A 70726-nucleotide genomic window follows, 5' to 3' on the forward strand; every position below is an offset into this window, starting at 1 on the left:
TGAATGGTGAAATCAAAATGTAGGTTCGCAAAGTTGCATCTGAACAAACCTGTATTTCTAGAGGAACGCTCTTCCAATGGATGAGCTCAGAAATGTCTGGTGAAACCCCCAAAGACACCTGACCAGCACAGACACAAGCCCAGTGGCACCTCTGTATCGTAAAGTACTCTGCGGTCAAACATGAGGCCATTATTTCTGACAGCTGGTTTGTACCAAACTGTGTCAACAGGATGATGGTTCCTAAAGAAAGCAGCAAACCTACAACAGAGTTGCTGAAAAAGAAAAGAAGCAAGATTCTAGAATTGGCCCAGTCCAAAAGCTGACTGAAATACTGCAGTGGAGCATCACAGTAAGAGCGCTGTGCAGAAACCATTGTCTGCAAAATTTCATACATTGATGCAATGCTGAAAAAAGGAGGGAGCCAACATTTTTTGGCTCCCTTTTTGATGCTAAAGGTAAAAGCCATTGATTTCTGATATGTACTTACTTTGATATATTATATATAATACATATATTATATATAATATATTCCTTTTTCTTTATTAAATACATTTACGGCATTTTAACACATCCAGATACATATTCTTAGAAAAATAGAGCAGGTGCTGTTTATGTCCTGCTATGTAAAACCAGTGTATCTTTTTCCCATTTGATTTTAAAGTAACACATAAGAGAAGAAATTCATTTATTGTCCCACAATGGGGGAAATTCAGTTGTGACAGTGGCAAAAAAAAAACAGAGAAAGAGAAGCATATACTTGCGGTTTAGATGCCATTTGTTTTGTTCTAAATTTATGAAAACACAAGAATGCATTAAGTGCCATTTTAAATATGCGGATTACGCTGCATTAGACACAGTTTAGGGCATTTTGTCCAAACCTCTTTTTGTCTGACAAACTGCTTCCAGCCCTGTCAAATGTTTATTCAAATCCTCATAATTAAACCGAATTACATGTACAAGTTTTAAATAAGTCATAGGAATATCACAATTTTAGGTACTTCCTTAAATGCTGAATATCTCTTTATATTCAGCCAACGATCCTAACCCGTCACTTTCTTTCTGCCTCCATCCCACATCCTGTCTGTCAGTCACCGCCCACAACGTCCCCAAAACGACTGATCCATCACTCCATCAGTAAACTTCTGCTTTGCACTAATGTCTGCAGACACAGACAACACCCCCTCCTCCCATCAAATACCAATTACCTTATTTCAATACTTTTATATTCAAGATACTTAAAACTAATTATTTTAAGACAAAGATCAGCCAAATAAATCCAAAAGTTGTAAAATGATTCCTTTAATTATGGGAATAAAAATTATCCAAACCAAGCTGGCTGTGTGTTAAATTTTCACTGTAACAAAGTGCCTCTTGGCCTGTTTAATACCTTAATTTAAGGTGGATAATGTTTAGGATTTAACTAGGCCACTTCACATCATTGGCTTTTTTTGTTTTCAGGGGTGGACTTGCTGATGTGCTTTGGATCATTGTCCATAACCAGTGTGCTTTGAGTTTAAGCAGAATTTATGGCTCCTTCAAGTCTTCCAAGCCTTGAAGCAACCCCAGACCACGTCACTGCCACCATGTTTGAATGTTGGCAAAATGTCCTTTTTCTGAAATGTTAGTTTGATGCCAGATGTTAGAAGATGCACGCCATTTCAAGTTATAAGTCTTGGGAATCAAGAGTTTTTTTTGGCAAATATTTAACATCTCTTTGTGTTCGATTTGCTAAACAGTGCTTTTCACCTTGGAACTTTTTAATGCACAAGAATTTAGCCCAATCTCTTTCCAGTTGAATTGTTTACTGAATGCAATGGAGATAAACAAGGTCTGCAGAGCTTTAGAGTTTAGTTCTGTTTTTTTGGGGTCCTCCTGGAAGAGTCGTCAATGTTTTCTTGGAGTACTAGTAGTAGGCCGGTCAACACAGAAAATTCACCATTTTCGTGTTTTCACTATTTGTAGAAAACAATTAAACCCTTAAAAATGCCTTTGTAACCCTTTCCAGATCGACAAACACTGTCTTTGCTTTTAGAGATATTTTTGGCCTACTTCATGTCGTCAGACTGGTTCTATTTAAGAGACGGCTTGACTGTACAAATCTGGCTGTAATCAAATCAGGGTGAAACTGGACTCACCATGTTTTGTGGTTAATTATAATTCGTTCATCATTTACCAGCAGCCTGCCCCATAGGGCCAGGATGCTTTGGATAGAGCTTTCCTCCCTTTAAGGTGCCATGACATCACTGTAGAAACCATTTCATTTAGTTGATATTACTGCATGTATAAATTCTCCAAAGAATTTCATTTTAAAAAATTACTTTATTTTGTCGGGCCAAACGTGCCTCCTCAGTAAAAAGGTTGGTTGCGGTAATGAGACGCAGCGTTTGACCGTATTTGGTAAAAACGGTCAAATACTTTATGGTGCGCTGTGATTGGAGAATACAAATACGTAGAAATTCAACCTACATAGAAAGGCAACTGGTTTTCTGATCTCACTGTTTTTGAGCCAAGCAACAAAGATATTCACATTTGACATTCACACGACCTCATCAGTGCACAACATATCATATTATACCCCCAAAACCTCAGAAAAAGAACATTTGTTGTCATGGCCCCTTCAATAAATCAAACTATTGTACAACCGTTTTGGATTTACTCATGTCCTCCTTCTCTGATATTAAAATAGTTTGATCTGAAACAGAAACAATCTGAGGAGGGGGGGGGGGTGCTTTGTCACAACACAGTAAAATGTGCCAAGAAGAAGAAAAAAAAAGTTTCATTTGATTCAAACATTTTTATTCAAACATCAATTAGATTGAACTTACTTAACCCCAAAGAAAAGTTTAGCTACAAAACAACATTTTGTACATATAAAAAAATAAAAATACAGGAAGAGATGAGAACAACCAAATGTTTGACAGCTACATCTGCCCTGTAGATTAAAAACAGGTTAAACTCTGGTAAGGTTCATTCACTTGTTGCAGCTGAACATCGGCAACGTTGTCTCACATGGGATAATTAAGCACCACGTCTTGTTTCGCCAACTCCAACAACATAGGATCGTCGAAGAACTTGCTGATGCTCACGTCCTCGCTCAGACCCTGCAGAACAACAAATAAATGTGAGAACATTTCAAAACCCGACCGTCTATGAGTTCAACTTCAAATCAAACGGCGAACAGGCGTGCAGACGACTCGCCTTGCGTCTCCTGGTCTTGATCATGAACTCTCGGGCCAGGTGAGGTGCGGGCTGAGGCTCCAGGGGCCTGATCACAATGCTCTTGTCCAGGGGGTCACCGGGAACAATCTTTAAAAACGGGGATCAGAAGCAGACAAGAGACTGAATTCGCACTTGTTTACATGCAACACATCTCCTGACAACACGCAACACCTTCAGTGCTAACAAGCTGAGTGAACGTTTCTAACCACGTCTGTCCCGTTTTCTCCTGACTCAGGAGAGCGTCACTCATCATAATGGAAAAAAAAAAAAAAAGCCAGGCGTAAGTATTGTCGCTCTATCAAACGCGACCAACACGGCAACAAAGCAACGTTAGCAGGATGAGTTGGGACGCGCGCGACGCTCGCAGCCGTTTAAAACGGATCACTAAATCCATTATCCTAAGCAGCTCCCAGCCTGACCTTCATGGGATATTCATTTGCTATTTAGCGGGAGACGAAAAGGAGAGCAGCAAAGTAATGAGATATGGAGGAATAAATAAAACTTTCTGAGGCTTAGAGGGACGTTTCCAACTGGAGGGAAAAGAGGAAAACATAATCGAAGGAGAGGCTGAAGCCCAATCAACAAATGGACGAGAGCGGCTCAGGAACTCAACGATCGCGCCGCTGGCGAGCCGATTCATGATAAAACTAATGAGGGAGGCACAATTTAGCCTCTTAAGGTTAATGGGCCGAAACAACGCCGTTCAGACACTTCTTTGTTCTTCTTGTTATTTAGGGCAGCTGGATCAATATGTGCTCAGAGGAATCACTTCTCTCCCCCCACCAGCAGCAGGAGAAAAGACCCAAACTGCTGATTGAATTGGGAACAGGTAATTTCAAAATAAACGCAGACTGGTATGAAACTGTAGGGGAATTTCCTGTGAAAACGGGAACATTTAGCGTGGAAAACGTTAAGATAACGGGAACCCAACAGGGTTAGAGTCGGGCATGAAAAACTGATACTGTCTGGTTTTTAATAATCACAATGATCTCAGGGGCGAATCAAGCCAATAAAAACTGTTTAATAAAAAGTTGTTAAAGCAGAACCAAACCTGTCACGTTCTCTTATTTTCTCATCTCCATTTAACTTAAACAACAACGATGCATATATTCTCCAGCGCATGTCTGACATAAATAATTCACGTCTCATGTCCTGTCAGGCGCTTTCATTTGCACCTGAAGGGGGTGAAACGTTAGTTCAGATGATGAAACCTGAAATGTTTCCACTCCTTTTTTTTTTTTTTTTGGCTCACAGATTAATGACTTTGCACTGAAGTATTAATCTAGCCTAAGTGGAGGTAATTCTCACTGACGCAGCTCTGCAGAGTGCAGACGCAAACACATGTCAGATAAGAGCAGACAGACACGGACAGCCACATGAAACTTGAAAAGTAATGACTCGACACTCCGCTGTGCTCTGGATCAAAAGCCGCGTAACCGGAGCGGCAGACGGCCGCGACAAATGTAGTGAAGAATCCCGGCGTTCCCACGCGTTTTCCAAATCCAACTTCCAAGCTTTTCAAGACTCAAATTAGCAAAAGATCAGAGTTCAAAGTATAAATACTAAAGTTCACTTTGAAGGAGCTGCAGATATCTCGCCTGACCTCAGGCTTTCAATGCTAACCTGCAAAAAGTAATGGATGGATGTCAGAAAGAGTGATGAATGGATGATGGAGGGAAGAATGCATGGATGTAAGAAAGAAGGAGGGATGGGAGGATAGATGGATTGATGTAAGATTGATAGACTTACAGAAGGATGGGTGGAAAATGCAGAGATAGATGGATGGATGGATGGATGGATGGATGGATGGATGGATGGATGGATGGAATAACCAATAAAAAGGTTGGTAGAGCCAAACAGACAAGCAGGCGGATTAACAGACGAATGCACTGATGGATGGATGATGGGATAGAAGTATGGACAGACAGATGGACAAAAGCATGGCTGAATGATTGCATTGATGGAAAAAATATTTGGGTGGCGGTATATGCGGACAGACGGAGGAATGGATGGATTGAAAAATGTAATGGATGGCAACTCAAATAGACGGATGGATGGATAAACAGGGGGATGGATGGATGGAATGAAAAACAGATGAATGGCTGATGGACAAACTGACAGAAGGGAAATAGTCACTACAGGTGATGGGAGGATTCAAAGGACGGTTTTATAAACTTGTTTGTGCATCACACATTAGAAATGTGCGTTCATGACGATCACAGCAAAGACCCCAAAGCATCAGCATCGTTATTTCACTACCGCATTATTCAGACCATAAGACGCAATTAAAATCCTTTAAATATTCTCAAAAATTGATGGTGCACCTTATAAATGATTACTGTGCCCACTGACTGATTTTATGTGGTATAATGCTCTCAGATATCTGTTAAATGTTGTTGTGAAAATTTTATTGATGTATGTAACTCTGATCATATCTTGTCTGGATGCACCTGCATATTTCCCGTGTGAAAGAAGCTCTAATGCTCACAGATTCACTATTGTGTTTCCACATCCAAGGACACAGAGAGGAGTTGAGTTAGATAGGAACTGGATCGTACCAGTGGCTGCACTCCTCTGACGATAACTCCCACTTTCTTTGTTAACCCAGAATGTATAAAAGTTAGTGTGTTCTTTTTCTCATTGCTCTGTTTCCTGACTGCATTGGGGGACAGAGACATTCAAACGCTCATGCCTTTGAATTAAAATAACTTAAAAACAAACGATGCATCATTTGTTTTCATGAGTGGTGTGCTCACTTAATTGATAATTATTAATATCCATAACAATGTCTAAGTACGACTTTGGTTAGCAATGAAGCTCAATGGATATCAGGAGCATTACGGTACACTGTGTCACTTCCTGATCGGACCCCTGAGCTGTCTACAAGACTGCCTGACTATAATGTCTAAACTATAAGTTCATTCACGTAAGGCATCCAGTACACGGTGTACGCACTAGAAACAATAAACCAAGTTAAATCAATATAAAAGTTATGTTTATTTTTGCTTTATGTTAGAAACAGGGCAGTGTAGTCCAACTACTCTGTCCTCCCAACAGAGACGGATAGCTCTTTCCTCTCAGGTAGTATCCGTGTAGGCGGAAAAAATATTTAATGCACCTTATTTAATGCGCGCCTTCTGGTCTGAAATATACGGTGATCTACCAGACGGACGTTAATTCCACACCTAAAATCACCTTATTTTGTACCCGACTCATTTTTACCTCCTGCAGCTTTATTTTCTAAGAGGCAAGCGCTGAGTAATACAGTTCACTAAGAGAAGGAGCCGGTCCATAAATCTCACCTGCCAGTGGTGGAACACAGACAGAGCGAAGGCCTGACCCTGCGTGTGTGTGCGAAGGTCGGTCTCAAAGCCGAAAGAGTCTATGGCGGGGATAAAAGCCTTGATTGTGTAGAGCGGAGAGCCGGGAATCGGTGCATCCTGGGTGACATGACCCCTGATAGATGGCAAACAACGTAGATTATTTTAAAACAGTCCAAAAAAAAAATTAAAGAAAAATACAGTGATGGCTGATTTAAAGGCTTTGTGCTAGCACACGAACCTTCTTCTAGCCAGCACGGTGTAGACTGCAGACACACAATCAGCCGGAGCCTGGACCTCTACGAAATAATACGGCTCCATTAATCTCGGAGTGGCCTGAAATGAGAGGTATACGACATTTAAAGGAAGCAAAATGAGTGGCTGATGGACTTGTGATGAAAAGGGTAAAAAAAAAATCATGACAGAAAAGCACAGATCACAGTCTAGTTAAAGTTATAGCAGAGAGGCAGATGATTGGGGTAATTAAGTAGTTAAAATCAAGCAGGGACTAAAAGATGATCAGATGGGGTCTCACCATTAGAAAGGCGGAGTACACCACTCTCCTGGCCGTGGGGATGACCTGACCGCCTCCTCTGTGGAGAGGCTCCTGAGCGATGACGGCATCCAGGATCTTAAACTTGACGTTTCTAATAGCTGAAAGGAGCAAAAACAGCAAACCCCAGTCATGACGACGCAATGCTGGCAGAATAAACATTAATAAAACACTCTTAGACATCTCTTTCAGTGGAAAGGTAAAGCACTTTAAGACGGCAGGGATGACCTACGCTCGTCACAGAGAGGTCCCTCCCTGGTGCCCCACTGGAAGCCCTGAACGATGCTGTCTTTGACTGAACCAAGCAACGCTTTGTCCACCTGCAGAAAACACACAAAGGGACTCAGCTTCTCTGGTTGGACAACATTATTTCCATCATTACTTTCATCAAATAAAGTAAAATGTCAGTTTTTTTCCCAAACTGCCAAACATTTGGGTTACTACACCTTTTTTTTGTCAAAATTGTGTTGTTCCATGAGCTCTCCAAATTTCTTTATATATCTATTTATACCTTTTTTTTATCTAAAAATACAAAAGGTCACCTTGACTTTGATAAAGAGAGGAGAATGGATGGAGAAATGGGTAAAAAGATAGACGGTCAAACAGAAGGACACATGACTAGAGGAATGGACAAAGAAACAGAGGCATGGAGCTCATAACTCTGTTTCTTTGTCCACCCGTGCCTGTTTTCCATCCCTATGGACGCATGGCTGGATGAAAAACGAAGACAGATGGACGAACAAACTGACAAAATAATTGATTCCCAAACAAATCAGATGGATAGATGAACAGACTGATGAACAGACAAAGGAGTCGACGGACAGACGTGGTAATGGACGCCTGGAGAAAGGGACAGACTAACATTTGGATCGATGGATACATAAAACATTTAGACGTGAGCCTGGTATGCACGTTTTTCGTCTTCTTGACCCTTGATCTGGGAAACGTTTAAATTGAACCCCAGGCCGTAAAAGACCCGAGAAAACCTGCTTTTAATACCAGTTTCTGATGAAATAAGGAGAGTCCAAACAGACTGTGCTGAAAATATCGAGGAGTTGGTCGTTTTCTGGTGAGAAGTTCATTTTCAACAGAGGCCAAACAGACACGAATCCAGAATCCCTAAAGTTCCAGTGAAAATCTATCTGACTTCACAAATGAAACCTCCAGCATTTAAAACAACCTGGTGTCACAAATGATGAATTCTGATTTATTAGAAGATTAAAGACTTGGGCTACGTTCACACTGCAGTTCTTAATGCTCAATTCCGATTTTTTTGTGAAATCGGATTTTTTTTGCGTGGTCGTTCACATTTCCAAATATATGCCACTTGTATGTGATCTCCTGTGTGAACTGAATGCGTTCAACCTAAGTGTCCCACATGCGCACTCGAGGACGCGATTACGTCACACATAGCAAGCGTCCTCAGTGTTTGCGGAAGTAAACATGGATTATAATGCTGGCGCGCATTTTGCGGTCATTAATTTATTTTCTAACAGGAACTTTCCCTCCATTGACTGCTCTCCTCATTGTAGTCCGCTATGGGTGTCGTCTTTCTTCCCACTTCTGCATAGCAGGACGCAGAATAGTGACGTTTGTCGAGTATCGGTGACGTACAGGTCGGATAAATGCGACCCGGCCGTACAGACACAGGTCGCATTTGAAAAGATCAGATACGTATCGGATTCAGGACCACATATCCAAGCGGCCCGGGTCGCATTTGAAAAAAATCCGATCTGTGTCGTTCAGACTGTCATAAAAAGATCAGATACAGGTCGCATGTGGGAAAAGAAATCGGAATTGGATCACTTCAGGCTGCAGTGTGAACGTAGCCTTAATGACATCTAAAAAAGCTTTGTTTTATGATGTCTCTATTCTAAGCTGAGCAAAATAAAGATGGGTGACGCTTTTCCTCTCAGCAGCCACTGCATGAACAGAAACCCAAGCTAGCCATCCAGAAAACTTCTTGCACATCGCTTTTGCACTCGCCTCAGAAGGAAGTGTGTCATCCACAAGAATATTTGGCCCCGTCGTGTCCGGTCCAAAGGCCCAGATAGACCTGGCAGCCAGCAGATCCCAGTCGTACTTTGTCTGGAAGAACTCTCCCAGCTTCTTCCTGCCAGGACAAAACAGGACAGTCACAGGTTGTGGGGGGGCGGGCGGACATTGTGTCGACTGGAACATTAAAGCGATTGCTCTATTTGGGGGGGCACGGGGTTAATGGAAGAGAGGGGAGCGGAGTGTGCAGCCTTGCTATCATATGCTGGCACAGCTGGGTCCAGATAGCCTCACAGACAGGAAGACTCTCAAGCAAAGCATGTAATCAAGCACGCTCTTCACAGGAGAGCGACGGGGGAAGTGCATGCATGCTTTTAGTGCACAATTTAATTAGAGAGAGTGAATTAATCAATAAGCAACAGGTGAGGTAGCTTAATGGGGGGGCATTTCTGGGATGCAAAGAAAGCTTCTCTGCAGCGACTTAAATTATAGTCAAGGAACTGGGCGCTTATATATTTAGGGAGCCACGTTCCAACATTCCCCCGTTTTAAATAAGCTCTTCCTCTACTGCCTTCTATGACCGCGTTTAATTGAAGAGCCTCATTTCTCAATGACTCCTCATTAATCCCAGCAAAGGATGAAATGAGAATAAATGGTCAGAAAGGCGCAGAAATGTGGGGGAAATGATTAAGCTGACATCAAAGCAAAACGAGCGCGTCTGACATGAAAGGCACGTTCTATCACCCGCTTAATGAACGAGTCGATTAAACGGCAGTGGGAGCGACTGTGGAATGGGCAAAGGCTTCGGCAGGCGCACCTGTTCCACGTGATCTGCACCACTTCGTTCTCGATGTCCTCGGCGAGTCCCTTCTCCAGGGGTTCTGCAATCATGGTGATCTTATTCCTGCAAATCAGGTCACAGAGTCATCACAGGTTAGACAAAGCAACTCAAGCTATGCTAGTAGGGCTGGACAGTTAACCGCAGTTGCAATATAATCGCAATTTCAATAATTTCCAAATCGCCGAGGTCTGCAATCTCTGACTATGTAACAATTAATGGATCAGACGCGTCCTTTAGGTGTCGGTAAAATGTTTAAAGTGGGTTTACCTCCACACAGTTGCATCAATGAGATGATATAATTTTATTACTTGTTGTAGAGCTTATTACCAGAATCTTCCAGGAATCTCACCATAGCATCAAGTACTGGTTAAACTGTTTAATACATGGATTTGTTTGTTGGTTGCACTTTATGTTCAACTCAATTAAAAGCAATTCTCTTGAATAATAATATTCTGATTAATAAAAACAGTCAAAAAGTCATTGTTTACAAACATCTTTGTCTACAGGCCATTGTTGTTGCTTGTGGTTAATACAGAGAAAAGTCTAAAAAAAATCGCAACTATGATTGAAATATATCGCAGTTTAGATTTTTGGCAAAATGGTGCAGCCCTAGTAGATAGGAGGGCGGAGCCGCAGCAATCACCCAGTACGGCGTCAGAATACACATTTATCATTGTGTTTGAATAGGATCCAATAAAATGAGGGTTTATACTCACTTTTTGTTCGGCGTCTCAGCAAAGCACTTAAGAGACGACGTCTCGACAACCGTTTCACAGAAGGTCACAACGGGATCAGCGACCTGTAGGAAAAAAAGGGATCAGATTATGCAAACTGCATCGACTAAAGACCCCGAGTGTTACAGCTTTTGTCTGTAATTGACTGATAGGCGTTTAATATCGGCTGACCACCGACACTTCTGAGTTGAGATTGGCGTTCCATGTTCACCGCGGCATTAGATGCCGAGGTTATTATAGCTATCTAGAGTCCAGACATCAATGAAAAGTATAAAAATACATCAGGGCAGGAAGTTGGACCTATTTAAAATGTGTCCATGTACTTTACAGCATATAGACCCAATACTTAGTCAGGGCTCCTTTTGCATTAATTACTGCATCGGTGCATTGAGGCCTGTGGTTCTACTGAGGTGTTTATGAAGCTCAGGCGGTGTTACACGCCCCTGAATGGGTGGACACAATGTTTCCTATTTAATGTCTGTGTGAGAGAACAAACGGGGTTCTCAGGTACTGGTTGCGTTGTGTTGTTATGAGAACCCAGTACTGAAACTGTAAACAGCCCTCTGCCTTTTAGACTAAATATGGTAAATTATAGTTATGGTTTAAAGAGTTACTACAGAAGTCCACAATAGAAATAGAAACACCACATTATCAGATAAAAGACCAGCCCAGTGATACCACAGTCATTAAAAGCAGGTACTGGTACCTTTGCCAGTGTGGATATGTCCATAAAGTTTGGCAGCATAGGCAAACACGAAGTGCGATAAAATTTCCTTTTAGACAGTTGCGATGATCTTGGACTAGGGTTGGCCGTTTATCCTACAATTTCATCATTATCATAAAACATTTCTTATCACGATAAGAATTTGGGTTTATCTTGACAATGATAAATTCCAACTAGTGGTATCTGATAACCCCAAAAACTGCCAGTATTGTCAGGATTGTTATTTTTGCCATTTGTTTTCACTGTTGGTTTCTTGAGAGCATCAATGAACATCTATAACTTAAAACATATAATTAAATGCAGTTACTATATGTAGTTTAGTGATAAAAAAAAAAAATCACATGTCTTTATGTAACTAGAGTCCTGAATTTTTAAGGACTATTGTTTTTTCTGGGGCTCTAGTGGCATCGTGGTGTGCTGTCAGAGCTACGCAGTTACCTAAAAAGACCAGAAATAGGCTTTTATCATTGTTTTCTCAATAGTACCACAATATCTCACGATAACATTTAAAGTCCATATCGCCCACCCCCATCTTGGACTTGATCAAACACAGTTGATTAACACCAAATGATGACTTGGCTGCCCAAATCCCCACTCTTAGTGGAAACGTCACAGTGGATGTTGGATTCTGTGCCTCTCCACTCTTCCTCCAGACTCTGGGACTTTGATTTTTAGAGAAAACCAGCAATGGTCCAAAGTCCTCTTTTAGGATGAAAGTAAATTGATAAAGAGTCCGATTCTCTGTCCTTGGCCCAGAGATGATACTTCTCACATCGTCTGTCGTTTGACTGGTTGTCCTGGATCCAGTGTCTTGATGATTCTAGCCTCTGTTGACACCTTGTTAACTTTCCCCAAAACTCTTCAGTGAGGTTTGCTTCACAGTACTCTGTAGCTGCATTTTTCACATTTATCCACCTTGCCTTTTTTCTTCTGCTCAACTTCCCATTAATATGTTTTGATACAGCATTAAAAGGTGCATAGCCACGTTATTTGACTTAAATTTATCCGTCACTAGCTCACTCTGGTTGCGTACAAAGTTTTTATGAAAGATTATCACGTCCTGCTGGCATATTAGTAGTTATTTTGGTGTTTTATGCTTTGTTTTTGCTCAATTTGTTAGTGAATAATAGCTTCTGTGTTTATTTACGATTTTAACGGAAGTACATACTGCGCAATATATTATTTAGATTTTTTTTAACTAACTAATAAGGATATTTTTGCTTTTTATACTGAATCACAAACGTTAAGATGTTCAAACATATTGAAATTCACCCGCAGTTTCTTCCTAACCAACACAAAACGTTGCAGTTAAATGATCAGGATGGGCATTTTTACTTACTTTAATGTCGATCTCTGAGTACATCTTCCTCAAATCGTGCATGACACAGTCCAGGTAGAGCTCTCCTGTCCCCAAGATGACGTGCTCTCCTGACTCCTCCACCTGAAGCACAGTCACCTCCTGAATCAGCCCCAAAACCTAGAAACTGATTTGACACCCTGACAGCACTCAGACCTACCTTTGTGGTAAGAGAAGGGTAGCTCTTGTTAACCTTTCTCAGGCCGTCCAACATTTTGGGCAGCTCGGACGGGTTGACGGGCTCCACGGCGATCTTGATAACCGAAGCCGTGTTGAACTTCAACGGCCTGAAGATCTGAGCCTGACGGGGACAGAGAAGACGTTTGATGCGTTCACGCCTCTAAACATCTCGGGGACGTTCCCGGCCGGTGCCTCACCTCTTCGTTCCCCCGCGGCTCCGTGATGGTGGCCGTCTTCACGATCGGCTGGTCGCAGCCCTCGATCAGAACCCAGTTTCCTGCGGGGACTCGGTTGACTTCGATTTGGTACCTGAAACGGTGGCGGAAGCAGTTACGTTTACCGAACAATCGCCGATTTCGGACCTTTGCGAACGAGCAAAAAAGCGGACGTTTAACCTGGCAACAGAGATCCAGAGACGACCCACGGTGCAGATCTGGGAGTCTTCCTCGTCGTCCAGCGTGTAATTTTCTCCCAGCACCTTCACTGGCTGGCCTGCCTGAATGGTGCCGCTCAGAACCCGGCCAAACGCGTGGAACTGGACCCCATCCTCTGTGCTGTACATCTTAGTGGTGTGGCACATCAAAGGGCCCTGGAGTGGACAACCAGGAAGCAAGAACGGGAGACTGGCTCCTTATTTTGTAGGAACTAAATTAATGTTCTCTCGTTTTATTTGAAACTTTCCCCCTCAGGCAGATTCTAGTTCATCCCCTCAACAACCCGTTTAATTTACTCACGTCAGGATCACATTCTGCCATGGCCTCGCCTAAGTCTGAGTCCAGGCCTCCCGTGTACGTGTGCTCTATCTTTATTTTAGCACCCTCTTGTGGCGAGGGGATGTGTTGCACGCACATGTCCACCAAACCTGCAAACAACAACGCAGAGTATGTTATAAACAGATTTATTCTAGAGTGTTTCTGCACATTTGTCAAGGTAAACTTAATTAAATGCTATAGTTCATAAACATACTAGGAGCCATATAAACATTCAAAACTGAAATGTCCACAGAACTGGCCTTTTTAACCCAGTTTTTTAAGAATAAATAAAATATATCTGTGCAGGATTTGTGACATATCTCTACAGTGGTAAAGTTTTAAATATGGAAGCAGATAAAAAAAAAAAAAAGACAGCAGAAAGACAGATGGATAAATGAAAGGGTACATGGAAGATGGCTCAATGGAATAAACAAAGTTGACATATGGATGGTGGGTGGCTGTTGGTCAGACTGATGAATACAACTTTTCAACAATGGGACAGGGGATAAAGTCGAAAATATAAATATTTTCCCACATTCCTTTTTCATTTCCATGCATATGCATGCTATGTAGGAGTCATTGCTCTCTGAACTGTTGCAGCCTTATACTCCTACACGCTATAGGTCAACTGATCAACGGCTCCTCTCTGCAGACCCAATTGTTCCTTTTTAGGTCCAAACTGCGATGAAGAATCAGGTCTGCAGAGAGGATGGTTGGGTCCTTGGTACAGTGAGGAGCAGCGGGTCAGTTGACCTAAGACTGGAGTCGCTCCATCCAGGACTTGTAGAGACCTAGAGTCGGTAAGAGGCAGCAAATATCTCTGCAGCCGCCACACATCCTGCACACAAACTGTTAACTTTCACCTTCGGGTCGCAGCTACAGAGCGTTATTTACTAGAACCAGCTGCCGCAGAGACAGTTTCTACCCCCAGGCTGTCGACCTGATGAACATTTATAACTCAGGAGTATCCAGGTCGTCACCAGGCTTATGTGCACCAGTCCAACCATGTCTTCCTTTATATACAAACATCAAAGTATACATATTTACGAGATGTTTTTGTATATTTGGACCAAAAAGGAACCAGGTTGGCGATTAACGCGGACTCTGACTGAGCGTAAACTTAGATGAAATTGTGTTTTTGCTGCAGCAGCTCCCAGAATGTGTCACGACTCCTCCTTGGAAATAAGACAAGAGTCTGCGTTCATTTTTAAATGACTCATAAAAACATAAAAACCCTTTCACTGACACCCTGTAAGATGTTGGTTTTAGGTAATTTATATATTAGCTGGGTCTAGTTGATTTTTATGCTGTTTTATATTGCGTTACCATACAGCTGTTTACATTCACATGGTGTTTTGCTTTACTTTTGTATAAAGTAGGGGTGTAAATCACCAACTTTGTCACCATATGATGTTAAATTGATTTGTTTAGAGGACGATACGATATTTGCTGATGTAACAAAGTGTTACGATTTCCGATCACAATGATGCAATATTAATAATCATAATTTATCTGCCCGTCTAACACTATTGCGTACATCGATATTAACTCACAAACATTCCCCACAGAAACCAAATATGAGTTCAGATATCAGGCATTTCAATTAAAAAAATAGCATTCTTCTAGTTTTAAAATAATAAATCACCTTTTGACTATAGTATCTTTTATGAATTTCAAAATAAAAGCCTATCTTAAAAATGACGATTCGTATTGATCTTTTCATTTTGCATCAATGTAATTGGATTGTTAGTAATTTAATCGATATATCTATGTGGATCGGCGTATTGTTACACCCCTAGAATAAAGTGCTTTATAAACAAACCTGAACTGGATTGGACACTTTTCAGAAACTGGAAAATCCTTAAATTCTAAGAGTAACAAAAACGTTAAGATTCAAAGGCGTACCGGTGAACTCTCCAAAGAAGCGATTACAGACCAGCCGGAGCAGGGGTCTGATGTTCAGCTTCAGCTCCTCCTTAGTCAGGTGGATGCCAAGCTCATCCAAAACCCGAGGCAGGCTTGTGTCCACATCCCCGACCACCTGGACACAGACAGGATTTTACACACAGACACACACAGACAGGATTTTACACACAGATACACACAGGAACGAGGTTTGAGCACAGAGCTGGTAATCGTCGCTAAAAAGAAAAAAGAAGCCATTTCTAACCTGTGAGAGGATCTTGTAAAGAGGCTCCAGGATGAACTCCACAAAGCTGCGCTGGGAGTTACTCGTGGGAGCTTTCTTTGTGAACTTACGACTAAACAGAGAACAAAGAAAACGCGTAAAGAGAACAGCTTCACATGTTTCAGAACGGAGGCCCGTTACTCACGTTTTGGGGTTGAAATAAATGTCTCCCCAGAGCCGCTTTGCAAACTCGTTGTAGTTGATATCGCCTATAAATACATACAGGAGACAGGAGTAAGTCACTGACGTTTTCCCCTCTTTAAAGATTTTACTTTCTCACTTTTTAAGCCTCAACGGCTAAAATTATTTCCTTTACAAACCGGAAGACACAAAATAAACTAAGCTTAAAATGCAACGAGACGCGAGAGCTAAAACTGAGATAAAAGTTGCAAAAACCCTTAACCAGAATAAAGTGCCATGAAAATAATGTTTTTGCTTATTTTGTCACAATTAAATGTTTCAGATCATAAAAAAAAACCATGATATCAGACAAAGATAACCAGAGTAAACCCAAAATGCTGTTATAAACTGAGACATTCGGGGTTAACCTGCTTTGATGCTTCAGATAATTTCTTTCTTTTATTTATGGTAAATTGTCCCAAATCATCTTAATGCCGTTTATCTTTTGATATGACTATTTTCCCTAAATGCTTTGTTAGTTTTACAGCGGCTGGAACAGGACACACGGATTCCAAAAAGTCCCACATTTATCTCATATATCAAGATGTTTTTAGGGAATTGTGGGACGGATCTTTGTGTTCTTTTGGTTTTCGCCTTGGGACTCTCCAATGTTTGCCATTTTCGCTCAAATCTCTCTTAATGTTGAGCCACAAACACTGACCTTGAGGTAAGGGATGTCGGCACACTAAGATCTTGTTCTGGGTTCTGTTGCAACCTCCTGGATTTGGTAATTGATGCACTCTTCCAGTTATTCTTTGCCAGGAGGTTTCTCAACTGTTACACATTTTATACATTTGTGGAACCCTTTCCAGACTGACTGACATTTGATCTGTTCTTAAATATCTTCAGAGTGGGTCATGCTTTGCTATTTGAGATCTTAGAGCCTACTTCATAAAGTCAGACAGGTGCCATTTACGTGGTTTCTTGAGCCAACAGGTCAGATCGTATTCAGCCCTGGGAAAGACTGATTTGCGTAACTAATGACTCAAATTAGGTAAATAGTGATTTTTTTTAATTCAATAACAATGTATATCGATCGATAGACGTGTATCAATGATAGAAAAACGTTAAAAAGAATACAAGTTTTTTTTCCTTATACATTCTATCCATATAGGTTAATATTAGTCATTACATCCTCCCAACCAATCACAACCCTGACCCAGGAAACGCTCCGTCACCAAGCTCCGCCCCCTCCAAAGGGTTCAAATAGTTATTTTTTCTTTTTTAAAAACTAGTTTTGGTAAAAAAAAGTTTGCTGAATAAAAGGTTGAGTTTGAATTCAGTTTTTGTGCGTTCTGTATCTAAAAATAAGTCGCTAAGCAACGGCATAAAATGACCAGGGCTGCACTTAAAATATGTTTTGAATTAGTTGATAATTATCGACATCCATCAATATGATTTCCATATTATCGGTATGCTTTTCTTTCTATATTGTCCAACCCTAATAATATCCTTTTTTTTAACACATGACCAAGTTAGTATGGATTATTTTTTCCCCTAATTAATAAAATCATCAATTTCAATAAGCATTTTGTGTTTACGTGGGGTATTTTTTCCTGAGATTCAAATGTATAGGACGATCTGAAACATGTAAACATAAGAGGAAAAAAAGCACAAAGAGAAGAAATGTGTAACGGGACGCTTGCTTTTTCACAGCTCTGAGGAACGTTCACTGACGAACGATCTCACCGTAGGTGTCTGAGTAGATCTTGGCAAAGGATCCCAGGGTGAAACAGATGCTGTACTGAGAGCTGGCGAAGCAAACGTTCCCGAGGAGAGGAGACACCACCACGTTCTCGTCTGTGGAGTACGTGCTGAAGGAGAGGAGGAATGACCAGGTGGTGAAATTACACATCTAAAGACAGCGCAGCGTGTCAATATAATGTCTGAACAACCAAACTCCCAGCTAAGGAGTTTATTTACTATCATGTTCTGCTCCCATCCTTCTTGAGCCCATTTTTTAATAAAACACCTGAATTCTCCAAACTCAAACGTTCTCCATACTCATCAAAGCTGTCTAGGAACCGCATCAATAGTTAGACTACATCTCTCAATGCTTTGCAGCTCCTTCTGTTCATAAATCCCAGAACTACCTGAGCAAACCGTTGACCTCATCCACGATGTGCCGAAGTTTATAATAAGCATCCGTGGGCGGCAGCTTGAGCTCCACGATGAGTCGGTCCACCTTGTTGATGCAGATGGTGATGGCCATGCGCTCCTGGACTGCGTGTTTGATCAGACGCTCGGTGTTCAGCATCACCTGAAAGGCAGAGAAAGGCGGACCGTCCATTTACCTATTCTAAAATAAATTACAATTAACGGACAACTGAAAAAAAAAAAAAAAAAAAAACAGACGGTAACCCACTCCTTCCGCTGCATCGATGAAGAGGACAACGCCGTCTGAGATCCTCATGCTGGATGTGACCTCATCAGAGAAGTTGACGTGGCCTTTTGAGGGAGATAAAAAAAAATAAGATGTCAGCGTTTTTGTTTCGCTCTGGAGGAAAACATGAAGTCCAAACAATCAGTGTCAGATCACAGCTAAACCAGCAACAACTTTGAGACCTGGTGTATCCATGATGTTGAAAAGGTACGATTTCCCCCTGGAGTCGGGCAGGACCATGGTGACTGGAGTGCTTTTGATGCCGACGCCTCTCTGAAATGCAACCAGAAACGGGGAAGAAGCAGCGGGTTATCTTTCAGCAATAACCTGACATGCTTCAAACCTCAAATGCTGTGCCTAGCCTGAGTGAAACGCTCACCTCCTGCTCAGTGAAAAGGATGTCTGTGTACCGCAGCTGGAAGGAAAAAAGATGATCAGTACCAGGTTGGATCACAGTTAAGTTTAGGACAAATAGTCAGTGAAAAGATTTTAAATTTAAAGTAGTGAACACTCACGTCGACATCGTCCCTCTTCCTGATTTCGGGGTGAGTTTGCTCAATCAGGCAGTCCACGAAACAAGTCTGAGGGAGATAAAGACATCCGTTAGAGTTCCCCTGATTCTGCAGCCACGGTTCCCACTAGGGCTGAACAATTAATCACATTTGCTATATAATCGCAATTTCCAAATCACAGAGGTCTGCAATTTTTGGCTATGTAACAATTAATGGATCAGAGGCGTCCTTTAGGTGTCAGTAAAATGTTTGAAGTGGGTTTTCCTCCACATGGAAGGAAAGAGTTGCAGCAGTGAGATAATCTAATTTTATTATTTGTTTTATAGTTTATGTATCATACTGTTTTTAACAGAAACTTTCAGGAATCTCACCATAGCATTAAGCATCAAACTGATTAATACATAGACTTATTTGTTGGTTGCACAAGGCTTGATGTCCAACTCAACAAGCTATTCTCTTGAATAACAATATTCAGATTAATAAAAACAGTCAAAAAGTCAGGCCTCTCTTTGTCTAGAGGCCATTTTTGTTGCTTGTGGTTAATGCAAAGAAAAGTCAAAATTAAATCGCAATTATGGCTGAAATATATCGCAATTTAGAATTTTGGCAAAAACCTACAGCCCTAATATGTTTAAAAACACATGATAAATTAAATTGAAAAAAAGAAAAGAAAATTGCATCAAATCACAATATTAAGATAAGAATATCGCAATTAGATTATTTTCCAAAATCGTTCAGCCCTAGTTCCCACACATATTAGGAAAACACCTAATTTCACACGTTTAGAGACTATGCAGCAACCTGATGTAGAGCAGCCTAGACAAAGCAATGGGCCCTCATTTTTATTTGCTGCCATTTAAAATTGGTTCCTGGGCAAAATGAATAGCAGATTAGGGGAGCGAGCCAGGAGTGGCTGGAAAGCTCAGGCTAACCTTGCCGTGGTGGAGGTGACCACAGAGGGTGACGTTACGGATCAACTCGGTACCGTCCATCAAATCCGCAAGAAACCTGTGTGGAAAGAAAGGTCCAAAGAGATGAATGTTACTCTGCTGGATATTTTATCTGAGTTTACGGGATTCTGCGTGGGTACGCCACTCACTCCATGTCATAAACGGTGGCCGGTAACTCCTGCTCCATCAAGGTAAACTTCCTGTGCTTGACAGGCTTGATGATGGGCTCTAAAGAGGAGAAAAAGGAGGAAACACTATATTTAACATATTCTGTAACTATGTTAACAACCACATACTAATTTCAACATAACATTGATTACGCAACGATTAGCTCCATATAACTTTGATATTCGGATGAAGGCAAGATCAAAATAAAATAGATGACAACATAAAAACGACTACATTCTACAGGGCAAATAACTGCATAATAATATTAAAATACATAAGGCCTGTGAGAAATGATGCACATAAATCCAACTTTTGGTACGGTTTATAAAAGCATGGAGGTTTTTTTTATTATTAATGACACAGCTGTCATTAGTTCCATAATCTTTAACCTATATGCCGTAAGGGAAATATTAAAATATTGATTTTAGGCCGTATCGCCGAGCCCTAGCAGGAAGTATAGGAAAACATGTAGGTTATTCCCAATCAGCCACAAGTACAAACAACAGAGGAAGGAAAAGAAGACAGAAAAAAGGCAACAAAGCAATGAGATATAAACTCACTATGATATGCTTTGACCAAAGAAAACACGTCAAAACCAACAGAATAAAAATAACCAGAGTTGGAGGCAGGAAATGTGAGAAATCAGCCAAAGGAAAAAAGATTGATGTCCAGAAAGTCAATGAATGAAAGAATGAATGAGTAATGAAATATGAGCATTTATTGATCAGGGTCTACTTTGAAAATGGCTGAGAGTCACAAGAAGCAAACTGTCTTATAAGTTTATGAGAAGAAAAGGAAGGCCTCAGGAGAAAGAAATAAGACCAGAGTGTAAGCCTGGCTTAAAAATAAAATCTCTGATTTTATTTCACCAAATTTAATTAATCAATTTTTTTTCTTCCTTTTCGCTTCACAAAAAGAAATTAAAGAAGTTATTTTTAAAAACTTGCTCTATTTCACCTGGGATTTGCCCTGAATTCAAAGTGCAACTAAATAGGAGCTGTGAAACATGCTTGTAAAACAAGATGGTGGCCCTGTCGTTGTAAACAGTGAAAATATAACAAAATCTTTGCTGCAAGTGGTTTTACACAATGAGCCGAGAATAGGCTTCACTTCTGTAACTTCAAACTAACTTAAAAAAATAAGTCAACAGGCGTCTTGTCTCATGGTAAAAAAAAAGTTTCATCTTTACAATAATCAACAAAATATTTTCCTAACCATATATTCAGCATTGCTGTTGTTCTCTTCATGAAACCCAATGATTGCATTGGCATAATAAAATTAAGATTTTTCAAAATTTAGAAGAGCAGGTAAGATGTTGCTGCGCATGGGCATTTCTTCAAAAGGTGATTCAGGGGATCCTTATCTACATTTCTGCAAAAGTCGTCCACTATACCTTTAAAACCAGCTTAAAGGCCAAGCCATCTGTACAAGCTTAGAAAATGTTTAATTCGATGCTTCTAAAAACATTCGATTCAACTCACCAGTGAGCGGTTGTGTGTCTTCTTCCTGGACAATAGTTTCCACCTCCGGCCCGTAAACCTCCTCTGCTGTGGGATAGTACTTCTTGTCCTCATGCAGGACCACCTCCATGCCGGGTACATTCTCATCCTCATCTGCAGGCTCGTCGTCTTCATCTTCGTCTCTCTGCAGGAGATAAATCCCAAGGCGGGTTTTTTCACTCACATCTTTCAGCAATTACAACCACTGCGAATCTGAAAAAAGGTACCTCGTCAAGATCCCTGTCCTCTGCATCCAGATCATCTTCGTCGTCGTCCGAGTCCAGCTCTGGACCGATGTAATTTCCAAACTCGTCATATAAATCAGCCTCCATCGTTTAGAAAGCTGCAAAGGAGAGCAAATATTTAGACTTGAGTCCATGTTAAGGTTAATAAAGCGGCTCTGAGAAAACTAATATCAGGATAAATCATTTAAACCAGTTTTCATTCTGGATCATTTAATTAAAATCCAACATCTATTAGGAGGTAATAATAATAATAATACATTTAATGTATACGTGCCTTTCTTGACACTCAAGGTCCCCTTACATCAAACATAAAATCAGAAACGATATTTAAAAACGATGGAAATAAAACACAAAAATTCAAATTAGTGAATGTAGCTGTGATCAGAGGGAGTAAGCAAGTTTAACCAGACCAGTTTTAAAGTGAGAAATATATTAAAAAGAAAAAAAGAAAAAAGTGTGACAACCAGGTTGTGTAGGCCTGCACACCAAACAGGCTTCTTTTGGTAAAGGTATGGCAGCATCTCACATCTTAACTAAGCAGTAGTTTCCTGCTATGAGGGCATCTTGTTCACAGATATCCTACAAACTATTGGTCAGATTTGTGTCTTAATCGTTCCAAGCGTTCACTTTTCTCTTTGACGCTGTGATTTCTTTACTGATCTGGAACATGTGCTTAGAATCACTGTGATGCCTCTTCATCTCTGGCGCTTTAGCAAACAAACACCTGAAGAATTTGGGTCAAAGATCATTGGCATCTGAAACCTCTCAAAATTTCAACCACCTTAAAAAAAAAAGACAACCCAGTTCTATCTGATGGGAAGAAAAAACCCAGAGCATGATTCTGTCACCACCATGCTTCCCTTTAGGAATGATCTTGTTGTTTCAGGGTGATATTAAGATTTGGGGATGATGGCCTGAAAGTTTCAGTTTGGTTCCTGTAGACCACAACAGATTTTCCCAAATTTTTCTAGCTGAATTTAACACAAACTGAATCCTTACTGTAAAACAAGTCTCCTGTCTTAAAAGCCTGGATTTTTAGTTTGTATGCAATAGAGAACAAAACCAGTGCTTGTTGAAAATCGCTGCAGATCCTTCAGTGTTACTCTCGGCCTTGTTGCTTCCCTAACCAGTAATAATCCTGTGTTTCTGTCAAATCTGAAAACTCAGTCATCAAGGATATAACAGATCCCAAAAAATGTAGTCATTGCGACCCTTTGGAAACTCATTACAATCTATGAATTTAGAAAATCCTACTAAGACACTTGAGCTTTATTTCACTTTTATCATTTGACTTGTGTTGATGGAAAGGCTAAATGCTGAAATATAATCAGCATTAATGCAAATGTAAGCTAACCTTTAACAGGGCTGTTCACACTTTTTAAGAGTCTCTGTTTAAGCAAGCTAAATTCTTACATCCTACACCTTTTCATCAGGAACAATTTAGCTCATCGCTCCTTATTAAGCATAAGAAGCATACCGCCTTAAAAGGCCATTTGTATTGCACAAATTATAAATAAAAATAAATCAGAGTTCTACACATTTCTGCAGTTTCATTTCACGTTTTTCTGGTCCTCGTCTGATGTGAACCATCGTTGACTTCACCACAACAGCTAATGCTAACTCCGACTGTCGCCAGGGTGGATGATTTGTAGCTCCTGGTTTAATTTGCGGAGGTTTCCGATCGGAAACAACCAAATATTTGGCAACAATTTAAAAAAGAAAGATGTCCTTCTTGCTGGAGCAACACTTATCATCTAACAACTAGCATGCTAACAAGCTAAACGGTGTAGATAAGAACGGGCTGCAAGCTACGTAAACGGTACGTTGCGATTCAGTTAGCAAGCGATAGCTTCCAGCTCTCAAATAAAATAAATATGCTGTTAGAATCACGCACCTGTGTTCGGGTATAAAGCGGCAAATAAATATGAATCCCAGAAACAGTAAGTTGAACTTTTAAAGTAGAAAACAGACGCTCATTCAAATAGCGCCATGCGCATGAAATGCCACTACCGTATTTCCTCTTCTTCTGTCGTTTTTTATGGAATATGGCAGGTCACCTTTAATTTGCATTACCGCCACCTACTGGACAGGAGGACAGGACGGGAAACTAACAGCAACAAAGAATCTCTAGATTCCTCCTAACAATTTTGTTTTCAAAATGAGCTTGACTTTTTATTTTCAAAATATTATTTACAAGAAAATCTTTGCTACTGTGTAGTTAAGACTTTATCTGTTCAGTGCTTCTCTAAACTGTATAATTCCTTAAACACATGCAGTGCCCATTAACAAATTAGGCAGATTGCAGTGACCTCATAACCCTGTAAAAGGGTTTTCCATTTATTTCCCCCCACATGTTCTGCACATTTTTCGAATGCTGTATAATTGTGTTTCTATATAATTTATCTTCCATAATTGTTAGTTAGCTTGCATGTCTGCCTTCTCAATTCTGTCCACTCTCACATACATGGGAATTCAAACAAATTCTACTGTCTGTGACTGTTTTGTTGTTGTTGTTGATTTTTGCATAAAGCTGGTAACGAACATGCTGGATCTGGTTAATTGAGTCTTTTCTTGTTGAAATGCCTGAATTAATGCTTTAAAAAGTTTATATACTATGAGAAGCCCCACATTTAAGAAACCATGTATTTTTCTATTCTCAGCAGAGCTATTGTACTGAATTCAGCACTCAGGACTCAGTCATGATCATCCATACCAAGCTCTCTCATCCATGTCTTTCTGGACCTATAGTTGCACAGTCATGTTGGAAAAGGGAGGGGGGTCATCTTAAAACTGTTCCCACAAAGTTGGGAACATTTTTAGTTCCTTTAACTGGAGTTAAAGGGCCAAACCAAGCTACTGAAAAACAATCCCACACCAGAACCCTCCTTCCACCAAACTCTACACATGCCACATTACAGTCAGACAAGTACCGTTCACCTGGCATCCACCAAACCCAGACTTGTCCATCAGATTGCAAGATGGAGACGTGTGATTCGTGACTAGAGCAGGGATCGGCAACCTTTTTGAAACTGAGGGCTACTTCATTTGGTACTGTTTCATACGAAGGGCTACCAGTGCTGACCTTTGAACTAAAGACTCAGAGCTCACCTTAACATCATGTGATATAAACACAAATTTAATGCTTTTAAATCTATGCAAGTACAAGTATGATTGAAACGGAAGAGAATCTGAATAAAATAGCATTTTACATGCAGCTCACTGGAGGGTTTTGCTATGTTTTTTGAACAGGCTTGGGCACCATGTTGGTGACCTCCGCTCTAGAGTCCAGCGGCGGCGTGCTTTACACCACTGCGTCCGACGCTTTGCATTGCGTATGCCGCTGCTCATCCATAGGAAACCCACTCCACAAATCCCTCTATCCACTTTTCTTGAGCTCATTTTAAGGCAACATGAAGTTTGGAGGCCTGTAGCGATTGCCTCTGCAGAAAGTTGACACCTCAGTATCTGTTGGCCCCGCTCGGTCCATTTACGTGGCCTACCACTTTATGGCTGAGTTGCCGTCGTTCCCAATCTTTTCCACTGTTATAAAACCACGACAGGCGACTGGGAAGCGAGAAGATTTCCCTGCAGGGTTTGTAGCACAGGTCGTGTCCTAACACAGAATCCATTGACCTACTGAAAGTGACCCATTCTTTCACAAATGTTTGTAGAAACAGTCTGCATGCCTATGTGCTTGATTCTATACATGCATTGGACTATTTTGATGGATAAGCGAATACTTTTGGCAAATTAGTGTATATACAGGTTAGAAATTTAAGAATTTCTATAATTAAATTTAATATTTTAAAGAAACATGCACACATTCTGAGCATATCTTTTTTTGGAACGTTTTTTTTTTGTAAATCTGCTATGATTTCTACAGCCTATATCTGGCATATGAGTGACTACAGCCACACAAAAGGCAATGCAGGACTTTCTCTATTGAAACTGTCAGCGCATTTATTATGCAAAGTAACGACAGCACGCTGATCTAAACAAGCTTAATCTAACACGGAATATTCAATACAACACCTTCTTATTATATCGCGCCGACATGAATAAGGTGAGTGCTAAGTGTTTGACACAGTAAAGGAAAAATGATTGAGACACAGGCAGTGTTTCAGGTTATGGCTTTATTCCTGCTGGTGGCATTTTTTGTCAGTAGGCTGGGCCTACACAGTAATGACACAACAAGCTGACAGACAAGTTAAAGAGATAAAAATAACGTTTCATTTGTAATACAATGCATCTCTAAATTAGACAAACTCTTCACAGATATGGTAATTAAAGGAAAAAAACAACAACGAAACAAAACAAAAATAGGACAATGAAAACAGCTGGGTCAGTTTTAATGCCCATCGCCAACAGATGGCAGTGTTGTCAGGTTGAGGCTATAATCTATAAACCAATTCGTGTTCAAAGTGTGCTTGTTTGTAAGAAAGCACAATTATGACATCAAAAAGAAACCAGTGAACTGTCTTTTCAAATATTTAATTGTTGCAAATGTGAACACAAACAACTCCTGAGTGACTCAGTAGGCTATAATTACTACATGAGCAGTAACAGGGCCGCATTATTATGCAAATGTTTCCAAGCCCTCTGAGGTTTGCTTTACTTATGAAGACAGGTTATACAATTTGTATTCGTATTTTATTCAGGCTCACTTTGGGGTTTAGCTGAGGAGTTCACAAGCTGTTCTTGCCTTCGAGACCTTTGCGTGTCAAATGGTTTAACCCTCAACTATCCTAAAAAAAGAGGTGTTTTTATTGCTTTGAATAATAATTTTTAGGAATTTTACCTGAGAGCTTGACTTAAAAGTCAATTAATTGTACTGATTAATTAATGTATTGCTCTCCGATCTAACCCTCTATTCTGCCACATGTTTCCTCAGTCGCATAATCACTTCCTCCCCGCTGACCCAAGGCACTGTGACCGCCTTGAACTCCCCGGGCATGGCTTCGTGGGTCTCCGTGATTAGCCGGTGCATGGGGAAATCTCTCCGTGGGAAGGCCACGTCTCGGGGCCCGAGCGAGAGCGCGGGGCAGAAGTCGTTGGCTCCGTCCCCAACGTAGAAGATCCTCTGAAAGGGGCGGCCGCGCTCCTGCGTCCTACGCGCCACGTAGTCCCTGACGACCACCTGCTTGCACATGTTGTCCGGGCACCGCTGGCACTCGTGGGAGTGGAAGGGCCGCAGCACCAGCCGACCGTTCTTGTTGAACGTGGCCGGGTTCGTGAAGATCCTGTGGAAGAGCTGGCGCACGCCGGCGCGCCGTAGCCACGACTCGATGAAGAAGGTGTTGGCGTCTGACAGCAGCACCACTTCGAAATCTTTCGCCGGCCGGGTGCGCAGGAACTGGAAGAGGGTGAGCATGCCGGGGGAGGCGGGGATCTTCTCCATGATGCCGCGTAAGTCGCTCTCGGTGACGCCCTGCTCCGCCAGGTAGGCCAGTACGCGCTGCATGTACTCGTTGTAGCGGCCGGGCTGATAGGTGTCCTTCAGCCAACCGGGCAGGTGCTGACCCGGGGCGGCCTGCACCACCATGTCGTCGCTGGTTTCGTCAACGATGGTTTCATCGAAGTCAAAGAAGATTAGGAAGCGTCTGTCCGGCGAGATGGAGGCAGAATGGGAGGCCATGGTCTGCGCGCCTGGTGGTGTTCCTCCTCGCCTGGGGGATGAGAGGGAACATAAGAGCAGTCAGACTGTATCCTTCTTGAATGCCTATGCAGAATAATAAAAAAAAAAATGTTTTTTGTGTAACAACAGTTATCTACAGCCCTGCGTCACTCGCCGGTGTCCCACGGATACTGGTCAAATAAGAAATAAGGCAGACAACAGCCTTAATGGTATAATATGATACATGGACACACTTTCAAGGGAACAAGACAGCCTAGTCTCTGACTAAAAATGACGCTATTTGTAAAGCTATGCAAACGGAATAGGGGGTATCTGGTTTAGAGAAACATCTCAGCAAGCAGACAAAGCAGTTAAACCGGGTCCCATTTGAGACTTTCATGCATACCTTGAATTGTGCCAGCGGATCTTGACCTGAATCGGAGGGGCTTTCAAACTGTGCGGCTGGCTGAGCCTGTATGGGGGCAAATAAAATCCGAGTATATTGAATTGCAGGCAGAGGAAATGTTGCGTTTTCAATTGGAGCGCCTCGAAAAACGACTTTTAAAAACCATTACGCACACAGAGAGGCCAACCAAAGGTGAAATAATAACAATAAATGGGCTGTGTAACAATTTGTAAGTAGCCAAGTCCTTTAAATCATCACTCGCCCCATTCTCAGACGAAATAAATAAACACATTCAGGTAATCTAATACATTTGAAAAAAAAAAATGAATTCAACAAATGGCTTTCTGACGCACAGTTCCTGTCAAGCTCTAATTTTTTTGCCAATCTTCAATCGACCGTATTTAAACTATCATCTGGGTTTAAAATCAGAATGAGGTCAAACCAAAAAGATGCATCACCGGCACTGGTTCCGATCCCCGGTGTCAGGTCCGGTCCGGTCTCTTTGGTTGCAGGAGGCAGAGTTACAGCAGCCGACCCGCGGGCTCGCGCACTTTTATCTGCGAAGCCGCTGCGAGCGTGCACGCGCATCGAAGTCCGCCCCTTTGATAGCAGCCCACGATGCGCGTTCGCGACCCTTTCATGAGACGAGAGGAGCAGAGGAAGGGAAAAGAAAACAGGAATGTTCTGCTTGTTCAGTCTTTTTACATTTTTCAGTTAGCTACAGTAGCCTGCATGTAGTTCCCATAACCTGTTTCTGTTCTGTTTTAACACAGACATGTCAGATTTATCTCAGAAAAGGATTTTGACTTAACCTGACACTGGCAGCTAAGTGATTTTCAAAATAAAATTAAAAATAAAAAATAAAAAAATATATATAAATAAAGTGTGGCACTGGTGAGTATTTATATGCAGAACCTCTGAGTCAGCTTGTTTAAATGAGTCAATGTGACTTTTATGCAAAGCCAACTCAATGTAATAGTACATGTAATAGTACAAAAACGTGATAAAATAAGCTGGGTGCAACTATCTATTTGTTTCTCTTAACTGGTTATTATAATTGCTAAAAAAAATTAAGTCAACTAACTCAATGTTGTTGTAGCAATTGCTTTGATCAAGTGTCTAGTGAACTTGACAGGTTGATTGTACTTAACTCAGTCAAAGCAACAGGTAAACTAGACTGAGCCAAGTTCAGTCAGCAAGTCGTTTTTTTTTTTTTTTTTTTTTACAGTGTAATACCTTTTAGAAGCAGTCTTTGGGGGTTATACACCTCCCTTATTTGTAAAATTGTCCAAAGTTAGATTGGAGAGCCACTGTAATCATCAGTTTACAAGTATTGCTAAATATTCTCCGTAGGTTTTAGGTCTGGACTTTGACTAGGACATAACACCGGAACATGCCTTCAGGGGTCTGCAACCTTTACGGCCCAAAGAGCCATATTTGTCCCCAGTCCAACTAGAGCCGCTAATGTTACCTGACCTTTTGAGAAAACATGAATTATGATTTTTGATAAATATCTACCTGTTGGAAGTGTGTTGTCATTTATATAGAACCACTGTTTTACTTCCATTTTTAGGTTTGAAAATAACGGAAAACAAATTTTTAGATGTTGAAAATGATGTATGAAAAGGCCCAGTCTCCAACCCAATGACAAGAAAAAAGATCTAAAAAAAAAAAACCTACTGCTGGTACTATTAGTGTCATTCTGCTGTGTAAATGCAATGCAATTATTCAATAAAAATAAAACTTCTAAAACCTCCATTTCTTATTGTATCTGTATTTAAAAACGCGAGTTGGTTCTTTATTATTTTTAGCCAGTTATCAAGAGCCGCTGTGAAAGGTTCAAAGAGCCACTTGGAGCTCTGGAGCCACATGTTTCGGACCCCTGATCTAAACCATCCAGCCACGGATGAAACTCTGCTCCAGTTTCTAGTCTTTTGCTACCTCCAAATGGGTTCCTTCCAGGATTGGCGTGTATTTCGCTCCATCTACCTTCCAATCTAGTCTGACCACCTTTTCTGTCTCTGCTGAAGATCATCCCCGCTGCATGTTTCACAATGGCACTAGTGTATTCAAGGCGATGCGTTTTGCATGTAACAATTTAATCTTGGTCATCTATGACCAGAACAACTTCTTCCACTCATTTGTTGTGTCCCCTTCATGGTTGTGGCAAACAAGGCTTCTCGTCTTATTTTTTCCCCCTTGGACTTCTTCTACAGAGGACTGATTTTGTAGCTTGGACAACTAATGAGTTTTTCCAGTCAGCAGACTTTCCCATCTGAGCTGTAGAGCCCTGCAGGTCCTCAGGAGTTTCTACGATTGATGAATTTATTTCTATGCAGTTTAGGTGTTCAGCCACATCTTAGACTTAGAGGACCTGGAACCGTGCCATCCCTTTGGTCTTTTATCGGATGACTTATGGAACAGTTAGACGTTTAAAGCTTGGAATATTGTTTCACTGACCAAATCTGCTTTGGACTTCTCCACAAATGTATCCATCATCTCACATTTTGACCTTCCTGCTGTGTTCCTTGTTTTTCCTAAAAAATTTTGTTCACAAATGTCCTCTGACAAACACCCATCCTGAGATAACTTTGCACACAGGCAGGCTCGAGTTGCTGATTAGGTGTCTTCTGAAGACAAATGGTTCCACTGGATTTTACTTGAGGGTATTAGAGTAAAGGAGGATGAATACAAATGCATATAATACTGCATATTTGTAAAAAAAGAAAAAAAAAAAGGACCATCTATCATTTTCTTTCAACTTTACAATTAAGTTAAATGTAGAAAATGTAAGGCATTAAAACCACTGGGGCGCTTTTTAAACACCAATGTCTGTATTATTATACAGGATTTGAAGAGTTATATCTGTTTTACAGTTTTTTTATATTAGTATTGTAGCAATGTAATCTCCTTATTGTTGTTTTTGTTTTTTTTAGGTAGACAATTTTAAGATCTGTCCAGGGACAACAGATGAAAAATTGCCTTTTGGCTGATTCTGGTGCATTAGCAGCAATGTTAACTGATGTACACTGTCTCTGTCAAATAAGTCAATAAGTTAAATTAAATTACTTTTTTGAGGAAAAGGGCGAAATACAAGAAGCACTAATGTAAAGATCAGACTTATAGGGAAAAAAGCCTCTTGAAACAGTTAACAGTGCCAGTTTGGAGGCTTTTTTGGTTAAATAAATGTGACCCAAGTAATTACACATGTGCTGGCGCTTAAAGGATTAAAGATGTGCTGCGTTACTTTTAAATCCAGCTCTAAAAACGTGTTAGTGGTTTCCATCTTATGCGATCTGAAAAGGTTGATCTTTGTTCAGTCGGGTGGAACCCTTTTAACATCAAAATGCCTCATGTCTGAGTACACAGCTGTTCTGATGGCAGCACAGGGATGGATAGAGTTGCTGCCTGGGTTTCACATTTGAGGAGATGACAAGATAGGGATGATTTCAAAGTAATCAAAATCTGATGCACGGTTATGTTTCCATTTACTAACCGCTGGGAAACATCAGCATCGGAGCAAAGGGAGTCCGTGTCCTCCTGATAAAAAAAAACCCTGCAAGCGCGCCGACTAATGAAGCGCACAGGAACGTACAGAGGAGAGAACACGCGGCCGAGAAACGCGACGTGAAGCCCCCCGTCTCTTTATCTGCCTGCCGACAGACGCAGCCCCCTCCCTCCTCGACACCAGAAGGCGTAATGACTAACAGCTGGGGAGGCCGACTATTTTCAAACCCAAATGGGAATGGAGATGTACAGACGGCGTGTTATTATCTCCTCTGCTCGTGAAGAGAGCCCCGGTACCTGGCCACCCACTCACCAAGAGTGAGTCACACACACTTTTCTCTGCACCCGTCGGCCTGTTCTGCTACCTATAGGATTATGTTAGTCATTAAAAGGCACCTGGTAAAGAGAAAGCAGGTATTCTTCTAGCATTAATGGACCCTAAGAGGAGGGAAGTACTTTTTACAGTCCAATAAAGCTTGTGGACCTGCACTAAGACGCACCTATACAGTAGAGGACCTAAAAAGACGTTGGTCTAAATCTTCTTTGGTAACTATCCTGTTAGGTTTCACCAAAATTTAAATTTTAATAAGAGGTTAGGGATGTTTATGGCGTTTAAAAAGAACCTAACACCACCATATGAAACTTAGAAGATGCCACAGTTCTCAGACTCCGCACAGGCGGTTAGGTAACACGTTAGACCAAAATCCCAGTGAACCTAAAATAGCCGAAAAAAAAAAAAAAAAAAAAAAAAAAGACCAGCACTGAAGCAAGAGCTGCAGCAATCAGCAGTAATCCACGCTTTGGCGCAAATCTCAGCGTGAGACACATTTAAAGCGAAGCATTCAATCAGGAACATGCTGTGCACAGTCCTTGTTTCCCCCCATGCATCGATATAATAAAAACAAAAGTACATTTATGGAGTTTTACATGAGGGAACATCATAAAAATGTCGTGACCAGGTGACTTTAATCCGGCCTCAACAGATTCAAGAGTCAAAAAGTTAAGAAAAAAATAAAAGCCATGGTTAGAAAAACTAAGTACAGCTCATAATTCAACAGCCTGAAGAAGCACAATTAGCAGCAACGGCTAAAACTGAGTAGTTTTCTGTATCGCCCGCCCAATATACACTACAGCTTTGGTTTGTATTTCACAGCTTTCTAATTGTCCTACCACTGCATTTCAGACAGATAATCTTTTCTTTGTCTGCTATCCAGTTGTAGATCTGCTTTGAGATATTTGTCCCGCTGAACTGTGGGCCAAGCCTCATCTGACAGACATCCTCACATTGGACTCTAAAACGGATTGGTGCACAGAGGAGTTTATGGAGGAAAAGTACACGACACTGAAACGTCAAATTACACTGTTTAGATAATAAAAGCAGAGGTCACAATATAGAACTGGAGCTCAATCATACATTTTTGTTAACTTTAATGATATTTGGCTGTGAAGCAGCTGCAGAAGGTGGTGAGAGAATCTTACTTTCTTCAATTGAGTTCACGATCCAATCAGTGACTGCATGGGGCGGCCCAAACAATCACACCTCCACCACTGTTCATGAGACATTTGTACTGATCTGCTGTGCTTGGTTTACCCTAAACACGGCGCTGCGTAAACGTCCCTGCTCTTATCTTATCTGTCCCAAAGGACATTGTTCCAGAAGTCTGGTGCTTCATCAAGATCCAACTTTGAAAACGTAAGAAGAGAAGAAGCCTTTTCCTGGAAACCCATCCAAGTAAGCCATTTTTCTAGGTGGCCTATCACGACTTTTCCAATTCAAAATTGATGCTGTGTTCTGGTACTGGGAAAATGGATTTTCTGTTTGTGAAGAATGAAATACATTTTGTAAACTAAAAAAAAACAAAAACTTCCTGTTGGAAATACAAGACCTCGTGTCCTAAGCCACCACGCAACCTCCAATTCAATATCCATTACCGCAGTTAGGATAATGGACTTAAAACACTCCCAGACTGCAAGTATTTATCCACTCAGGTCATTGCTAACATCTTTCCTGCTTACAACAACAGATATTCAGTCAAATGCATGATACCTTCTTAAATTATAGGGAAACGGCAATGTTTAATAAATAAATTTGCCGTTTTTGTTGTCTTTTCATTTTCAAGCTGAAACCCTTTTATAACCAGGTAAAGACCAGATGATTTAACCACTCAGCCCTAAATTAACGCTGTGCCGCTTGCTTCCAATGACGGCTCTCTTCTCAGGGTGTTTAAATGTCGCAAAAGAAGAAAAAGGGAGACAAGGAAACAATGATGGCTACTAGTTTTTACTTTTCAAAGTTAGCAGTCAGTTAAATGTACATTATCAAAAAAAGGCCCAACTTTTTAATCACTTATCCTCCAACCTCCAGATGACATACAAAAAAAGGACAAACCAGTACATTATAAAGCTGCACATTTTGTACCAGATACAATAATAAAATACGCAATGCTACATTAAGTGGTTAAAAATACAAAGGGGAAAGAATATTGATTTTTTTTTTTAAAAACATCTTTAAAGAATATACAATGTTATTTTTCTTAACTACTCAAGGATTTTAGTAGAAAGTGCATTCTATATAACAAAGAAAGGAGGAGGAGAATCATTCTGCAACAGAGACAAAACGGACATGACAGGACAAAAAAAATAAAAAAATAAAATGACAAATGTATTTCCAACAATACATGGAGGGGCTTGTGTGATGTTGCAAAAACAGCAGGAACATCATTTGTATTTTGAAGGGAAGGTCCACATTGAAGGTATTTTTTTTTCTTCCTCAAAATGAAAAACAAATTAAAATTCAAATATGATTAAGTTAGCTATGGTCCCTTGCACACTATCCACCTCCACCCCAGATTCTCCTCCTTTCCTTGCCTTAGAAAAGTAAAATAAAAATAAAAATCCACTCAAACGTAATCACCTCCATCGTTTTCCCATACAGTCACAACTGCATTCTGCTCCACGATGCGTCGTCGCTCACTCCCCTAAACCATTTTCCCTGCGCCTCACCCACGCAGCAGTAAAGTGCAGAGAATACTCACAAATGAAAAGGCTTAAAAAAAACAAAAAAAAAACAAAAAAAAAACGAACAATACAAGACTCAACCCCCCCCGACTGCAAAATCCTGAATCCCAGCGGTGAGCCGAAAGGGATTGAATGATAGCGAAAATATTGCAGCAGTATTAAGACCCATAGAAATGGCAGGATAATTGCAGGTCTGGCCCTAAACTACTGAGCTTAACCACTTCAGAGGGAACACCATCAGAATGACAGGAAGGGTTATTTTCCTGCTGTCGTCCAGCCCCTTTCTCCTGTAATGACGCACATTGTTGGGACACATTGTTAAAAGCAGCTTTGGGTAAAAGAAGATGACTGGAGGCAACCGCGCTGGGCTGACTGAGACCAATGCATACGCCGTAAGCACTCCATATATTATTAGTCTGAGGTGGCAAGAACGTGACGACCCAAATCCATCCCCAACACAACGGCTAATGCTCCTTTAAACTAAACAACAGCCTCACTTTTATGAACTTTTCCGACATGTTTGTCCTGACATTTGCGACCGCGTGCAAACAGTAAAGCAACAGTTGAAACCAGACGTTTACACACAGCATATAGAACATTTTTATTAACTCATGTCTGACATTAAATCTGACTGGTTTTCCTTTTCTAAGTCAGTAAGGATCACCTGAAATTTTTTATGTTTTTATCTTTCCTTTCCTTTAAAGTCAGAAGTTTACATACGTTAAACGACTCTGCTTTTAAACCATCTATCCCCAGATGACGGCGGTCGCGGCTCGTCTGATAGCTGGAGGTAAACGGAGGACCATTTTAGGGCTGCGCCTGTCCTTTAGTGACAGCGTACAAATTAAAAATAAAAAATTCAGCAACATACCAGGTAGAGATTTGGAGACCTCCACAGCTCTGTTTTATCCTAAGACTCCTTCTTCAGATGCCTAAATGTGCTGCGTTCATCTGTTTAAACAGCATAAACACCATGGAAATATTCAGCCATCACTGTGCTCAGGAGGAGGAGAGCTTTTTTTAGGTGTGAAATGTGAGAATCAACACTAGATCGAAAGCAGGAGACCATGTGAAGATTGGGGTAGAAGCAGCTCAGAGTCGTTATCCACACTGAAAGAAGTCCTAGGGTCATAAAGCCATGATGAAAACCCGTGGGCAGAGAGGTGGCCTCTCTAACACGACTTCTGCCAGGAGCAATGGGCTAAAATTCAAGCTCTGAGGAGCTCGTGGAAGGAAATCCACACGGTTCTACTAAATACTAAAGCATGTAAACGTCACAATTCAAAAGGAATAAGATTCTCCCTCTCATTATTTGCTTGTTAGTAATCCTAGCGCCGTTTTAAAAAGGGGAAAGTTCAGCCTCAATGTCAGAAACGAATAAATTCAGTGTAAGCAAACATCTGGTTTTAACTGGACCTGACAGCTGCTCCTCGTCTTGAATAAAAAAAAAAACAAAAAAAAAAAAACTAAGCGAATAATCTGAGAACATGAAACACTAGAACAATGTTTCAACCATCATTCTGCTTAGGCAACATTCAAAAAGGCTTAGACATGCACTGGCCTTTGTTGACCAAAGTTTGTCAGTACAGAAAGTACCCCCCCCCCCCCCCCCCCAAACAAAGCCTAACCTCTACAACACGACACCACCCCACACCAATCAGTGGAATACAGGCTGAGAGGAATAATGCATAATATCCCGTTAAGAGCTTTAATGAAAAAGGTCCCAGTTGTGTATACTGTGTGTGTGTGAGTGTGTGTGTGACCTTTAACATGGTAACCCGTATTGTTTGAACAGCAGCAAGGGGAGGTGGGGATGAAAATAAGAAAATAAAACGAGAGGACAAAAAAAAAAAAAAAAAAAATCAGACGGGGCCACATGTCTGGCCCCTCACAGTGGTAGTATTATCCGACAGTCATTCGTTATGATCTTTTTGTCATGAACGTGTGTGAGGGTGCGTGTGCCCGCGGCCGATCCCACCCGATTAAAGTCGCCTCCGTCGCAACTCATCAGGCCAAACATTAGTTTCACTGCAGGGAAGCCGGGCTAAAGGGACACGCTTTGTATCACACACACACTACACCAGGTCACGGAAATTTCGTTTTAAAGCAAAATTAAGAGCTTTTTAAGTGACGGAATGGAAAGCACCATTTTTTTTATTTATTTTTTTTTACTGTGGTGTGAACCCGAGACTTTGTCCGGATTCAGCTTAATTTACAAAGTAGTTAAGAAAACAACTCGTCTCTCCCCTCCCACTGCATCCTATGGCACTGCATTTCGCTCTGCTGCGGTTTGCCCTCTGACTGACGAAGGGGAAACGTGTTGAACTGCTCATGTCAGTAATAGTTCCCCTGGCCATAACGGACAGATGCCATGTCAATGTGAGCTTGTAGAATAGCAAAGAAATCCTTAGAGCGGTGGTGGAAAGCCAACGGTGGGCTCGATGCATCGGTCTTACACAAATCTATATTTGCAGTCGGTCTGGACCCAGTCGGCGGCGTGTAAAAGGTGGACGAATCTGCAGTTTTACATTAATCTCGGTGTCAACGTTTCGCACTGACGTTCACGGTGGAACGTGTCCACCCTTATGTCCAATGCGACCCGTTCAGCCGAGGCTCAGCTCTCCTTCAGACCCACACCTGAGAGGGAAAGACCTGAGTGCGAGAAGAGACTTGACGTTTTCGTGGACGTCCGTTCCCGCTGCGCGAATCGCCGCCTCGCCAGCTGAGGACGCCCGTTCGGCTTGTTTCAGCGTTGCGTTCCTTGCCGAGCAAACTGGTTTGGCTGAGATTAAAGCTGACCTTCAAAATGAGATCATTTTATTTAATGTCTTGCCGGCGAGCACAGGGGTTATATTAGGAAACGAATAACTCGCTCATCTTCCGACGCAGCAGCTGCTGCAGTTCCTGCAGGAGTAAACAAACAAACAAAAAGGGAGCAGAAGTTTGGGCTCCGTTTGTTCGCCGTCACGGTAGCTGAGGTAAGGTCAGCTGGTGAAGGCTGGCCGGTCCGATTTCTGAGCCGCTCGCCTCCGGCCCTTCGGAGGCTGCAGCTGCTGAATTTGGACGCAGACGGACTCGTACAGCTAACGTAATTCTGCTTCCAGTGGAGAAAACCGCAACAAACTCCTACGGTCGGTTTTGAAATCAACTTTATCACGTCTGCCTCATTAGCCGTTGGCCTTCCACCATTTCCGAGGACGTCGTTACATTTTTTACAAGCTCAGCAACGCGACATGTTTCTACTACAGGTAAAGGACTTACCACTAATAACTTCACAGACCCAAGCTATCCCTTTAAGGTTGGCGTCTACACAGGAGAGAAGGCTCAGGTAGAACCAGTTTCAACATTCATTAAACATTCCTGTTTGCCTATGAGGTTTCTGCTCTACAGCTTTGGGGGATACGTAGAATATTGCTATGGGGATGAGCTGCACAGAAAGCTCGTGTCCTGACCGACGTGTGACCTTGAGTCAAATTAACAACAAAGAGAAAAGAAAGAAGAGGAAAGTTCAGAGAGAGAGAGAGAGAGAGAGATCTTTGAGGATCCATGGAGTCCAGGTTCTATGGATTTTGGGTTCCATCAGCAGCTTTTTGGTGAAAACGAGTTTTCACCCATCAACGTGGAGCGAGACGTTCACACAGAATCGTTTTCTGAAGGACAAAAAATCTGAGAACAATTTCTAGTTATAGTAAAACCTTTGCCAGGCGAGCAGTTTTTTAAAGTGATGTCTCACTTGTCGTGTGCACGGAGGGCACAGTTTGAAGCGTTGCCGTTCGCCGTTTTGAGTTCAGATTGAGTTCTGTTTGCTCGACAGAAGCGAAACACGTCCACACGTGAAACCTCCATTGTCTGACGGAACACGTTTGCTCCCACTCAGTTCACGCTAAGCCCTTTTCTGCAGACGTGGCTTCAGGTTCCGGCAACCGAGAAACTGAGGCCGAGCTCTAAGGAGACAAACGGGGCGCAGTCTGGCGAACAACAGCGCGCGGTTCAGTGATGCTGCGGCGCACCGGGGCCTTTGTCCAGGGGCGCCAAGGGGTGCAGGTAGCCGCTGTCCTCTTGCCCGCAGTGGTTAAGAGGCTCGCTCTTGAAAAGAGCCGGAGGAGGGGGAAGGTGAGTGACGGGGGTCACCACCAGGTGGTGGTGGCTGTGAGGAGGGGCCTGCTGGGGGGCGTTGGAGAGATGCTGTTGCGCAGCCGGAGGGTGGGAATGGTGATGGGCGGGAGCCGAATGGAGCTGCACATGGGAGAACGCGTGTCCGACAGGGTTCTGCTGCGGAACGGGCCCTCCGGCGGGGCCGAGGCCCAGAGACGCTGAGGCGGCGGCCGGCGTTCCGGCCGAGGGCCCGGGGACCGTGGCGGGGGAAGACGCGGAGGGGGCCGGGGGGGAGAAGGCGTTGGTAAAGAGGCGGACGGGCACGGTGGAGCCGCTGGTCTGCAGAACCACGGGGCTGGTGACCCGGAAGCACTTCTCCTTATGAGCTTTGAGCATGTTGGAGAAGCGGAAACGCTGGCCGCAGACCTCGCAGGGGTACGGCTTCTCGCCCGTGTGGGTGCGGCGGTGGCGCTTCATGTTGGGCCGGCTGGTGAAGCTCTTCCCGCAGATCTCGCAGATAAAAGGCTTCTCTCCTGCACAGATTCATACGGCAAAAAGGAAGAGAAGACAAAGACACTAATGCGTTAGAGTCAAATCACTTTGCTGTCACAACGCGCCGCTTACAAACTCTCTAACAATTAAAGCTTTTTTTCCCCGCAAAAAGTTTCCTTTTCAATTTCTGCTCTGAGAATGCAAATGAGCCACCATCTTGAATTGAGGGTCTCTGCCGTCAACCCACCCACTCCCCAGGAAGCTATTACAATTCACACTTTGAGGATCGGAGATGTGAAAGTGAACAACAGCAGCCCCGCTAGAATGCCGCTCTCATTAACCTCCCTCCATGGAGCCACTAAATGTGCCTGTTCCCACCCACACAGCCATCTATTAACAGCCCGCTGAAGGGCTCTCTAAATGCCGTATTCTGGCACGTTACGTGTGAAGCTCCTCCACGCCAGCTGAATATCAGAAGGTGACAGCTGATGCGCCAGCCTTCTGTACCTGTTACATTTAATCACGGGAATTCACAAGACGAACCTAACTTTTGCATATTACAGGCCGCGGCTGGGTGTGCCTCCTCCTGGACGAGGCTAAATTGGACGGTAGCTGCTCGGATCCGGGAGCGCAGCATAATTACACATCACAAATATAACCTTGAGGGCCCAGCCGAGTGTGGCGTGTCCACCCACGGCTCAGGAAAAGAAAAAAAAAAAAAAAAAAACAGCAGATGATGTGCAGGCATCAGTGCTCGGGGTTGTTCTTAGAAAATTCGTGAAACATGGACCAAAAAAAAACGAGAAGGTTGGAAAGCTTCATGTGTCTGGGTAGTCATTACAAGCCACAATGTATGCAAGGCTCTTCTTTGATGCGAAACGTCTCCCTCTCATTGCAAGGAGGAAGCAAAGAGGCAACGCCCCGTCTTGTTCCTTTTTATAGAGAGTTTATGGTGCCTGACAGGCTGAGAGGAAGGGAGACAGCAGCCTAAGAACGTTTCTGAGCAAATCTGTCCGCGTTTCAGTTTCTTTTTTCTCAATAAAAACAAACAAAATAGACCCCACAAATAACCGAAACAAAAAAAAAAAAAAAACAGTTAAATAACACTCTGTCAAATTCCTCTTAAATATTACGCTGGTTACACTTGGAACCAGATGTTTACGTACACGGTATTAAAAAAAAATACACACAAGCATTTTTTTCTCATTATTATATATTCAGATCAGACTAAACGTTTCCTGTTTTAGGTCAATCAGAATCATCTAAATCAAAGCAGGCAGCTTCAGCAACGTGTTTTGATGGGAAATGCGTAAAACACCACCACAACCAAAGCAAAAGACATTGTGAGGACTTTGGCTGGGGATGGTAAGGCGATTATCAATAATTATCAGTGATAGAAGTCTGATACAGACATGGGCTAAAAGGCCACTCAGTGATGAAGAAGCCATTACTCTAAAAGCAACACAGGAAGACAGATTAACGACTCCATACGAATAAATCTAATTATATCTCCGGCTCCTTGATCTTTCATGAGCTCAACAGTAAGAACGTGACTGTGGGGAGGAAAATATCATTACGTGACGGAAACGCACATGGATGATTCTAGTCAAACCTGGTTCTACAGCCTTCTGAAAATCAACTACAAAGTACGCTTTCTCTTCTCTCCGGACATTTTTGTTAATTTCCGTGTGGTGGTCTGTGCTCCTTTGTCATGTCATGCAAAGAATTGTGGAGCCACAGTTTGCAAAAACAGACACGGACCATCACAAAGCTCTGGCCTCGAGCCCGTTAAAAATGTGTGGGCTGAACCGAAAATGTGCGTCGATTAACTAACTTGCCACAGTTACACCAGTTCTGTCAGGAGGACTGGGCCAGAATCTGAGCACGATATAAAAAGCTTGTATAAGGGTACAAAGATAATTGGACCCGAGTCATCGGTCTAGAAGAAATGCTGCCAGATTTGAAGGAAAAGCATGTAAACCCCCTACTCTCATAAAATCTCTTGAATATTATTCTGGCATTTAGCAAACGGAAACACTTTTGGTGATCCTAACCTGAACAAAACAGAACATTTTTAATCTGATTTAATATACAGTGGAAAAAAAAGGGTTGCATTTTTTTTCCACAGTGTATGTGAAAATTAGATTTCACCTGTATTTCCCCAAGGAGTGGGATTTGGTGGAAGGACTGAGAGCCGTTCTGAAACGCCAGCTGCAGAGCGCGCATATGAGCTCCGGCTGAAGCCGTGTTTAAGGATTCATATCAATGGATGTTAGATTACTTTTTTTATTGCGGCAATAAAGTATTGGAACAAATAAAAACAAGACCTGATGAGGCACATTGCTGCCGTAAGATCACGTGCTCCTGCTTGATGGCGCCCCTTTATGTCGATTTTGTTTATTGCAAACATTTTAGAGTCCTGCGTCATAAAACCTCCTCAAGTTTTTACTTCTTTTTCAACAGAGCTGTGATGTATGTGTTGAAACATGAGTGCAATAGATTTCTTTTTTTTAGTTTATTGACTCGGCTTCTGTTTTTAGACTAGTTCTGGACTTTTCCACGTAATAGGTCATCCCTAGCTTGTTAAATAAATAAAAAAAAAAATATGTCTTGACTCAAACTGAACGTTAAACGCTATCCAGCGGAGATTCCCTGACGTGAAACGGTCTTCATTAGCTCCCCGCGGTGCACAGGGACAGCCTCGCTTCTCACCTGTGTGTGTTTTCATGTGCTCGTCAAAGTACTGTTTCATGTTGAAGTCTTTGCCACACCACTGGCACATGAACTGCTTGTGTCCGATGTGAATGCTCATATGGGAGCGCAGCTGGTACTTGTACTGGAACCGCTCGTCGCAGTGCTGCACAAAAAAAAAGAAAGAAGAAATGCTTTATGTTCGCCCAACAGGGTCGACGCATGCAGACAGATAGTCAGAAACACCAAACTGAACCCCGTCACCTGCTTCTCTTTCTGCATTTCACAACATTTTCTCCTGAAATGTTTACATTTTCTTTTCTTTTTTTATATTTCCTTTTCAGTACAAACTAACGTGAGGGGGGACTGTTCCCTCCTCACGGTGGAACTCAGGGAGATCTGATTGGCCCCCTACGATGGCCTGAGAATTGACTTCCCACTGTCCAACATCAGCTTAGGTTGAAGTTCAAAAAAGAAAACAAAAAGCCACATGTTCAGGGGGAAGTCACTTAAAATAACCCATGGTTGCAACACTTGCTACGGATGGTGCATATTTGCTCTAAGGGTTTCTTGGTTTAATCTTTTCCCAAAGATGATGTATCTATAGTCTCACTGCCACCACCTGACTAAATAAATGCCTGTGCGGAGGGAAAAAAATAGACTAAGGCCACTGAGGGAAAAGGCCTACACATTACACAAACCTAATAAGCATGTAATAGGACCCGTGTGTCTGGGTTGGCCTCTAACATTTAATTAGAGCGACTCCACCCATGAAAACTTTCTTAGTGTGGTATCGGATACATTTTAAGGCCGGCGCGGGAGAGGTACAAACATCTGTGTTTTTTCTGTTACTGCTCTTAGAAACTGTGCTCAAAGTTCAAGTCATTAACCAAAGTAGTGTTATTGTTTCTAATTTTTGATTTTATACAATTTAATGAGGTCCATACTGTATGAAACTTCACTGCAAAAACGGATCTAAAAATAAGTAAAATGTTCTTAAAATTAGTGTATGTATCCTTGATTTGAGCAGGTAAATAAGATTATCTGCCAGTGGAATGAGTATTTTGACCCCTAAAATAAGATAATTAGACATACTGCACTTGAAATAAGATGGAGATGAATTGTTCCTATTTTAAGTGCAAAATTCTTATTCCACTGGCAAATCATCTTATTTACCTGCTCAAATCAAGGACAAATACAGAGATTTTAAGAACATTTTACTTATTTCTAGTTCCGTTTTTGCAGTGTTTGTTGTGGGTTTTTTTTTAGCTACAACTTATGTTGTATGTAACTGTGTGCACTCTAGGATTCGGAAGATATCGATCCATCGCCTAGTAAATGAAGACAAAAATAAAAACATTATGTAAATGTTTATGTAAAACATCATCTAAAAAGGCGTTATCACTTCTCGTGTGCTATGGATTCTAGCTTATTAACTCAGCATCACAGCTATGAGCAGAAGTCTAAGTGAAAGCATCACAACAGCAAGAAGTCAATTGCCTCCTCTGGGAACGTTTGAAGGACTTCACGTGGTTTATAAGCTTGTTGAAAGGTCAGATCCTGCAACTGCTGTAGCTTCAAGATTAAAAAAAAAAAAATTCTAAGATGCTGGATACATTCTTTTTATTATTACATCAACCAATAAAGCAAAAGCATTTGGTTGTTAATCATTTATATGATGATGTTCTTCACTGTTTATTTCAGAGAGAGCCATAATGCACACAGTGCTGTGAGAAAGTATTTATTCCTCCTACAGATTTGCAGCAACAACTGCAATCAGGCTTTTGAGAAAACCGGAAAAGGGTATTTTACATCACTATGGATGAGGAAGGCCCACTATTCTTTGCTGATTTGCTTTAATTCAGCCACTCTGGGGGATCTAAGCATGAATGGCCTGTTTAAGGTCTAAAATGTATTCAAATTAGAACTTTTCCTAGGCAACAGCAAAATCTATCTTTCCAGCCAGTCAGAGGTGGACTTGCTGGTTCCATTCTGATGATGTCCTGTGACATAACCCAAATGTGTTTAAATTAGGGGTCAGAAATATTCTTCATTCAGGATTGTATGCTATAGAGCAGAATTCATAGTTCCATTATTCACAGCAGGTCGACCATCGATCGGTAAGACAGCTCCAGACCATCACACTACCGCCACCATGCGTTACTGAAGCTACAATGTTCTTTTTTTGAAATGCCGGGTTAGTTTTACAAAACACACAACAAGATATACAACTTCCAAAAGGTTCCACTTTTGTCTCTTCAGACGACAGAAAGCTTCCCCAACTCTAGGCGATCGTCTTGATGTGTTTTAGGCAAATGTGAGACGGGCCTTTCAGCTCTGTTTTTGGTGAGCTGTGGTTTTTTGTCCAATGGATGCCTTATTTACTCAGCTTTTTTTTATTTAATGTTGAATGCTAACCTTATTTAAGGCAAGTGAGCCTCAGTTTTGGATTTTAGCTCAGGGTTCTTTTATGACCTCCCGAATTAGTTGCTAACTTGCTGTTGGAGCAATTGGCTCAGCTTTTGGAAAGCTGACCATTTCTGGGTCGGATCAGCGCCGCTTTGGGTTTTCTCCATTAATGGATAATAGCTCCAATTGTTAAAAACGGTCTGTAACCTTTTCCAGACTGAAAGATGTCAGTAACTTTGCTCCTCACCAGTAATTCTTTAGATCAGGGCATGATGTGTGGCTTTTGGAGGTTTTGTTAACCTACTTCATGTTGGCTGGCAGGTTCTATTTCAGTGATTGGTTTATTCTATAGGTCAGGCGGAAATCAGTCTTAGGTCTGGCTAGTGAAATTGAGCTTAGCTTTCCAAAAAATGTGGTTAAACGAAAGTTTAATCATGATTCAACAAGGTGGGTTTGTGATTACTTTGTTTTAAATAGCTTTTTCCTCTTTATAAATCACAGCGTGGTCTAAAACTGCATTTTGTATTCACTCAGGTTATATTTATCTCATGTGAGACTTTTTTCTGATGATCTGATACGTTTAAAGTGACAAAAAATATAAAAACATAATTCTGTAACAAGGCAAACACTGTTTCATAGCACTGGCATTTTCTGCTAGCTAGTATTGTTCTTCACTCTTTACTGTAAGTTTTCTTCTGCCAACAGAGCTTAGGAAATAAGGAAAACAATACCAATCATTCAGTAGTTATCTGGTTAAGTTAGCTGAGGTGCTAAGAAAAAAACAAAGTGCAGTACTAAATAAAGATATCGAACCATCTAGAGTTGAAAAGTCTAAGCAGCAACGATATCATGACGCCATCTGTTGGACCGTCTCTGAAAAGCAGAACAAGGGATAAATGAACAGTGAAATTTCTGCTGTGATGAAAATGACATCTTAAGACTGTCACCACCACAATTCCACTTTTAAATTCTGGTAAGACAGAAGTTTTCGTCTTTGGACCAGAGTCTTTGAAATATAAATTTCTTAATCCCTTAAACTGGATGATACTTCTCCTCTGGTAATAAAGTAAAAAGCCTTGGTCTTATTTTTTACCTTATTGGCTTGTACTTGCATAGGGCTTTAACTAGTCTGACCAACCCAAAATGCCAGCAGGCAATTTGGGGTGAAGTGTTTTGCCCAAGCACACAGAGCGGGGGATCAAACCAGCAACCTGCTAATGGCAGGACAAACTCTCTAACTCCTGCACCACTGCCACCTCGATAAATCCCGTATTAAAGAGGTTTCCAGGGTTTCCTTTTTTCATCTTTGGAATATCGCCAAAATTAGAAACATTCTGTCCAGGAATGATGCTGAAAAACTAGTCCATGCATTTGTTACTTCAAGGCTGGTCTACTGTAATTCTTTACTATCAGGAAGTCCACAAAATGCAGTTCAAAGTCTTCAGCTGATCCAAAATGCTGCAGCAAGAGTTCTGATGAAAATCAACAAGAGGCTTTCTGTTAAATCAAGAATAGAATTTAAAATTCTTCTTCTAACGTATAAAGCCCTTAATAATCAAGCTCCATCATATATCAGAGCTCTGATTACCCCGTATGTTCCTAACAGAGCACTTCGCTCTCAGACTGCAGGTCTGCTGGTGGTTCCTAGAGTCTCTAAAAGTAGAATGGGAGGCAGATCCTTTAGCTATCAGGCTCCTCTCTTGTGGAACCAGCTCCCAGTTTTGGTCCGTGAGGCAGACACCCCGTCTACTTTTAAGACTAATCTTAAAACTTTCCTTTTTGACAAATCTTATAGTTAGAGTGGCTCATGTTACCCTGATCTACCTCTATAGTTATGCTGCTATAGGCTTAGGCTACTGGAGGACATCAGGGTCTGTTTTTATCACTCTGCTGAGTTCTACTACTGTTGTCAAATTTTGCATTATTTGTTGTTATAACAACATTTAACTTTATGTTTTGTATTTTTTCTCTCCATAGTAGGTACACCTGGTCTGGCGTTCTGTTAGCTGTGACATCATCCAGGGGAGGCAGATCACTGGCATCCATAGAACATAGAAAGTACTCCTGGATCAATGTGTGCTTTTTTGTCTCTCTTGTGTCTCTGCTCTGTCTTCTCTAACCCTACTTAGTTCTAACCCCCAGTGGGTCGAGGCAGATGACACTGAGCCTGGTTCTGGTTCTGCTGGAGGTTTTCCTCCCTGTTAAAGGGGAGTTTTCCTCTCCACTGTCGCTTCATGCATGCTCAGTATGAGGGATTGCTGCAAAGCCATCAACAATGCAGACGACTGTCCACTGTGGCTCTACGCCCTTTCATGTAGAGTGAATGCTGCTTGTCAGAGACTTTAAGTAATCTACTGGGTTTCCTTAGATAGGAAACTTTTTGACCAATCAATCTTGAGATGACATGTGTTGTGTGTTGGCACTAGAAAAAACACATTTAATTTAATTAGCGCTGTAAAAAGGTTTGGTGAGATAATAAAAGACATAACCGGTTCTTAATTACTCTATAAAAGATACATTCAGAAAAAAATCTGGACTTTAATATCTGTCAGTTTATCTGCTTTATGGTCTCAGACACCAACACTGAGAACTGCTGGTTGCCTAAGAAAATATTTAATAGTTTTTCCAGGTAATTTATAAACCATCTAACTGTTGCATATTTTTTTAAATGAAATGCAAACATGCAATAACCTGCTCAGCGTCATTCTTGTAACCACAAGCGCAATAACCTGCTGGACAGATATCTTTATGGCATTCCTATCACTCACATAATTACTGAGTATTTTTCCTTGTTCTGTATTTTTTATGAATACAGCACACATGTAGTTTAGTTTTCCACCCAACTCCCCAAGTGCAATGCAGGATTTCCTCTCATAAATATGAAATAAACATATTTCTGCTTCTGGAGCGTCTTACCTCACAGCGGAAAGGCTTCTCCCCAGAGTGCTGGAGCGAGTGAACTTTTAAAGACATGCTGCGTTTAAATGACTTCCCACATGTCTCACAGGTGAAAGGCATGTCTTTAGTGTGAGCTGGAGATGATGAGAGAAAATAAAACTTAACGTGTAACTATTGACCGTTTCTTACACAAATCTAGGGTTTTAAATAAATATTTTTAAAAACAGAAAATCTTTTTATTTGGAAAACACACAATATTTACCGATACGCTGAAGCTGGACTGTTAACCTGATAAAATAAAGGCCCAACTTACCGACCATGTGCTTCCGGACATGAGCCATTGTGTAGAACTTCTTCTCACAGATTTCACACGAGAACTTCTTCTCGGCGTAGCCATGAACAATCTTGATGTGCTCATGCAGCGACCACAGCTTTTTAAAAGACTTGTTGCAGGAGACGCACTGTGGAAAACAAAAGCAGACATAAATATCAGGATGGAATAAATTGAGTTGTTTCTAATCAGCTGCAACAACTTCTTTGAGAGTACATTAGCGCCCTCTGCTGGGGGGAAAGGGAAACATGGAAATAAACATCTTGGATTCCATTGAGAACAAGAAATAGATTTACAAGATTGTTTTTTACTTATTGATGCAAATTAATTCTGCTAAGCTCCTGTCATTCATTGTTCTATAAATTAAAGTTAGTGCACAAAGTGGTGTCCACATATTTATTTCACCATGGACTAAGACGGCGAAGCTCTTGCCCAGAAAAAAACAACTTCAAACTTGACTGAAATCTGCACTCAATATTTCATCTGACAAAGAAACTTTTCTCTAGCAGCTGAATTGACGTCATGGTGAGGCTTTTAAACCTACTGTGCTAGCTACCAGCCATGGTGTGGGCAGGCTCTTGCAGCGGGGCAGTTTCACAACAGCGACTACTGGTGAGCAAGGTGGGAGAAACAATGGAGGACGGCTTCCAAATTCACCTCAGTGCAACAGCTTCATGGCTGAAACTTGGACATAATTACAAGTTTCAAGAGGACAATTGGTCCAAAATAATCATCAAAGCTGTTTTCTAAATGGATACAGCCGGCTAGAATTAAAACCAACAAGCACAACATCAACCTTGCTGAACTACATTTAAAAGACTCCAAATCTAAATGAACTCTAGTGAATCCAATATCCAGCCCATAATATGTCAGAAGCTTGTTGATTGATGCAATATGATGCAACATCTGAGGCAGGGCCATTTCCAACCTATGTGGATTAGAGAAAATAAATTCCAACTTCTGCATTAAACCTTTGTTTTTAAACGTTCACAGAAGATGTGATATAATCAACGCACTGTTGGAAAAAGAACTAGTTCTAAGGATTCAACAAAAGAATAAAAGCATTAAAATCAAAGCCTCCGACTGCAACAGATTTATTCAAAACTGCTAACAAAAATAAATCGGCTTCTCTAACGGCAGCGGCCTTTCAGACTGCAAGGGTTAGTACAGAAACAGAAAGCTGAACCACATCATACATGCAACGTGTCACAAAAGTGAGTTAATGGCACGGCTCGAGTCTAAACAAAATTACAGATCTCCTCTATCAGTCCGAGGAGCTCTTAAAAGCCCTGCTGCTTCACTGGCTCGGAGAGGGTCGCTCTTCTTTGTGTCCACAAGAAAACTGAAGAAGCAAAAGGGAAACACATGATTTCCTCTCGGGCTTGAAGCTTTTTAGCTCCCTCAGAGCTGCTCTGAAACTCCACTCAGATACTTATGTAATACACAGACAAGTTAATGAAGTCTTCCCATTTTAAACACTGAAAATACACAATTTAAATGTTTTTTTTATAAAAGGATTTCTTTGTATTTTTGCTGTTTTCGTATAATTAACAGTAAACCTCAGAGATCTATGGTTACAGATGTATTTGAGATTGTGTGTTAAGGCCAGATAAGCAAGAACTTAAATATCTGAAAGTTTCCTGCTTTAGAGGAAAAAAAATGGCCGCAGTTAAATAAATTGCGCTTTTCTTTTGCAGATAAGCTTACATCCCCACAGCGTTGCATTGTTATAACCAATATGAGCAGCTGTTCAGATAACCTGTGCTCCAAAATAACTTGAGGATGCAAATCGAAGTCAGCAAAATCTGGCAAATTCACGTGATCCGAACGACTGTGGTTCCCCCCCGGGCATTGAAAAGCTGAACCGACCCTTTCAGTGTCAGGAAACTAAAACCACAACATAACAGCAGATAAGGATACAGGCTTACAGGAGCTGTGTGCAAATCTGCAACACATGTAACATTAAATGCAAGATCTGAGTTTTCAGATTATTACTGAGCTCCAAGAGAGTCCGATCATTGAAAGGTTTACGACCATAAAGCTACAAATTAGAGTATAAATAAATATACACTATATTGCTAAAAGTATTCGCTCACCCATCCAAATAATCAAAATCAAGTATTCCACTCCCTTTCGTGGCCACAGGTGTATAAACTCAGGCAGAGGCATGTTGACCGAAAGAAAGAATGGGTCAGCGAACCACCCTTATCCATCTTGAATCTGATGGAGTCTGGGTTTGTTGGTTGCCTATTGAACGGTACTTGTCTGACTGTATTGTGGCAAGTGTAAAGTTTGGAGGGAGGATTATGGTATGTGATTGTTTTTCAGAAGCTGGGCTTGGCCCCTTAGATCCAGCGAAAGGAACTCTGAATGCTTCAGCATAAGAAAATTTGGACATTCAATGCTTCCAACTTTGTGGGAAGAGTTCGGAGATCTTGACTGGCCTGCACAGAGTCCTGAACCCAACCCAATGGAACACCTTTGGGTTGCATTGGAGCTGAGACTGAGAGGAAGGCCTTCTCGTCCAACACCAGAATCTGACCTTACAAATGTGCTTCTGGAAGAATGGTAAATTAAAATCCCATAAACACTCCAGAACCTGGTGGACACCGTTCCCAGAAGAGCTGAAGCTGTTATAGCTGCAAAGAGTGGACCAATGTCATGCTGAACCCTATTGATTGAGAATTAAATGTCATTTAACTTAATATGTAAATGAAGGCAAGTGAGCGAATAATTTTGCAATAGAGTGCATCATCCAAACAGGCCAAATTCACATACGAAGCCAACTAGAGAAAAGTAGGACCAGTTCAGGTACCCTACAAAGACTGCGTTTAGCTTTTGCACCTGTGCACACTGGTTATAGAAAAAACTGAGACCCTCTAAAACATTCAGTCTTCACTGAAAGACTGAACGTTTACTTTAAAGGAGCTATAAGTAATACTGACACCTTGTGGCTCAAATCGGTACAACAGCTTGCCAATCACAACAATCTAATATGCCGTTTTAAAACGGTGTGTTGCTGTTGTGAATCTTTGCTTCCACAGGATTGCTATATAATGTATTCTGTTGTATTTCTGGTCAACTTCTCTTATTTTCTTCCATGCTTGCAGGTGGCTGCTCCTTTGCCAAGATAAAATATCAAATGCTGGGAAATCTCATAAGATAGGCTGAGGAAACAGGAAGTAAACACAAGCTACACACTGAACCGAAGTAGTTACGGACTGTACCTCTAAGTTTGAAAGGAGAAAAACGTGACTAAGACGTTGTTGATGGAGAGAACTGATTGTTTATAGGGAAATGTTACTTCCATCCTGGGTGAGAAATGAGAATGATTTAGGTTGATTTTACAGTCAATATCTTACTTATAGCTCATTTAAGCTGTCACTAACAGATAGTTTTGGCAGATTGTTGAATAATGACTGAAAGACGGAGGATCACAAACTACAGGATTTGTCAAACCACTTAAAGTCAACTGAATGCAGAGAACTTTGGCGAGGGGAACCGTCTTAACACCGGCATCGCCATAGGGAGTCATTTTGATTCCTCCACAGAGGAGCTGCAACACTGACAAACCTATTTCACTATCAAATAAAAAGAAGAAAAAAAATCCGTCTTAAAAACTTATTTCATCAGGATGAACAGTTGTGGACATTGTAGTTATATATGTAGAAATGCTAATCAAGACTCAACAAGACACATTAAAATAACTCCAAACAAGGTAGTACTTACTTTTTATTTAAAGTATAAGGGCAGATACTGACAACCTGAAGCCTTTTGGTGATGTCTTAATGCATTTATCTAGAACTGAAAAACCCATTAAAACCGAAAGATAAGGAGTTGAAACTTGTGGACTCAGATCTACAGTCATATCCAGCAAATTATATACAGTGGTGTGAAAAAGCGATTGCCCCCTAAACCTAATTACTGGTTGGGTCACACTTAGAAGCTAAAAACTGCAATCAAGTGTTTGCAATAACTTGGCCCACTCATCTTTGCAGAATTGTTGTAATTCAGCCCCATTGGAGGTTTTTTGAGCATGGACGTCCTTTTTTAAAGGTCCCAGCATCTCAATAGGAGTCAGGTCAGGACTTTGACTAGGGCACTCCAAAGTATTAGTTTTGCGACAGTGGAAAGAAATATTTCTCTCGGGAAAAACTCATTAAGGGGAAGGAAAAACCTCCAGCAGAACCAGAACCAGGCTCAGTAAGTCATCTGCATCGACCCACTGGGGGTTCGAGAAGACAGAGCAGAGACACAAGAGACAAAAAACTTGTTGAACATAAAATGCAAAGTGCAACCAACATACAAGTCTATGTATTAAATAGTTTGACCAGTACTTAATGTTATGGTGAGAGTCCTGAAAATTCAGCTTTAAATATATTATAACACCAGGACGTGTCTTATCCATTCATTGTTACATAGCCAGAAATTAGAATTTGCATTTTTTTTAAATTGTGATTATATTGCAAATGTGATTAATTTTTCAGCCCTAATAAAAAAACATTTACAAAATTGCACTTTGTTTACTTGTATTTTCTTAGACCAATATGTAGATTTGTTTGATGTTCTGAAACACTTAAGTGTGACAAACATGCAAAAAAAAAGAAAGAAATCAGGAAGAGGGCAAACACTATTTCAAGCCCGTGTTGTTTGTCAGATTAAGATCACCTTTTGAAAATAACCTTTAGGCAGGTATGAAACATACTTTTCATTAAGACCACATTTCTGTAATAAACTTTTTTATTGGTCTGATGTAACATTCTAACCTAGAATGTTGTTTTTGTTAGCTGCTTACAAGAAATAAAAGGCTTGCAAACATCTGTCTCTGTGTAATTAAGCTATATAATGTGTAAAGGAAGCCATGGATGAAGTCAACATAGTTATCCACACTATGCCCGGTCACAGCCCTGCTGAAATCTTTCACCATATGTTGGATGTTATGTTAGTCTTGCTTTTATGCAATATTGATCGCAGACTCCTCCTATATGTCCAGGCAAATCCCAAATCCTGTGCAGTTGTGCTGTATAGTAGTGCCAGAATGTATTTTTAGTTCATTCTTTTGCTTCTCTTTATCTTTCCAGAATCTGTATGACCTGAATGTTTCTTTCTTTATACAACCTTTATTAATACAGGTTGTCTCATTGACCTCCAATATCTCATTTACAAGATAGGTCTGTTCCGAAAAAAAAAAAAAAAAGGTTACAAAGAAAATGTTAATGCAAATACCGTATTTTCCGCACTACAGGGCACACTTGATTATAAGGCGAACTGTCAATAAATGGTCTATTTTCAAACTTTATCAATTTATAAAGCATACCAGATTATAAAAGGTATATTAAACAAAACAGGAAAAAAAAAAAAAAAAAAAAAAAAAAAAAAAAAAAAAAAAAACCTGTCAAACTTTATTAAACGGGTTCACAATGTCAGGGTCCAGCCAGCAGCGCCTGACAGCGCCCTTCTCCCGCAGGTGGCTTCAGTTGGGGGGGGGGGGGGGGGGCGTGATGCTCAGCTGTTCCTCATTCCACGGGGCAGTCCTGCTGCATTTAAGCAGAAGATGGCCAGCTGATCAACGCCAGAGTGTTAACCTGTGTGGCACGCCGAATTGGCCACTGTCTCTCGACAGATCTGATATTGTTCTTCGTCCTAACGCCTTGTTCCCTGTGCTTCAGGTTGCCTCGCGCTGCGAATCCCACTTCGCCGTTTCCTACGTCATCTGACCTGAGCTCCTCGTTTCTTTGAGATCCCCTCCAGCCTGTCAGCTGGCAGCCAGGCCGTTCCGTCTCCAAGCCGCTGTGTGTGACTTCCACCGTCCGCGGGCCCGTCCTCCTGTCTCTAAGCCGCTTGCTCTGCCGGCCTGTCGTGGCTTCACCACCGGCCACTCACCTGCTTCCCCTGGACCACTGTCTGCCACCTCCCTGACGGTTCTCTGTCTCTCTCTGAGTGGTAAGCGTTGCTGCTAGCCTGGAATCTGTTGCCATTGCTGGTTTCTGACCTCTCCCTTATCTGTCTGCAGCTCTCAGAGTTCCACGAAGAGGTCCAACCGGCTCAGATCTCGGCCTCTATCATCCCCTACCCTAAAAATAAATCTTGTTTAATTTGTTAAATCTGCTACCGTTCTCCTGTAGTCCAATACTGCTAAATCAATCATTGACATATTCACAATAACTCAAAATTATTCAGTTATAACTTGTAAAATACAACCATCCTCACTTTTACAGCTCATTCCTCATCCTCAAATCCTTCATCTTCAGTGTCCGAGCTTAACAGTCGGGCAATTATGGCACCCAGCATACACACACACTGTAATAGTCTCTCCCTGTGGCTCTACTCTGCTCCAGGAGTGAATGCTGCTTGTCGGGACTTTGATGCAAATCAACTGGGTTCCCTTATATAGGAAATTTTTGACCAATCTGTATAATCTGACCCAATCTGTATAATCTGATTGAATTTGACTTTGTAAAGTGCCTTGAGATGACATGTTTCATGAATTGGCGCTATATAAATAAAATTGAATTGAATTAATATTATGGTGAAGCACAGTATGTATTACTCTGCGATGCGCCCGACTACGGTAGCTGTAATGCTGCAAGCAGTGCGGCTTTGTAGTTTACCAAAGTCATAGTAAAACATTTTGACAGAGCGCCGAGTACCATACAAAATTGCTTAGAGGTCAGTAAGCACAACCAGAATTAATCCATATATAAGGCACTCTGGATTATAAGGCAAAAAATATGTAAGGCTTTTGAAGCGCATCTTATTTTTTATTTATTTAAATAAATTAAAATTATCCCAGAAGAATAAGGTGGACAGTTACAGAGAACCCTGCTGTAGAGTGCTTTAAGTTGACAGGGCAGCTTCAGCAATAAGCAAGTTCTGATCGTACTAACGGAGCGCTGAAGGAGATAAAGTCCTGAGAACAAAGTCTGTGCCTAGACATAAAGTACAGTGATGAGCGAGAGATTAACACCCTGTCGCGAACCATAATGCAAGATAGAAAGCACCCAACATATGCAGAGAGGTGGCAGATACATTCACAACATCATAGTAATCTAACAGAGGCATGAAGACCATCAAGATAAGATGATTTTTTTTTGCACTGCAAGAAACCAAAATCTATTTCTGAAGAAAAACCCTAGTTTGATCTTCAACTTCTAAAAAACATGTTCAATAGGGGACATAAATGAAAAGCAATTGCTAATTTCTATGACAAGGTACTTGCAAGTCTCAAAACACTATATTCTCAGATGGAACAAGTCAGATTGAATTAGGTCAAAAGCCAACTGCAGACATTTAAGCACTGCAGTGACAGTTTTTGCAAGGCAGTAAACCACCGTGTCATCAGCGTAATGTAGTAGTTCACAGAACACTTCACACTACTCTGGCCTAAAAAGCCAATTGTAACAGTGCACTGTGCTTATCATGGGTATTTCAATAAACCAAATCAAAGGGCATTAAGTTTGTATGTCAAGAAAATATGAACTACATGGGAATATTATGCAAGGATAAAATCATCGAGGAGGTTTATTAGACCACTGGCACTTCTAGTGTTAAAAAAACTAAACATAAAACACATCAGGTTGGTGATCTGTCCACACTACCCAACGTGTTTGGCAGTTCCCATTATGCTAGCAGACTAAGGGTTTTAACCTACCTCAATGCAACAAATTTCAGACTTAATTTCAGTTAAGCACCCAGACTTTGCTTAACTGGGAATTTTAGGTAAAATCTGGCAAAATCGATTAAAATAAATAGAAATCATGTTAATGCACTGTTTCAACAACAAAAAGGAATCTAAATGTATGACTTAGTGGTGTTCAGATCGATCAGCCACCGATCTATAGTGGCCTATTTCAGTGAAAAAGTATGCGATCTGTGTTTTGAATTAAGAAAAACTTGGTTGGTTTTGAAACCAGAACTTTAATTGTTCTATACCTTGACGTGCTGCCAATGCCTATTGCGTAAGTGTGACACTGTACAACATGTAAAGAAAGAAATAACTTGGCATTGTGTAAATAAGACATGAAATGTAAAGCTGTGTTTAATAAAAGGACAATAGAAAAGTTAAGGTTAACTGATGTCTGGGTGAGGTCTGGCACTAGTTTGGGTTCCCTAATCCGATAGAAATGGAAACACTTCAGGTGTTCAGATTGGATAGAGAAACTTACTGAGACATAAGTCTATGACCTGTAGAGTCTACACATTGAACATTTGGTCAGGACCCCTTTTGTATAAAATGCTGCATAATCCTAACCCTCTTTCCTAGTAGAGCAGCTGTCTGACTTGATAAAACACAGTGGGCCAATACCAAACGACGACATAGCTCCAGTAATCTTCACCGACTGTAGAACGTTCACAATGGACCTCAGGGAACCTGGGCTACGTTCACACTTCAGGTGTTGATGTTTAATTCTGATTTTTTTTTTTTTTTTTTGAGGTGACCGTTCATATTACTATTAAATGTGGTCGTCAACAGACTTTTGTCGCAAAGCGACCCACGTGCGCAGAATCAGATAACAGAAGTAGACGTCACAGAGCAGCGCACTGTTCGCGGAGGTAATGGTGAATGTAATTGGTTCTAAAAGTGGTCAGTAAAGCTTTGTTAAAAAAAAAAAAAAAAACTCGAAAAGAAAACAAAAATGCGGATAGCATCTCTCATTATTAGAAAGCTGACAATATTAAGACCACATCATAAAGATAGAAAGGAGCAGAGTTATTAACTGTCTTTTATGGAGCTGCTGCTGTGTGTGGATGTGTAGTGAGAGACTGGAGAGTGACGTGAAAGACGGATAAAATGCGACATGACTGTTCATACAGTGGAAACTTTGAAAAAAAAAAAAAATGCAATACGTATCCGAATTAGTACTACATATGGAAGAGGCAAAAATCTGATTTTTTTTTGGGGGGTGAAAAGATCAGAATTGGGCCGTTCACACTGTTCTGAAGAAGACAGATATGGGTTGAATATGGGCAAAAAGACCAAATTTGGCTCATATTTCCCTGCAGTGTGAACATGGCCTTGGATTCTGTACTTCTCCACTCTGGGATCTTGATATCCAAATGAAATGCTAAATTTACTTTCAGCTGGAAAGAGGACTTTGGATCCCTGAGCAGAAGTCCAGTCCAGGGCTGCACCATATAAGAAAAATATATAATTGCAATTAAAAACTATAAAGGCGCTGTTGAGTAGACTCATTAATATGTATTGGACTCTTTTCTATCTTAGCTATTAACCAATGTCGCACCATTTTCATTGAGCGTTAGCTTTTTATCAATCTAAGTCAAGTGTGAGCATTGACAGCAGGTAAGATTCTTCTGACATCTGAGTCAGCAGTGATTTAAGGGGGCATTTCATGCTTTTCAGTTCTTCCTTTTCACACTGAAATCATTCAGTTGTGGTCTATATAAAGTGGATCTGCGCCCTCGTTGTGCGTCTGTCGCGCAACAAGAGCTCAGACCTGCTAGCAGTGGTGCTGCGTAAAACATCTGTTACACGCATACGTATGTATCGTGAGTTTGAGCCTCAGTGCTGTTTGCTCCGCTTCTGTCCCCTCTCTGTGGAGCCCAGGGCTATTACCAATGGACAGCTTCCAGATCCCTGCGTTTAATTGTCTTCCTGCATGTTGCAAAAGGTCCCAAATAAAATCAATATGAGTGCACATGTGTGTCGACTTCAGAAACACAGCGGTTGCTAGGTGATTCATGCGTTCAATGTAATGGGACGTTATACAACTAGTCCACAGATATCAAAAAACACAGCATGCGCTGCAATAAGATGAACTATAAATAACACTAATCAGCGCAGCTGATGATGCTGGGCATAAGCTTTATCCTTCTGTCTGGACAATGTATTGATATAAAGTTTTATCCCCAATCAATACGTGTAGTCTATAGTGAAATATTAAAATGTTATGTTTCGTACACTTATTTACAGAGCTACCCCTGTGTCTGATTAATGTTGTGGTTTCAGACAACGACGGACCTGGAATAATGAATGAAAACAGCTTTACCTGGATGTTCTTCTCGCAGTCAGTCTGCTGATGCAGCGCCAGCTCGCTCTCCAGCACAAACTTCTTGCCGCACTTGTCGCAGATCTGCATCCGCCTGTGTGTGACGTTCATGTGCTTCTCCAGGTACCAGCGGGTGTTGAACACCCGCGGACACTTCTCGCACGCCAGCATCTCCTTCTCCACCTCCATCTCCGCCTTCCCCCCCATCGTCTCCGTTCCTGCTGTGGAGGCAGCAGACCTGCGCTTGCTCTTTGGAGGCTCCATTCGCTTCCTGCGCCCCCTGGTGGTCATCCCCGCGGTGGCGGTGCTCAGGGCCCTCCGGAGGCTCTTCCTCTTGGGCTGGCTGGCGGCTGAAGCACTCTGTCTGGTTCTTCTCGACCGCGTTCTTTGACTCGCCACCTGGTGTTCCTCTTCGTCTTCCTCCTCTTCCTCGTCGTGGCTCTCCTCGTCTTCGTCGTCTTCTTCTTCCTCATCTTCTTCGTCGTCGTCATCGTCGCTTCCCCCTCTTTCCGAGTCGTCTGCCGCGTTTCCGGTTTTGTTGTCCCCCTTGGACACGTGAAGAGTCTGGTTGTTCAGATTGACCTCGACAATGATCTGCTCACGTTTGTAGCCCTCTTCGCCCTCCTCCTCTTCCTCCTCCTCCTCCTCGTCTTCATCCACCTCCGTGTCATCGGAGGATCCCTGGTTTCCCGCTTCGGACTCCTGCGACCCCGCTTCCTGTGCTGCCTCTCTGAAGTACTGCTGATGCTGCTGCGGCGACACATGCTGAGGCGCCGCCTGACTCATGTTCTGATCTTTCGCGGACGTCTTGGCCGACATCTTGTTGTCTACCAACACAGAATAAGGCTTGCCGCCCACCTCCCTCCTGTGCACCTTCCCCGTCAGGTCCAAGTCTGGGTTAGGAGCGTGAAAATAGGACTGGGACACCGGTGCTCTGCGCGCCTCCTCCTGTGACATCCCGCCGAGGCTTGGGATGGAAACCTCCTCCTTGAGGCTCTGGCAGGATTTCATACAGAGGCTATGGAGGGGTTAAAGATGGTGTGAGCAGATAGATAACGCAAAAGAGGAACAACTAGAGTGCAAAAGAAGACAAGCCTAGCTTGCAAGGAGGGGCAGGGGACCAACCCCCCACCCTCCTTCTGCTGAGGAGACAGGAAGGAGGGGACGAGGTGAGAGATTTTCAATCTGATTCATGGAGATCTTCCATTCTGTCCAGAGAACGACACACAGTTGGTAAGACATTAAAACTGATCCACAGTTTGTCCCATATAACTGGAAAATCCAACAACAACAACAAAAACAAACAAAAAAAAAAAATCTCAGAGGCGGTCCTTTATGGTGTGCCGGGTTCAGAGAGTTTCAACATGCAGAGCAAGTGGAGATGAGCTGGAGGCCACTGAGGGAGCTCCACGTCTCGCTCGAAGCTCCATTTAACTGCAAGACAGAAACAGAGGAAACAAAGAGGTATATAGATGAGATTAAAGAAAACGCTCTTCCGCTTGCTTCGAGTAAACGGTGAGATCGCGACCCGAAACTGCAGGCATGTGGAGTTTGAAGCAGCGAGTGTCACACTTGCCCACAAACGTTTGTTTCGGTGCCGAGTGTGGGAGCTGAAACCGCAGGTTTCACAAATGACAAGTAAAACTCAATTTCAAAAACTGCGCAGGCCGAATACCTCCCTAGACCGCACCTGAAACATCTCGTTATCAAATTAAACGCAGCGGGAGTTTGATTTCTCAGGTGAGGCGAAGCTACGGCGTACCTGAAACGAATAGAAACCCCATTCCAAAAGTTTGTCAGATAATCAAATTTTAAAAAAGATTAAAAAATTAAATTAAAAAAGCTATAAAGCAGAGCATGAAAAAACGCAATCACTTAACTTCAGCTTCAATCTAAATTCTCGCCTCACAAAGTAAGCACGTCTTAAAACCTGCGAAGTAAAACCAACGTGGCTTAAGAGACGGATCTAAACGCCTCCCAGAAAGAAGCAAACAGAAAAAGCTCACCTGAAACATCAAGAAACGGAGAGAAACTCCCGCGCTGTTCTCTTCTCCTAAGCGCTACACGTAAAGGCAGCTCCCCATTGACTGCTAGAAAGCATAGTATAACCACAGCTCTAGAGCTTCTATTGCAAATACAACCACAGGAAATTGTATGTCAACCTGTTAGCGAAGCTCACCTCCTACACTTGTAAACTGTGATCATCTTTTTACATAAAAGCTGCACAACCAAAAAGATGCATATACATATATATATATCTTCATTTTCCCCTCCTAAATAGATTTTGTACCATAGATATAAACTTGGGAGTGTGCACATTCATGCCGAGGCGTCGCCAGGCTGACAGCTGGGTGACCTCAAACAGCCTTTACCAGTAATTGTGAGCGTGCATCGTGGCGGTTTCTTTTGCTAGAAAACCTCCTATAGCACTACATGAAAGAAGGGAAAAAAAACAAAAACAACTGCATTTCCTTTTTTGGAGACAGCAGACATCGCCGCCTCGATCTTCACAAACATCTTATGCACCCCGGCTTAAAATAAACGACACCCCACTGGCTGCAGCAAGAAAAAGAAACTCAGCGCCCCGTGTATGCACTTCATTTGTGCTTGTATTTAAATTATAGCTGGAAATTAGTTAGTAAAACTGGAGGAAGAGCTCCAAAATGTGAATTTATTGCAGTGCCTGAATAAATAATATGTAGGAGATTAAGGCAATCACTATAAACCTGGTTATTTTAGTGTTATTTGTTTGATTCAGACAGGAAATCTATTATTTCTTATCTATTTTTGACAGGAGACCCTTTATTTTGGCAATGTCTTGGCAGTAAACATATTTAGCTTCTGACTTTAAGCCGATGCTAAAATGCAGGTCTGAGTCCATAACCGCACCTTCTATGCTGTGAAAACGTATTTGCACCCTTGTGGAAATATTTATATTTATTCAAAATACTATTATTTTATTCAAATGATTCAAAATATTTCAGACTATTTTGAATCATGACGATGTTTTTGGCAAATTTGAGGTGGGTTTTTGTGTCCTTTCGTAGTTTTTGGCCTTTGATCTCTCCAATGAATGGCATATTAGCCCAGTCTCTTTCTCATTGACAAATTATGAACAGCGTCCTTAAACGAGGCCTGCAGATGTTGCGCCGTTTTCTTTTGGTACCTCCTCTGAGTCAATGACGTGCCTTACAGTAAAGTAATTTTGGAAGGCGAAGATTCAACACTGCTCCATGGTTTCTTCACTTGCGGATAAGGGCTCTCGCTTCTGGAGTCCCAAAGAAGGAGAAAATGGCCTTGCAGCGCTTTGCGTACGATCAGTCCTTGAATTTCTTTAGATTAGTGTTGCTGTAGATTGTGCTGCTTCTTGAAATCTTTTGGCCCAAAACATGTTGACAAAGTTCTTATAAAGCAAATTATTACCATACTTCTGCAGGTGGCTAGTAAAACTGAACTCAGCTTTCCAAACAAATGCTGTTGATCAAAGTTGTGTCATTATCTAACAAGAGGGCATTCCTTTTCCCCCACATAGGGCCAGGTTGGTTTGGATAGCTTTCATTTTAATGCAATCTATATTTTAAAAAGAGAATTTTGCTTTTACTATGGTGGCCTTTGTCTGATAGCAAAATTGGTTTGATGATTTAATACATTCAGTTCTGAATAAATATGTAGATGATAAACGTTTCTTGCGTGCTTTTTGGCCTCACGGACTCTAACCCAGGATTTTTTAACCTTAACACTGGACTTCTTGACTGGGGAAAATCTTTAATAGACACACTTGCCCTATGACAGAAGATAGAGCGAGTTTATGTGGTGTAAAAGAAAGAAAGTAAGACTTTATAGTGATATTAAACAAAAGCGGGTCGTGATTTGAGCCTTGAAGAAGCCACATAATCCTTGTTCACTAAGATTTATAATTGGCAAATTATAAAGGGCATTCCCAGTTTGCCAAATATGTTTTCACCCAATTAAAACTAAATACTTTCCAGTGTATCAGTCACAATGTCCCATTTATTGCATAGCCTATAATGTAATTAAGACACTATAAACTTTTATTTAGAATTTGAATATGATTCAGACAAAAAAAAAAAAAAAGAAATGCTTTGATTATTAATCAGAATATAACCTCCTTGAAAGGATCTGCGCTGAAATCAGAATGATTAGAAAATGCGATATACGTGTTGATTCCCCTTCTCTTTTCAAAGCTTTGTTTTATTTCAACAATCTTTCCTGCACTTAATAATATTGAAGGTGCAATAACACCTCTTCAAAATATTCTTCTTCTTTCCTCGCATTTCGCCCAATAGAATTAAAACATGCAGCAATGACAGAGGACAGACGTTGCTCAGAACTGGAACCACTTAAGACAAACCAGTTCGGACGAACTTTGCAATGACAAAAACGAACGCGATTTATACACGCGTGTAAAACACATACCTTTCCTTGTGTGCGTGCCGACTCTGAGAACCGAACAGCAGTTCTCAGAAGAGGACTGCAGAGGAGGAGGGGTGCGCTCAGCACTGACAGAGCAGCCCGCCTCACATGGTCGTCCTAGACACAAAGCCTAACAGATTATCCTGTGTCTACATGACAGGGAAACAAACTTCAAGAGAAACAGCACCCTGACGTGCTTAACTTAAGACCGAATCAGATGTTTTTTTCCCCCCCTTCTCCCTTTTCTAACAGGCCCATGTGCTTTAAAACGATAAAATTTAATTTAGGCACCAACTGCATCAAACTAGTGAAACCCACAAAGCAATAATCAAATAAAAACGTACTGTGCGTATAAACAAACAGTAAACTGCTGTGGGCCTGCATGAAAGGCTTCCACTCAGTTATGATGAGTCATTTCTGAGTTTCACTCGCTGTGAAATATCTGAGCCCTTTGATGTGGGAATCATGTAGCGTATAGAAGTCTCAATATCAACTGTGATTAGGTTACACAACTTGTCATATCTGGAGATCCCACCTATACAAACCATGCATTCTAAGTTTTTTTTTTTATTATTAATTGGACAGCTTTTAACATGATTTTATTGGAAAAAAGAAAGGGGGTGGGATGAAACAGGACATCAGTACGTGTCACTCACACTTTTACTGCTCTAAGGCCCAAAGAAAGTAAAGTTTCTGTATCTCCTAATGTATAAATAAAAGCTTCCCACAATCAGCTCTCAAGAGCCATGCTAGGAATCATGCATCTTCTTGCATAGGCAAAGCCACAAAACCAGTCATATACCGGATAGATGCGAACTGTGGCTTAAGATTTGTATGACACAGGATGGGAGTGTGACTGCAAAGCGACTGTACAAAAACAATAAATGGTGCACAAACACACACCGAAAAGTGCTTAGCCAAAGTGTCTGTGACACCTTTGCGGTCCTTAATGTGCCATGGTTTACCTTACAATACGCAAAGCTGCAAAAATCCACGCGCCCTCTCAAGTCTCAGCACCTTAATGAGCTTTCTCCTTCTGCAGCTTGCAGGAGGAGGACCCGTGTGAAGGTTCACATTCCTCACTCGGTCCAAACCCGTAAGAGCTTAGGCCGAGCTCAATGGGCAGCTCGCTGCAGGGATGCTTCGTGCCTCTGTAGGTATGTGGCCATCAAGTCCATAATCGGGTCATCCAGCGATGCCCTAGTTTTGCAGTCCACTGCCAATCTTTTGGTTGAACTTCATGCAAACTGGAGGAGATCTCAGCTCCTGCTTGACAGACAGACATTTTCAAACCTAAAGGCGACCAATGATGTTAAATCTTGTGATATCTCAAATTAAACCATGCAAATGTTGTTTAGGGGGTCAAAGTCTGCATTGGTTGGGTATGCACGTTTTTGTTTTGTTTTTTTTTTTTAGAAAAAGAAGGGATAAGCTACAGCCACGGAAAGGGTTAAACCCAAAAGGCAACACTGTTCAGCGAATAGCAGAAACCCTGTTACAGGCCTGGGCAACTTATGCTACTTAGCCCGCTAGCTAAAGTCTGCACTTACTAACCTTAATGCAAAAGGCAAGCTAACTTGGCTACATTAGCTGAAGAGCTCCCCCATTTAGGTTGCTGTAATCTGCAGAATATTCTCCAAGCATATGCTGTTTCATTTCACGCTCTGCTTTACATGCATCGCCCAAAACAAATACACGCACTTTTACTTTTTTTTTTTTTTTTTTTTTTTTAACCCCAAACCGCCCAGAAGGGTTGCTAGTTAGCTCAGAGCTAGCACCATCGTTAAAGTTTCAGGCATTAAAACGGTGGACTTCACGTCCGTGTTGCACGTTGAAGTTAATAACGTTGCAGCCATCGGGCCCCAGTTAAGCTAAAGCCGATGTCACGCTTGTTTTTTTAGCCGTAGCCCCCCACCTTTCTCCTTCTAAGCTGCTGTCCTAACAAAAACAACAAAACACACACACAGCGGCAAACCCACTCCACTCGACACTGTCACAAAGTCAGTGCTCACAGTTTTGGGTTTTTTACCGTAGCCTCGGCCGCCGGCTTCCGGGGCCCCCGCGTGCGCTTCTCCCCGACCGGGCGGCTGCCCTGGATGTCAGTCCTGCAGGTGCTGAAAATCCACTAAAACAGCGACATTTTGCGGTCGCTTAGCTGGCTTACCTCCGTCTAGAGAGAGAGAGAGAGAGGGAGCGAGTGAGCGAGAGAGAGAGCGACCTCCTTCTTCGTGCAATCAGAGCTGCACAGATTCAGCAGGGTTGCTTGCCCTCCCTCCATCTATGCATGTACATTGGCGGATGTGCATTCAAAGCGGGTCATGCCCGCTTCTGTCATTGTGTGCACAAGAAAAAAAAAGGCGGGAGGATATATATATGTATTTTTTTTGTTTTGTTTTTTTGTTAATGTGCTTTACACCGGGTGCGAGGATGCCTTCGCACCGGCGTCCTAAGCCCCGCGCGACGTGGCCCCGGCAAAGCACTTAGCTCGCGGCGCACCGTCGTCCCGCGCTCATCCCAGGCATCCAGGCCGCTGTCTGGGCGCAGGCGCGCGGCGCAGTGTCTGGGTTCTTCCCCTCCCTCCCTCCTCCTCCAAAGCCAGACACATCATCATCGCACATCTCGCACAATGGGGGGAATCAGACGGAAAAGGCCCCGAGGAACCCGTCATATCACGTCCTTCTGATCCTATAATCCTGATTTTACCTCAACTGCTTTCTATATAAATTAGGCTAGGCAAGTTTATTTTAATAACCCCCAACGTACACTTTTAATCAAGGTACCGTACATGTAAACCAAGGAACTAATGCAAAGAAATGGCTTAGATTGGAAAAAAATCTTGTAAAGTTTAAACATTGCATAAAAAATATGCATGTAAAACAGAGATTACTTCATATTTCTAAAGAAAGCTGTAGTGGTGTTTTCAACCTTTATTTATTTTGGTTTTCAAAAAGTTAGTTCCAGACCTGAGGAGTATAGAAACTAAAGCTTTTGTCAACTTGTTTAATTCTGGTACATACTAACCATGGTTTACATCACCACCAACTGAAACGTCTTTAGGTCCAAGACTGTTCATTTGTGATTAAAACTTGAAATCCAGTTCCACACATTTACAAGCAGGAGGGCGGTAAGGAGATAAAGGTGCTGTGAACTTTCCATTTTCCTAGTTTGGGTCAGGACTCCAGCAGCAGCATTTTTTGGATGAGGTGCAGCTGAGTGACGTTTTAACATAACCAAAACTATGATCTACTTAAAATATAAATTATGTTTTGTGTCCTGTTTAGTCCTGCTAACCATGTATTTTTGGTACTAAAACAAATTACTTCTGTTTTCTCGACTAAGCTGCATGAAACTGACCCATCCACTTACAAGTGTTATAGCTGACTTATGACTTTAGGAGACTATGGTAATTAGAAGTGCGAAGTTATTAGTAGCGGTGGTAAATATTAGAAATCCTCCATAATCTGAGCTGATTCATGACATAAGGAATCCTCATGTGTCATTTTGGTCATTCAGACGTATAACTGCCAAAATGACACAAGATAGTTCTGTTGTGCCAATAAAACACAGTACAAATCTAAATAATTTACCCGATCAGTATGTTAAGATCAACTGTGTCACAAACTGAGATCCAGTAATACCAAGAGATTAGAATAAATCACATTTATTCCACCAGTGTAAACGGTCATGGAGCATTAAAGAGTCTTTGTAGTCAGAAGTCACTGGTGTTGTGGAGCAAAACTGCAAAAAAAAATAAAAAGGCATGCACATGGCATAATCAGAGCTCCTGGTTGCAGAGGATCTTTTTAGGAGTGCAGATCATAGACCACAGCTGAGGGCTTGATTGCAAATTTTCACCCAAATTGCAGAATACAGGACTAATGGAATTATCTCATCAGATCAATTTAGGATAAAAAGATATTTGGTTCGGTTTGACACAATAAAAATAAAATACTTCCGTTACTCCTTCACTGAATACGATGACCACTGGGAGGTAGAAAGAGATCTTTATTAACTTAATTTCTGAGTCATGGTGCTTGCTTATAATGCCGATAAAAAACTAAAGACAGAGCATACACTTCAGTTTTACATAGGCACATCCTAATTTATACATGATGGGAACATTATTTGGGGGGCGAAAACAACCTAGCCAGAAGTAAGGGTGTGAAACAAAAAGAAAAACCTCTTCGAGACTTGACAACTGTTTTACGAATACACTGTCCAGCACAATAACATTTGTATTTTGTATCTTTTAAACAAATCCAATACCTGTTCCATTGATGCTAAAATGTTGCTTTCCACACATGCACTGCTCCCAATTGAGGCATAGCTGTAATTCAAATTAACTGCACTAATGATCTTTCTCAAAGTACTTTATGTTTAGGTCATCAAAGGTGGAGTAATTCTCTTATTAACTTCCATACACAACAGTGGACTTCATAAATGTATTTACAGACCTCTCACTCTATCCCCCCCACCATGCTGCAAACAGCAGAGCCCAGTCCAGTGGTAGTTTGAGAAAGAGTGGGAGGAATGTATGTGAAGACGCAAGAACCATCTGCTGAATCATCAAGCCGGCTCCTCCATGGCCCATGTCACAGCTGGTTAAAGTTGGAGTAGGGTGCTATCACTGGGGCAGCTGCAGCAAGGTGCCCTGACCTGACGGCAGGTAGGTGACATTGCGAGAGCGGGAGAGCTGGAAGGCGATATCTTCTGCAGCCTCCAGCTTACGAAGCTCCACCAAACCATCACCGGCCTCCATCAGGGAGTTGGCAATGAGCAAGGCAGCCTGAGAATCTCCCTCTGCTGAGATGATGGCAGCCTGCTTCTGTTGCTCCGCCTGATAAAACAAAGAGAAAAATATCAGATTTAGACTGCCAAGCTTCCACCAAGTAGAGCGTACATTAGGGCTGAACGATAATTCAATAACAATGTATATCATATTGATAGACATATATCTATGATAGAAGAAAAAAAAAAAGGGTCAACAAAGCTATTACAGTCATTACATCTTCCCAACCAATCACAAACACAGACCCATGAATTAAGCCCCGCCCCTTCAAAGGGTTCAGAGAGCACCAGTTCTTTTCTTTTCCTTTTTAAAAACTTGCAGTTTTGGTACAAAGTTGGTTGAATAAAATTTAGTGTTTGTGTGTTCTGTATTTAAAAATAGGTCATTAAGCAACAGCATAACATGACCAGGGCTGCACTTAAAATGTTTTGAATTTGTTGATAATTATTCATTTCGATCAATAAGATTTATATTTTATCGATATGCTTTGTTTCCTATATCGTCCTAACCTGACTCCGCCAGATAGATTTGCTCCGCATATCCATCTGGAAACTTTCCGTTGAAGTAATTTTGGGAAGGGGCGAAAATACTGGTTAGCTGATTGGCCTATGTTGGTGATAGACGGGCCAAATAAACCAATCAGATCCATGAAGCATATGACGTACTAACAGCGACAACGAAAACACAACCACAAGCTCTTGCGAAACCAGTCGGGAGAAGAGCAAAAACATCTTTTCCTCTGAGAAAAGCCTACAGAGCAGTGCTTTGCTCTTCTTTCAGTGAAGAAATACTCTGTAAATCCGATAAAACTTGCTCGATAGCCACGCTAACGCTAGTTTCATCAGCTGAAGCCGCCATGTTCTTTAGACTGAACTTTCGTGCTTCTCGTTGCGTCACACCTCAACCCGCCTCAAAGCCAATGCTGATTGGACGTTTTGTTTGGTGAACGGCTCCAAATTTTCTTTAACGGAAAGTAGCCAGACTGATCTGCGAGTGAAACCTTGAAAGCTTGCGAGATCAGGATGGTCTTACGAGGCTAATATCGTCCAGCCCTATTGTACACCAAGGTTTGCCAGACACGTTTGGATTATTACCTTTTCTACAACAAAACGGGCCCTCTCAGCCTCCTGCTGGGCCACCTGCTTCATCTCAACAGCCTCTGTGAATTCCTTGCCAAAGGTCAAGTGTGTCTGAAAAGATGACCACAAATTAATTCAAGTTAACACCAAAAAGCAAGTCGACATAGTTGACTGTATTACAAGCAGATTCCTACCAGTGATACGTCATCCAAGATTAGCCCGAAGGTGGAAGCTCTTTCCGTAAGGTCCTCACTGACCTGCCGAGACACGAGCTCTCTCTGAGTGATGAGCTCGCCTGCATCAAACCGAGCCTGTAAAGAGGAAACGAATGTTTGACATGTTCACCATTTCAAACACAACAACAGAAATGCATTCGCTCGTTTCCTGATACGGACCACGACCGCCTTTAAGACCTCTGTGGTGATGGACGGCAGCACCCTCTCGTCGTAATCTTCGCCAATACTGGTGAAGATGCGAGGCAGCTGGCTGGTCACCGGCCGGAAGAGGATACGCAGTGTGATGTTAACATTCTGCAGATCTGCACAGCAAGTGGTTCAAACGGGAGTTAGAAAACAGAACTTAACCCTGAGGGAAATAAATCATTTCATGAGTGCGTCGGCGCTTCCTTTCCGGCTATGAGTTGTATAGTTTCAATATATATGCAACATGTTAAATCAGAGAACAGCAACAGTTTTTGGGAGTCTGCTCTAGCGATGGGTACCTTTCAGATTTTAACCAAAACGGTACCGGTATTCAATGGTACCTACTTTGGGTACCTTTGTTCATCTATGTAGAAATAAATGTTAGTTCAATAAAAAGAAAATAAAAAAAAAAAAAATCTGTAATTTTTAACATTTATTTCTCAACATATAAATTTGTTTGAATCAACAAATGAACCTTATGAAATAACTTAGAAATGTTATTACATTGTCTGAACCCACACCCCATAAAAACAAATTTTTACCAAAATGATTTTTTCCTAACTCTATAACAGTGAAGGAGGTGAATTTTAGTGCTACAGTTTCAGAGAAAAAAAATGATATATTAAATAAGCAATAAACAAATTTTAATTATTCCAGATAGAAAGAACTAAAAAAAATGTGATGTGAACAACTAAAAAGGTATATTTTTAGGTGGACTATGGTATAATGTCACGCACCGTCTCTTTGTGCTGTTCTCCAGTTTCTTGTCTATACACCATGACCTGGTGTTCACATGTACATGCATGTGAACAGCTGCCACTCAGGGCTTAGCTACTCCCCGCCTGTAAAAGGCCACCGCCAGAACCGAGGCACAAGATGGCGGAGAGCACGCCCAGCGGATCAAAATGTTCTCTTGCCAACAGCATTATAGTTATGCGTTACTTAATTCTTCACTAGATATGTTCCTCCGAAAAGTTATGCTGTTTTGCTGTGTTTTTATCCTATGCAAACAGGCGCATAAGAGGCGACAGGTGAGAAGGAAAATGGGTGCAGGGTTGCAGCTGGAGCAGAGGTGGAGAGGCATGGCTTGATACACATCCTGTTTTGGTCTCGAGACAGTGCTCAAGCCCCACCTAGTGGTGAAAAATCGCTTATTGCTCCTTGAAAAACATGGTTTATCCTGCCTTGTAATCCAGGGCGGGATACATTTGCAATGTGGAAATGGAGTGGATCTCCTCTGCTCTCTTTGCTCTGACTGCAGGTGGGTTTCCGGATGAGGGAGCAGCTGCTGTCTGTGAGACAGTGCTTGGAGAAGTGGGAAGGGGCTCACAGCAGCTCTTGCTGCTCTCTCAAAGCAATAACTGCAGAACAATTGGTGGTTTCAGGGCAAGTCACCAATAACACAGAAGAAACTCGCTAGATTTTTCGCTAGTCACTTTTTTTTGAGAAAAGATTGCTGGGTGGGTTTGAAAAGTCACTAAATATAGCAGCAGCAATGACCAGGTGATTCCTTAGATTAGAAGCTGGTCTTCCACTTCGCGTCACAAATATTCCAGCGAGAATAATCTGCATCGCATTTTGAAAAGTGGAGCCAATACTTTCGAGCGCTTTCTGTCAGCCATGCCTGCTTCGTTGATTGGACCAGCAGCTACTGACGCCGATTGACGATCTTGTGCGTGCCATGCTGTGTTCATGTCCAGCATGGAAAAATCACCCACTCCTCCACTCCCTCAGTGTCACAATGATGTGTTCAGATCCAGAAACAGGACACTGTTTGATTTTACGTTAATCGTTTCTCTGTAGTACCGACGGGATTCGGACAGTGCCTAAAAGCAGACAGCTGTCTTTACGGAGTCTGATTTTGCTGGAGAATAAAAGGCTGCAGTTCGTTCGTTCACTTGTTGAGGAGGGATTGCTGTAAAGTCAATGATCTGATGAAATGGCCAGGGCTTCCTTAAATAGATAATTTTTATCAACTGCCATAATAACACATGACAGATTGTGTTGTGTCATAGCTAGGATTGGACTGGAATGTATGGAATTGAATCCATCCATCTATATGATTATATACTTGTGGTTAAGAATCTAATTTGTGAACAAATGCTATATTAACAAGTTGAATTAAATTAACTTAGATTCATTCACCTTTGCTGCCAGTGATGACAGGCACGTTGCGTGGACGGGATCGACAATCGAAGATGATGGGCTTCTGAACCCAAGGAATGAGGAAGTGGGTGCCTTCACTGACAACTGCATCCTGTACACCTCGGAATCTGTCAAAGATTACAGCCCGGTGCCCTGCATCAACTGTAAAAAGAAATATAGTCACTAATGCACATTATACATGGAAATGGGGTCTTATATTTTCTTAAAAGGTGCTGCGTTTATTCCCATAAATCCTTCCTTCACTGACATTTAAAAACGGTAAATCCGTTAAAAGTGTCAAAAACAGATTATTTCAAGACAATCAGAAAACAAATGCTGGCATTTTAACTGTAGACCAATTCGTTTTAATAAACAGTATTTATATTGATTACTAGTGTGCAACTATGTAGATAATGCCAGTTTCTTGTGTTTAAAAGTGCAAACCATCTTTGCTCAGTAGGTAGCCTTTGAAACTTTAATCTCTTGGCATACATGTGAGTCTGTTGACTTCCAGTGCTCGCCATTTCTCTCTTTATTAAACACTTTTCAGTTCACTTAATTCTTAACCAGGGTTGTTTCCTACCAGCTT

At 41.6% G+C, this 70726-nt stretch overlaps 4 protein-coding genes across 9 annotated transcripts in view; all 4 read right to left on the bottom strand.

The window, feature by feature from the left end:
• Positions 1-2774: 2774 nt before the first annotated feature.
• eftud2 (elongation factor Tu GTP binding domain containing 2) lies at positions 2775-23832 on the bottom strand. Its single transcript, XM_012872022.3, has 28 exons — positions 23695-23832; positions 21783-21898; positions 21538-21700; positions 20038-20116; positions 19871-19946; positions 18942-19007; positions 18806-18841; positions 18609-18699; positions 18409-18491; positions 18137-18303; positions 17733-17857; positions 16009-16072; positions 15846-15936; positions 15581-15716; positions 13658-13785; positions 13319-13512; positions 13121-13232; positions 12904-13044; positions 12726-12827; positions 10645-10727; positions 9905-9991; positions 9079-9205; positions 7325-7412; positions 7075-7193; positions 6781-6875; positions 6522-6675; positions 3199-3306; positions 2775-3101 (listed from the first exon to the last, which is right to left on the bottom strand). Exons 2-28 carry the CDS (start codon positions 21885-21887, stop codon positions 3006-3008), a joined length of 2916 nt encoding a protein of 971 aa, XP_012727476.1. The 5' UTR covers positions 21888-21898; positions 23695-23832; the 3' UTR covers positions 2775-3005.
• Positions 23833-25918: 2086 nt separating this feature from the next.
• phospho1 (phosphoethanolamine/phosphocholine phosphatase 1) lies at positions 25919-28423 on the bottom strand. Of its 3 annotated transcripts, none has more exons than XM_021321234.2 (3): positions 28263-28423; positions 27821-27886; positions 25919-27466 (listed from the first exon to the last, which is right to left on the bottom strand). In XM_021321234.2, the coding sequence occupies exons 1-3, from the start codon at positions 28406-28408 to the stop codon at positions 26668-26670; spliced, it is 1011 nt and encodes a 336-aa protein (XP_021176909.1). In that variant the 5' UTR covers positions 28409-28423; the 3' UTR covers positions 25919-26667. The 3 variants fall into 3 exon arrangements, with proteins under 3 accessions (XP_021176909.1, XP_021176910.1, XP_036003686.1); XM_021321235.2 differs by having other exon boundaries at positions 28279-28360; XM_036147793.1 differs by lacking the exon at positions 27821-27886 and having other exon boundaries at positions 28279-28343.
• Positions 28424-36517: 8094 nt separating this feature from the next.
• Positions 36518-64243, bottom strand: znf652 (zinc finger protein 652). Of its 4 annotated transcripts, XM_036147795.1 has the most exons (7): positions 63732-64243; positions 61706-61819; positions 57269-58702; positions 47244-47391; positions 46949-47064; positions 41645-41789; positions 38336-38973 (listed from the first exon to the last, which is right to left on the bottom strand). In XM_036147795.1, the coding sequence occupies exons 3-7, from the start codon at positions 58277-58279 to the stop codon at positions 38336-38338; spliced, it is 2058 nt and encodes a 685-aa protein (XP_036003688.1). In that variant the 5' UTR covers positions 58280-58702; positions 61706-61819; positions 63732-64243. The 4 variants fall into 4 exon arrangements, with proteins under 4 accessions (XP_036003690.1, XP_036003688.1, XP_012727502.2 ...); XM_012872048.3 differs by lacking the exon at positions 61706-61819; XM_036147794.1 differs by lacking the exon at positions 61706-61819 and having other exon boundaries at positions 63715-64243.
• Positions 64244-65687: 1444 nt separating this feature from the next.
• Positions 65688-70726, bottom strand: part of phb (prohibitin) — a 6873-nt gene continuing 1834 nt past the window's right edge. Inside the window, exons 3-7 of the mRNA XM_012872039.3 lie at positions 70138-70299; positions 67966-68108; positions 67765-67881; positions 67586-67681; positions 65688-66539 (exon numbers count right to left, since the gene is read on the bottom strand). Of these exons, the coding sequence (XP_012727493.1) occupies positions 66327-66539; positions 67586-67681; positions 67765-67881; positions 67966-68108; positions 70138-70299 (731 nt within the window). The 3' untranslated portion in view covers positions 65688-66326. The remainder of the gene's footprint in view (positions 66540-67585; positions 67682-67764; positions 67882-67965; positions 68109-70137; positions 70300-70726) is intronic.

This window comes from Fundulus heteroclitus, chromosome 16, assembly GCF_011125445.2.
Source record: "Fundulus heteroclitus isolate FHET01 chromosome 16, MU-UCD_Fhet_4.1, whole genome shotgun sequence".
Taxonomy (NCBI): Eukaryota; Metazoa; Chordata; class Actinopteri; order Cyprinodontiformes; family Fundulidae; genus Fundulus; species Fundulus heteroclitus.

What these genes read in the sequence shown, in the direction of transcription:
- eftud2 (XM_012872022.3), bottom strand. Translation starts at nt 21,887, where the DNA reads ATGGAGGCTGATTTATATGACGAGTTTGGAAATTACATCGGTCCAGAG. An exon ending in GGAAGAGGGACGATGTCGAC is followed by an intron (nt 18,842 to 18,941) that starts GTGAGTGTTCAC and finishes TTTTCCTTCCAG; the next exon opens with CTGCGGTACACAGACATCCT. An exon ending in CTCTGGATCTCTGTTGCCAG is followed by an intron (nt 13,233 to 13,318) that starts GTTAAACGTCCG and finishes CCACCGTTTCAG; the next exon opens with GTACCAAATCGAAGTCAACC.
- phospho1 (XM_021321234.2), bottom strand. Translation starts at nt 28,408, where the DNA reads ATGCGCGTGCACGCTCGCAGCGGCTTCGCAGATAAAAGTGCGCGAGCC. An exon ending in GCCGGTGATGCATCTTTTTG is followed by an intron (nt 27,887 to 28,262) that starts GTTTGACCTCAT and finishes GCCCCCATACAG; the next exon opens with GCTCAGCCAGCCGCACAGTT. An exon ending in ATCCGCTGGCACAATTCAAG is followed by an intron (nt 27,467 to 27,820) that starts GTATGCATGAAA and finishes CTCATCCCCCAG; the next exon opens with GCGAGGAGGAACACCACCAG.
- znf652 (XM_036147797.1), bottom strand. Translation starts at nt 58,279, where the DNA reads ATGAAATCCTGCCAGAGCCTCAAGGAGGAGGTTTCCATCCCAAGCCTC. An exon ending in ACTGCGAGAAGAACATCCAG is followed by an intron (nt 47,392 to 57,268) that starts GTAAAGCTGTTT and finishes TGTTTTCCACAG; the next exon opens with TGCGTCTCCTGCAACAAGTC. An exon ending in TGTCCGGAAGCACATGGTCG is followed by an intron (nt 47,065 to 47,243) that starts GTAAGTTGGGCC and finishes CATCATCTCCAG; the next exon opens with CTCACACTAAAGACATGCCT.